At 36.8% G+C, this 72,089-nt stretch overlaps 4 protein-coding genes across 6 annotated transcripts in view; 1 reads left to right on the top strand and 3 right to left on the bottom strand.

Annotated features, from left to right (window-relative positions):
- The window catches only part of LOC124397943 (lipoxygenase homology domain-containing protein 1-like), a 44,497-nt gene extending 43,127 nt beyond the window's left edge, over nt 1-1,370 (bottom strand). Inside the window, 1 exon segment of the mRNA XM_046867845.1 lies at nt 617-1,370. Within this exon segment, the coding sequence (XP_046723801.1) occupies nt 617-1,370 (754 nt within the window).
- Nucleotides 1,371-8,199: 6,829 nt separating this feature from the next.
- st8sia5 (ST8 alpha-N-acetyl-neuraminide alpha-2,8-sialyltransferase 5) lies at nt 8,200-28,648 on the bottom strand. 3 transcript variants are annotated; one of them, XM_046867846.1, is made up of 9 exons: nt 27,484-28,648; nt 22,200-22,310; nt 21,180-21,272; nt 19,659-19,751; nt 19,243-19,329; nt 18,599-18,743; nt 18,188-18,300; nt 9,943-10,035; nt 8,200-9,597 (listed from the first exon to the last, which is right to left on the bottom strand). In XM_046867846.1, the coding sequence occupies exons 1-9, from the start codon at nt 27,660-27,662 to the stop codon at nt 9,129-9,131; spliced, it is 1,383 nt and encodes a 460-aa protein (XP_046723802.1). In that variant the 5' UTR covers nt 27,663-28,648; the 3' UTR covers nt 8,200-9,128. The 3 variants fall into 3 exon arrangements, with proteins under 3 accessions (XP_046723802.1, XP_046723803.1, XP_046723804.1); XM_046867847.1 differs by lacking the exon at nt 21,180-21,272 and having other exon boundaries at nt 27,484-28,646; XM_046867848.1 differs by lacking the exons at nt 21,180-21,272; nt 22,200-22,310 and having other exon boundaries at nt 27,484-28,647.
- A 6,371-nt stretch (nt 28,649-35,019) lies between these two features.
- On the bottom strand, nt 35,020-37,702 carry rpl37 (ribosomal protein L37). Its single transcript, XM_046867069.1, has 4 exons — nt 37,603-37,702; nt 36,916-37,051; nt 35,449-35,533; nt 35,020-35,119 (listed from the first exon to the last, which is right to left on the bottom strand). The coding sequence occupies exons 1-4, from the start codon at nt 37,603-37,605 to the stop codon at nt 35,050-35,052; spliced, it is 294 nt and encodes a 97-aa protein (XP_046723025.1). The 5' UTR covers nt 37,606-37,702; the 3' UTR covers nt 35,020-35,049.
- Nucleotides 37,703-51,560: 13,858 nt separating this feature from the next.
- Nucleotides 51,561-70,592, top strand: thbs4b (thrombospondin 4b). Its single transcript, XM_046868691.1, has 22 exons — nt 51,561-51,867; nt 55,410-55,607; nt 55,768-56,054; nt 56,619-56,721; nt 56,902-56,984; nt 57,084-57,135; nt 57,462-57,610; nt 58,400-58,537; nt 60,330-60,407; nt 60,626-60,778; nt 61,033-61,137; nt 61,229-61,336; nt 61,577-61,736; nt 61,954-62,072; nt 62,326-62,378; nt 62,661-62,854; nt 64,253-64,431; nt 66,846-66,894; nt 67,075-67,271; nt 67,421-67,594; nt 67,941-68,079; nt 70,205-70,592. Exons 1-22 carry the CDS (start codon nt 51,789-51,791, stop codon nt 70,261-70,263), a joined length of 2,856 nt encoding a protein of 951 aa, XP_046724647.1. The 5' UTR covers nt 51,561-51,788; the 3' UTR covers nt 70,264-70,592.
- Nucleotides 70,593-72,089: the final 1,497 nt, after the last annotated feature.

Below are 72,089 nucleotides of genomic sequence, written 5' to 3'. Positions count from 1 at the left end.
TTATATTGGGTGCTTTCCCACAACTGTAAAGCTGGGAACACATACATTTGTATAAAATATTTATGCGGTAAGATTACAATTTCCCTCTATTGGAACATTTTCCTACATGACAATACCCTGTACCAAAAGTGAGGCCCATAAAGCCATAGTTGTTGTGGAAAAACTCAGTGGCCTGCACTGTGTCAGCCAGGATTTCAAGCACACTGAACACCTTGATCAATGGGAACAAAAACTGCACCTGTTCTTGGTGGTATAGTGTATACAATTTCATTACAAGCCATCTTATCTAAAATTCTCATTATTATCTTAATAAATAAACAAAAGTTATATTAGATGCTAATTAAAGATGGCTTATGGGATCCATGATTAATCAGGATGGCATTTTAGGTGCAAGTTTCTGAAAACAAGCTTAAGAAAATAACAACCAATCAGATAGAAGTCTTACTGGAAAATAGGCTACTGGAAACAACAGTTAAAATTCCATTATAGATTATTACTTTGACTTTGCTTTATATACACACAGAATTATACCAGAAAAATCCCCCAGGTAATACCATGTGCATTAATAACATTCCTGTATGTCTGAGCAAACAAAAAAAATAAAATCTGTTAGTACCTTTTTTCTTATAGTATTCATCTTCATACCCATCTGAGTCCTCTGTTTGATAATTCACAATTTCCTGCTGGTAGATCTCAGAGTAGTCCAACTGCTTGTTCTTTTTCTTTCCTTTCCTCCCTTTCTTCTCATCATCGCTTTCTGAACCCTTCTTCTTCTTTTTATCCTTTTTCTTTTTGTTTTTATTCTCCTCTTCCTCTTCTGTCTCTTCCTCCTGGACTTCCTCGTCTTCCTCAGCCTCCTCCACAGACTTCTTCTTCTTTTTCCCGTCTTTACTCTTTCTTTCCATGTTGTCCTCTTCCTCGCCTTCTACAGCTTCTGCTGCCACCTCACTTTCTGTCTCTTTCTTTTATTTTTCTTCTTCTTTTTCTTTTACTTTATTCACCTCCTCACCATCTTCCACTGCTGAAGGTTTCTCTTTTTTCTGCTTTTCTTTTTTGACTGGTTCATTGTTGTTTTGCTCATCACCATCCTCATCTCCATTTAATGCTTCAGCATCCTTCTTTACGTCTTCCTCTCCTTTGTTTTTCTTTTTCGTCTTTATCTTCTCATATGTTCTACCCTTTTTCTGCACTTTATCACTCCTCTCCTCCCCCTTGTCTGCTGAGCTTTTGGATCTTTTCTGTTTCTTTTCACTGTCTGGTTCATCTTGGCTGGCAGCAGTCCCACTCTTTCCTTTCACCTTTGGCTTCTTCTCTTCAGTTCCATCATCCCTTTCTTCAGTTTCGGACCTTTTTTTCACTCTTACAGGCATCTTTTATTCATCTAGCAGCATGAAGAGTGTTTCCTCGTCTGTTTCAGTGGTGTTGGGTGACGCCGCCTGACCCCAGGTGCAAAGGTGCAGCTGGAACTCAGCCTCAGTACGGAGCTTGTTACTGATCTTGCAGTGTGGTGTGGAGTTCCTGAATAATTACTGGATGGGTAATAGGTCACATGACCTTGTAGCCATCAAATTATTTGCTATAGCCCCAAGACACTCCTCTATCATATACATATAAAATTATTATTTTTTACTTTTTGTTTGGTCTTCATGAAGACAATGCTATTCTTTTCTCAAAATCTCATACAAAATAAATTACATTTTTATTGTATGCATATAAGAATGAATAAATATTCTGTATAAGTGTATGCTGACGTAAAGAGCATACACTTCATCAGAATGTCTCGTTTCTGAATAATCTTTTCTTTTCATTCTATGTTTATGCTACACATTATTATCATAATGTCAGCCAAAAGCACCTGTTATTTCTACATAAATGTGTTACAACATGGGGTGAGCTAGTGAAAATTGAGAGGCATGTAGAGATAGAGGGGGGGGATAGAAAGAGACAGAGTATGTGTGTGTAAAGGGAGGAGAGGGGATGGGCTTAAAATTTTTCATTATTCAGTAGGCATGGATAGCTTTACTGAAACACACACACACATTGAGTCCAGTCAGATCAAATCAATATGTATTTTTTTATATGATTATAAGGGGCACTGTGAAAGAAAAATTCAATGATTTGCAAAGCTCATAAACCCATTTTTATTTCCAATAGAACATAGAAAGCATATCAACTGTTAAAATAAATAAATAAATAGGTTTTAATGAAAGAAAGTCCTAATGTCCCATAATTCCCAAATTTAAAATGAATGTTAGCAGGATGTATGTAATATATACATCATGTGAGGCACAATATGTATAGAAAAAGAGTTCTGAATATATATATATATATATATATATATATATATATATATATATATATATATATATATATATATATATATATATATATACTGAAAATTTACAATAAATAGTATGTACATTGTATATAACTGTACAAAAGCTATACACAGTGTTTAAAGGAATAAATACACATAATTTACCTATATAAAAAGAAAACATTTCCATATTTTTTACATACTGTAAACCTGCTTCGAGACAGTTGTGAAAAGCACTATAGAAATAAACTTAAAACTTCAGTGTTTATACAGTGTTCTAACAGTGCTGGTTTGGGTGTGTATGTTCCTGTATCTCTTTCTTGATGGAAGGGGGTTAAACAGTTTTTGACTGGGATGTGAAGTCATTGATCAGGAATGGGCAGTATTTATGATACATATATTTCAAATATAAAATAAGGTTTTATCATTTGTACTTGATAGGGTTGATGAAACTGGCTTCCTATTCCTATCGAAATACTTTCTATTTATGTAGTTTTAAAAATCTGTCAAATATTTTGTAAGTTTACATGATGACATCATAAAAATGTCTCTGATTGGTTCCTACCAGAAGTTTGCCCATACTTGTTTAGATAAGAACAGAAAATGTATCCATATGGAAAAAGGTGATCAAGGTAAGAAACATGCAGGCTGCCAGCTTCCAAATAGGTGTCAAGTATTTGATAACTGAATTTTTGATTGCTAAATATTTTGTTCCTTTATTGAAGTAGCTGTTTAGTATGATCATGATTTTGCATACCATTGCATTAATGACTGCTTGACACAAAATATATTATTATATATATGATTATTAATCAAATGATTAGTTAGAAACGAATTGCTATAAATACGGGTGCATCAGTACATTTACAGTACAGTAAAGTTGCCTTCTTATGAATGGCTAGTTTGACATTGAGTCAGTGTTGCTGATGCAAAGGAGGTCCTTTGTTACCAAACACCAAGTAACTAAATTATATACAATTATGGGTCGTTCGCAAACTGCTAAACATTTAACTGTTGGTTACTTCAAAATTAAACTTCATCTGGGAGATCACAGGGAAATGTACCTGAATATTTGATCTGTCAACTAACCCAGCCATTAGGGTTGCACAAGCCAGTGCACTCTTAGTGCTGGTCCCAAGCCTGGATAAATGGGGAGGGTTGCATTAGGAAGGGCATCCAGCGTAAAACATGTGCCAAATCAAATATGCAGATCACGAAAGAGAATTTCATACCAAATCGGTGGAGGTTTCATACAGGTATCATTAGCCAACAGGGTGCCGGTGGAAATTGGGCTACTGTTGGCCGAAGGAGGAGAAGGAGAGGAGGAAGACATCTACAGAGACAGCAGGAAAAAGAGAAGTGGAGGAGAGTGGAGGTTAGGGTTGGTACTTTAAATGTTGGTACTATGACTGGTAAAGGGAGAGAGGTAGCTGATATGATGGAGAGGAGAATGGTAGATATATTATTTTTCAGGAGACAAAGTGGAAAGGGAGTAAGGTCAGATACATTGGAGGTGTTCTTTCATGGTTCATATAAGGGATGATCTTGAAGGAAGAGCACAGTAAAAGTGTAGTGGAGGTGAAGAGAGTTTCAGATAGGGTGATAAACGTGAAGCTGGAAGTTGAAGGCATGATGATAATTGTCATCAGTGCTTATGCTCCACAAGTCGGTTGTAAGATGGAAGAGAAGGAAAAATTCTGGAGTGAGTTAGATGGAGTGGTAGAAGGGGTACCTAGAAATTAAATTGCTGATTGGGGCAGATTTAAATGGGCATGTAGGTGAAGGGAACAGAGGTGATGAGGAGGTGATGGGTAGGTATGGCTTTAAGGAGAGGAATATGGAAGGGCAGATGGTGGTAGATTTTGCTAAAAGGATCGAAATTGCAGTGGTGAACACTTATTTTAGGAAGAAGGAGGATCATAGGGTGACGTATAAGAGTGGAGGAAGGTGCACACAGGTGGACTATGTTCTATGTAGGAGATGCAACCTGAAGGAGATTGGAGACTGTAAGGTGTTGACAATGAACAGTAGCTAGACAACATCGGATGGTGGTCTGTAGGATGGTTTTGGAGGTGAAGAAGAAGAGAAGAGTGAAGACTAAAAGAAAAATAAGATGGTGGAAACTGAAGGAGGAATACTGTAGTGTAAAAAAGCATAAGGAGAAAGAGGTTGGAAAAACAGAATTGGGATCAACAGAGTGATGAGAAAAGTAGGCAGGAGTACAAGGAGATGCTGCAGCAGGATGTGGCGAAAGCCAAGGAAAAGGTATATGAGGAGCTGTATGAGAAGTTGAACACTAAGGAAGGAGAAAAGGATTTATACCGATTGGCCAGGCAGAGGAACCGAGCTGGGAAGGATGTGCTGCAAGCTAGAGCAATAAAGGATGGCGATTGAAATGTGTTGACTAGTGAGGAGAGTGTGTTAAGAAGATGAGCGAGGAAAATGAGATAGAGAAAAGGTTGGATGGTGTGGAGATGGTGAAGCAGGAAGTGGATAGGATTAGTAAGGAGGAAGTGAGAGCAGCGATTAAGAGGATGAAGAGTGGAAAGTCGGTTGGACCAGATGACATAAAAGCAGGGAGATGTTTAGAAAAGATGGCAGTAAAGTTTTTTCAAGATTGTTTAACAGGATTTTGGAAGGTAAGAAGATGCATGAGGAATGGAGAAGGAGTGTGCTGGTACCGATCTTTAAGAATAAGGGAGATGTGCAGTCCTGCAGTAACTACAGGGAAATGATGTTGATCAGTCACATCATGAAGTTATGGGAAAGAGTAGTGGAGAGAAGAGGTGACCATCTGTGAGCAACAGTATGGTTTTATGCCGAGGAAGAGCACCACAGACGCATTATTTGCTTTGAGAATGTTGATGGAGAAGTATAGAGAAGGTAAGAAGGATTGTTGCATTGTTTGGTTAGATAAGATGGCAATTACAAGCATCTTATGGTTATCCAGTGTTTAGATTCACCCCTGCTGATCTCCATGAGTAATGAGAAACACTTCTCTTTTCTTTCGTGAGGACTACCGTGAAATGCCATGTGCACACCCCTGGGAGCTTTGATGTTAGCCCTGTAGAACATGAAGTAGGTCTATAATGAAAGCTGTCACAGATTTGAGTTAGTTCTAGGTGGATAGAGTTGGAACTGGGCTTTTTGCTCAAGGTTGTTCTTTTCTTTTGGCTGATGTAGCTTATCTGCACAATGTGAATTAAGTGACTTTAAGAAGAAGGTCCTGAGAGCCAAATGGACTATCTTCAATTGCAGCTGGTTAAAATTTTTTAAACTTCATATTTGAAAAAAAAAAAAAAGATATCTGATCTGAGTGGAAACACATTATTCCCCAGTCTAAAAATCAGATATCCATGGCTATTACCTTTTTTTTTTCAGAGCGCAACTCTAAAGAAGAAGAAAAGTTTACCACTGGTATGGTCTCAGCTCCTGAATCATTGAAATAATGCATGCCAGCCTACAGATCTCTTGTTCTCAGGCTAGGTTCTCCCACAGGACCAACACACAGCACTCTTCATTCTGTGTCTTCACTGTCAGACATTGCTGTGTCTGAGTCAGGGTTTTTTTTTTTTTTTGTCAGATTTCGGACAGAAAACCACATTAGTTTAACTGGGTTTTGGAATGGAATTATTTTAAAATTGATGCCTCTTAATTAGCTTTTCTTGGTTTGCAGACTTCGTAGTCAAATGGATTGTTGTTTTTTTTACTCTGTAACAATAAATAAAGAGAAATTGGATTTCATTTTAAATAATAATATAAAAATGATTTATGATTATTACTGAAGTACTGTAACCGGAGTTATTTGTCAATTCTGGGAAAGTACTGAACCATTTTACCATATGTACCTGAGTGACCTTTTGGTTTCTGATCATCCACCACACCTGCTGTAATAATAAATGCAAGTTTGTTGAAGGTATCTAGAATAGGAAAACTACAGAAGATGGGCAAAACATACTCCTACCTAATGTGTTGTAATTTCTGACACACAGAGAAGCAAAGACAGGGTCAAGCTTATGCAGAGATAGCAGACATAATCTGTATTATGAATGAGTGAGTGAATCATTCTATCTGTTTTACCGAACTAAAAGTGTGAATATGTGCATAAGCATGCATTATATAGCAAAATTAATGTAAATTAAACATTATACTTTTATATTATTTTTGAAACCTGAACATGCAGTATAAGATTAAATGGCACAAGCCATATGTGTAAGAAAGTTTCATTTAATCCACCACTTTTCTGTATACGCTACATGATAGGCTATACACACCTGCATAGTGTGTTTAATAATTTATATTTTCTTAAGGAGCATGATACACTGACAATTCAAAGGTCGGATGACAAAATAAAAGACTGACATCTGACCTTCTAAGCTTTCATTGGGCATGTTCCTCCTCTTCTAGTGATGGGCTCCTGAAGTATCATGTTTAGTATCATCATTAAAATAGACGAGCCAGTGAGAACACCTCTTTATACATTGACCAGTGTTTTTATATTCCCAACTGGGAGGATGAAAACTTGTTACGGCTGTTTATACTTGGCTGAGAGGTATAGAAAACACTTGGAAAACGTTTGACCATAACAGTTGGATAGACAGTAGATTTGGCCTCATTAGCACAGAGTTCTGATAAAAAGTTGGTTTGGAGTGGATAGGTTAGTTGAATGGATAGAAGTAGGGATGGCACCAAAGAAGAGAATTAGTAATTCCAAATGAATTTATTTACACATTATAAGACAGTGAATATTGCACATATTACATTCAACTCATGTTTGAAACCTTTCATCATATGTCACCCCCTTGTGTCCTTTATTTAACACCTACAATTCAAAGAAGATCGAAGATGTCATTCGAATAGGGGGTCAATAATATGTAGAACATGCTTAATAAGACATTGTTTTTGTGTCCGGCACTCGGGCTTCCTTGGAGAAATCAGACAATGTTAGTCAGATTAACACTGATCAACCTCAGAATGTGATAAATTATTTACCATTTCAGTGCAACTCAACACCACCTCAATGTGAGCATAATGAATCAATTATGTTCGTTCTGCATCACAGTGTACATATTTCCTAATGAATTGTGTGCAGGAACATGGTCATCATGTTGCTGCTGCTCTCCCAAAGGTTTACACCTGCCAGAAAAGAGACAAGATGGGCAATTTCCAAGTTACAAGCATAAAGCCCATCCCACACACAGAGACACATGAAATCATTGGTCAACCAGCATTAATCCTGAATTATTTAACTGAAATATACTGAAGGATGGACCAAAAGAGTGCCATTCAAGTAGAGAATATGGCATGACAAACAAAGGCACCAAGAACAAAAAAGAAAGACAGGCAGTTACACAAGAATGTTTTAAAGATGAATTACATAAAATATTTACAATGGCTGTATTTATAGGCATTTTTTCTTTTTTTTACAATATCTACTTGATTGGTTATGTCTTATAGTTCTAAAAAACTTAAGCTTGAGTATGATATTACAATACATTTGTGTCTTACACTGCACTTTGTCTTCAGAAGCCTGCTTTTTCTTTAAAAATGTCCACACCATTCTCATGTATAAGCAAGCTTAAAAGACATTAAAACATTTGTCCTGTGTATACAAATTATTAGTCTGGTAGAAAGATCAGCGTTTGAAAACTTTGCGATGGTCCCAACAGTCTCTATTGACAAAACCTTCATAATTGAGAAAGGGTAAAAAAAAAAAAAAAACAATACTGTACCATAAAATCTGAGGAACATTTTTTTATTTTTCTTTATATATATATATATATATATATATATATATATATATATATATATATATATATATATATATATATATATATATATATATATATATATATATATATATATATATATATATATATATATATATATATATATATATATATTTACATTTTAACTGTTTAAAGCCAACAACTGTAAAGTGAGATTATATCCCCTCATTGTTATGCTAATACATTTGTAGACACTTGTGAATAAATTATACAGAAGAGATCATGACATTTGTGTTTTTATTATTCCTATATATAAAATGATATATTCACATCATTATCATATCCAGTCCAAACACTATGAAAAGGTCCTTCAGTTCAAGACTCATTTAGTTTAGTTCACCCAAGTGCCAAAGTAAATACAGTGCGGCTTAGACTATTTTTGGCTTTTTATGTCAAGAAAAAAAGTCTCTGTCTATGCAAAAAAAAATTCTGTCTTTGAGACTATGTACTTTATTACAACCAGTCTACAGTTTCGGAAAAGTATCTAATGAAGAGAAAAGCACTTACATGAATTATTAATACTTTGTTCATGACAATAATAAGCAATTTATATTTCTGTGATAAATATTTTTGCTGTTGGCATGAGACATATTTAGGCTTATTGAGGATATGTGGCCCTTTCACAAAATAGTCAGAAAACCAGTGTTTCGATGTTTCTCACAAAAAAAAAAAAACAACTGCACAAAATACCTTGCACAAAACAAGCACCAGGTAGTGACAGCACAGACCAAATTTGATGTAATTTATATCAAAAACATAGCTTGAAACAAAACAGTTGCCCTTAAAGACAACGATATTGTGTTTCAGACACTAAATCCGACCCCTGGCTTGAATTCACTCAACCGGATCAGAAGTCATCTCAGTGGAAACCAGACTAGCACATCTGAAGAATATTGTCTTTCACATGCAAACACACTCAGAAGCTCATTTTGAGTTTGACACAACTGACTTTAAACTGGAAGCGCCTTGCTTGGAAAAAAAAAGATTGGCTAACCAAATGGCAGGTTCAATGATGAATGCCATCACCTGCACTCCCCCGTATGCACATGCAGGATTCCACGGGCATGCATGTGCAGGAAGTTGAAGATCTCGTGCGGCATGGCATGGAAGCCCGGGCGTGGTTTGACGTTGTCGTAGTAGTGGTGCGTAACAAATATGCCTGCTGGGTTCATAGGGAATGCCCAGAAACCGTAGAGGTGCACTTCCTGGCACAGTTCAAGTGCTGCTGTGGCCAGCATAAGGCCACTGCTTAAGCGTTTGGCACGGATACCCTGCGCTGCCCAAAAACGCTGGGCACCCAGGAGGTACTGTGGGTGGAAGAAGAAAACACCACGTGCAGTGGAGGCACCAAAGTCATCCAGTGCATACTTGACACGAAAGGACACATCAGTATTGCGTGCATTATAAAAGGCTGGCAGCACTACAGATGCATTTTCGTAGCTTGCCAGGACATCATAGAATGGCCGTCGCCACTTCTCCAGTTTCTGGAACCTGTTTGTGTGTATGGTTTTTTTTTTGAGTAAATTGGTTTGTGAGTGATAAAAGAGGAGAGAGAGAGAGAGAGAGAGAGAGAGAGTATATATTAGCAAATGCATTTGTGTACATACTTTATATATATATATATATATATATATATATATATATATATATATATATATATATATATATATAATGATTATGAGTCAAGTCCTAATCACACTCAGAAATAAAGCTTCATATATTGGTTTAAATATATGGATCAATATAGACAAATATACGTTCCAGCCTCCCCTGCACGCACGCACGCACGCCGCACACACACACACACACACACACACACACACACACACTGCTTACCTCTCTGTGATGATGCTTGGGTTGATGGTAACCAGATGAGTCTTACTTCCTACATCTACTGCATACTTCTCAGAAATAGGAGGAATGTTACATCTATACATGAAGGAAAAAGTAAAAAAAAAAAAAGGAATTTGGGAAATAAGACAAATTATTCTAAGCTGAAATATATTACGAAATGTTACATCTCTGCCTTTATTAAAATGACTACACAAACACACACCTGTGCGTTCTCCAAGCACCATCACTTTTTCTTTACTTGCTACTCAAATGCCTTTTCTTTACTTGCGCCAGCACCCTCTACCGTCGGATATTGGTAACAACACACAAAACTATTTAGACTTGAACTGAGGTCCTTGGTCTGACCTACATGTGAAGAGCAGGCCATGTCTACTAAATATAGACTGCAGAATGTCTATGATTTTGCCAGATATTGTCAACATCAGTATCTCATATTAGTGACTATAATAGTCAACCACAACAAGTATTGAGTAACCAGTCAGGACTGGGCTTAACAAGTCTATGGCTACATCTTGCCAGGGTCCATCTGACAGTGGTGTGGGTCTTAGTGGTTTAGGTGCATCGGGCCTGGACACTACCCGGCACCCATGACATGAATTGCAGTACCTTTCTGCTGCTTTATCCATAATTGGCCACCACACTTTGGACCGGAGATGTTGTTTAGTGCCCACAATTCCTAAATGTCCTTCGTGTGCGAGTGCCAATGCCCTAGGTTGTACTTCAATTCAATTCAATTAATTTTTATTTGTATTGCGCTTTTAACAATGAACATTGTCTCAAACAGCTTTACACAGATAATGTGGTGATTAAAAGTGAATATGTTCTTTATAAGTAAGTTTGGCATAAGGAAGAAACCTTGAGAGGAAGCAGACTTAAGAAGGAACCCATCCTCATCTGGGTTGCACCGAATGTCCATTTATAGCAGATATAAGATGTTGTGGGTTACAGTGATGATGATCAGAAGCAAAAAGTAGTCCTGAGTCGATGTAGCAAACTGTTGACATTAACTACAGTCCAATCCATCCTCAAAAGCGCCCGTTCTTACTCCGGAATTTCATGGAACCACCCAAGGCGTTGATGAGAAACCGTCCCAAGCTGCACAGAGTGGCCTCCAGTCGAAGAGAACACTATTCAGAAGCAGGCCTGGACGAAGTGGGAAGATCCACAGAGGGGAGAGGGGCAACCCTTATGTTAACACTATGCGTGTTCCACTGAGGACCAAATGACCAATACAGCACTTCTTGGTAATTGCAAGATGTAATTTTTTTTATTCTGAGTCACTCTCAGAGTCCTCCTCTACCTCTCTGGTGGTCAAAGCATTAGGCATCACACTAACTGCAATAAACCTGACGTATTCTTCTGACTTATGTACATGTATCTCAGTCTTTGATGTTTCCCCCAACAATCTTGGATAATGTTCTGCTTGCCAGGCAGGTACATGATTCTGAAATTGTAGGGCTGTAATCAAAGAACCCAATATTCTTTGTGGGCACAGGGCTTTGAGGGGGGACTGTATATGGCTTTTAGTGGTTTGTGTTCAGTAACCAGCTCAAATTCTCAGCCATAAATGTAAGCATGTAACCTCTCACATGCCCACATAAGCGACAGGGCCTCTTTTTCTGTCTGGGAATATCTATGCTCACAGTCTGTTTGGCAGCGACTCACAAAGCATATTGGCACTGTCTCTCCTTTTTGGATCTGAACTCAGACAGATCCCAGCCTGGGTGCATATTTATCAAAATATGTTAATGTGACTGCTTTGGCCAATTCATCTTTTAGCGCACCGAACTCTTGTCTTTGTTCTGGTCCAAACTCAAAAGGAATCTCCTTTTTCGTCAAGCATTGCAGCGGTTCTGACAGCCTTGCCAACTGCGGGATGAATCTGCTGCTGTAGCCTACTAGACCTAAAAAGCTTTTGACCTCTGATACTGTCTCTGGCTCTCTTTCCTCCCTTACAGCTCTGGCTCTCTCTGAAGGGACCGATTCCCTTTTCAGACAAGAGGATTCCAATGAATATTAGTTTGCTCATGTTAAACTGGCACTTTTCAGGATTTAGTGTCAATCCACATTCGCTCAGCCTTTCCCTCACCATATGTAAACGTTGTTCATGAGTTTCTTGATCACCAGCATGAACAATGACATCATCTGAGATATTTTCTACCCGGTCGATTCCTGCAAGGGCATTGGCAATCTCGTGCTGGTATTGTTCGTTGGCAGAAGAGACACCGAAAATAAGACTTTTATAACAATACACACCGTTGTGCACTGCAAACGTAGTGATCTCTTTTGATTCAGGGCTAAGCTCCAGCTGGTGGTAGCTCCATTTTAAGTCCAGCTTACTGAATATGGTTGATCCATTGACACCTTGGAGAATCTCATCCACAGTAGGGATACGGTAGCGCTCCCTTACTATGGCACAGTTGTTTAAAAGAGAAAGGGACACTCAAAAAGGTCAAGTGAACTGAAAGACCCTTTAGCTCGTAAACATGCTCAAACCCATCAGGAGAAATATATTATGAAATGTTACATCTCTGCCTATATTAAAAGACCACACACACACACGCACGCACGCACGCACCCACCACACACACACACACACACACACACACACACACCTGTGCATTCACCAAGCACCATCACTTCTTCTTTAGTTGCAACTCAACCACCTTTTCTCTTGCATGTTCCAGCACCCTCTAACGACGGATACTGGTAACGACCACAGTAATCCTAATACTGTACATGACACAAAACAATGCCATAATACACCAAATGTGGTAGGAAATCCTTGACAACATAGAGAAGATTCAGCGTGGGAAGTGGGGGTGATACTAAGTGCTGTAGTGTCCCCTGCTGTCAACATAGATAACCATAAGTACTATATAAATATTCATTTAAAAAAAAGTAAACAAAGAAAACATTGGAATTTTGATTTCTGGAAATATTTGTAATGTTACTCATTATATTCTGTATATGCAGCTATTGTTGAAATTTAGAATGTTATTAATGTCTGCATTTATGTTATAAATATATACTACTTTTGGCTGCTCTCATTAGGGGTCGCCACAGCGGATCATCTGTCTCCATACCAACCTGTCCTCTACATTTACCTCTTTCAAACCAACTATCTGCATGTCTTCCCTCACCACATCCATAAACCTTCTCCTTGGCCTTCCTCTTTTCCTCCTTCCTGGTGGCTCCACCTTCAGCATTCTTCTACCCCATGTCCCTCCTCAGCACATGTCCAAACCATCTCAATGGCACCTCCCTCACCTTGTCTCCAAAACGTCCTACATGCGTGGTCGCTCTAATAAACTTATTTCTAATCCTGTCCATCCTCGTCACTCCCAGTAAAAATCTCAGCCTCTTCAGCTCTGCTACCTCCAGCGCCACCTCTAACAATGCCACTGTCTCTAAGCCATACAACATCGCAGGTCTCACCAAAGTCCTATAAACTTTCTCTTTCAGTCTTGCAGATACCCTTCTATCACATGTATTTATATTGATGTGTTTGACAATTAGTAAACTAAAAATGATTAAAAATTTCAAACGTTTCAGTCAACCTCCTTTTTTTAAAAATATGCTATTAAGTTAATTTAACTGAGTTTATATAATACAGTCAAGGAGCTTAAATGTTTAATTTTCATGCTTTTTTAAAATCTGTATGAGCCTCCTCACTCCACATCAGTGCCTGACCTCACTAATGGTTTCGTGGCTGAATGAACAAATCCCCAAAGCCTTGCTCCAAAACCGAGTGGAAAGTGTTCCCAGAAAAGCAGAAGTTATTAAAACAGCAAACAGGGGACTAAATCTGGAACAGGTTCAAAAAGGCACATATGTTCACGTGTTCACAACACTTTTAGTCAGATGGTGCATTGTTGGTTTTTGTGTCATGATAAGATGAGTGAATTGGAGACGGATGATCCGCTGTTGCGGCCCCTAATGGGAGCAGCCGAAGGAAGAAGAAGATAAGATGAGTGAATTGTTTATAGCTCAATCTCTCAAATGTGGGAATCATTACATTTTGTTTGACTAGAAATACATGTAATACTGTATAAATACAGTACTGTTATTTCATTGTTGTCTCTACTGACATTATACTAATTGACAGTTATGTCACACATTCTTATAAATAAGAATAATTCTACCAGCCAATTAAACAAGCAGCCAGAAACAGGCTGTACAGCATAGTCCTAGGGAGTCAGAAAGGAATGATGCACTAGTGAGAACATGGTTTATGAGTGAATGGGAATATAGTGTGGGAATCTTTTACATTCTGAAACCTGTCCAAGGTCTTATAAAGGCAGGGGTCAAAGCTGGGGCAAGTTGCACTAGTAAACATTGTCCAACTGGAAGCAGACTTACGCTACCACACACGGGCACAGATATGGAAACGATGACATATAGCTCCAGTTACTGAAGATACTGAAGTTACTGAACATGCAAGATTCATTATGATGAGAAGCTAGTGCAAACTGCAGGCTTTGTTTGGTTTAAAACAATACATTTAAATTTATGTAAAGCTAATAGAAATGTACACTGTATCACTCTATATTAATTACTTAAGGACTTTCTTTCAAAACATTAAAATGTCAAGTATGGACTTGTGGGAGTCCCAGTGGATTTAGGGCACCATTTGAGACGGGGCCTTTAGCAGATAACGCCTATAATTAGTAACACCCTCAGAGAAATACTTTAAGGCCTTATTTGCTATCTGTGACCTATTCTAAATAGAATAAATATGTCATAGCCTATCTTGGTTCTAAATAGATGTGTTATTTTCTGTTTCTGATACATTCTTTTCTCTGTGGGAAATGGGGGAAATGGGGCACTGCAATATAAACTGAAAATGTACAAATCTGAATATTTATCTTTTATTTTAATTTGTAGAGAACATTAAATATATATATATATATCTATCTAATTTATTTTTTAAAATATTTTTGAAATTGTTTGTATGACAAAACTGAATTAATATTTTTAAATAATTATTTGTATTACTAAAATTTTATTTGAAATATTGCAACAAGCTCAAGCCTTGGAATTAAACATATTGTATTGATTTAGTGTACTGTAATTCTACTACAAATCTTCACTTAAACGTATACGTGTTTTTACGACATTTTACAATCAGATGTAGTGGCATGTTTCCCATTCTGTACAATTCTCACATCTTTACTCCAACAAAGAGGAAATGCTTGTTAACTAATAAGTATCTAATAGTGTTTTAAAAGACCACAAGACTTAAAAAGTGATGTGGATGCAAGGGCACCCCACTTAAGTATGCAATTAATTCAAGTAAACATTACTTCTCTTTTGCTTTTGTGGTCACAAAACCTTTATATTACAATATGTTTACATCAGTAAAAATTCGAACTTTTGGGGTTTTACTAAAAGTAATGAATATATATTTTTAAATGTGTAAAAACTTACTGAACAACCAAATACCACTCCCATCAGGGTAGAAATGTTTCATCATAGGAGAATGTCCCACTAATTCTATATTGATTTGTGGTCCATCTTACTACTTCTAAAACCACACCAACAAAATGCTTCCCACTGCCTAACAGAGCTGCTCTTTTGCTGTAAACCACACATGCACTTGCACTCATCTGAAATCACTTTTCCACATCAATGTAGACTGTGTGTCTATAAACTTTCACCACTAAACTCAAATGTATATATTTTTTATATATTCACAATGTTAACTTTTTTTTTATGGTTTTGCATTTACATTTATGGCATTTGGTAGACTCCCATATCCAGAGCGACTTACAACTGAGAAGTTAAGGGTTAAGGGCCTTGCTCAAGGACCCAGCAGTGGCAGCTTGGTCGTGCTGGGATTTGAACTTATAGCCTTCCGATCAGAAAGTCTTAACCAATGAGCTTACCACTTTTCTTATGGATGGCTTGTTCTTAGTGACAGTTTGAACTCATGCTGCACTGATAGTCCCAATGATTTGAAAAACACTTGCTCTTCTGTTCGCCATACAAGTCACATTCAGTCATAAATATCACGATCACTGAATGTCCATTGTACGAAGTTCACTGAATTTTTTACCCCCCCTTTATTCATGTCAGATGTCACTGTTCCTATTTCTGTGAAACACAAGTCATTTCGGTTTTGTGTAAATGAAACTCTAGCCACTTTACAATCCAAAAAATGAAATTGGGTTTATTACCATTTTCCTAGTGAAAATTTATTCAAAAACAAGTCCAATATGGCTTGGACAGCATTTTTATATGGTTATTTAAATCTACATTTACTCCAAATTATTCCAACCTTTACTTATACCTAAATCAGAATTAGAAAATATTGCATTGCAGAAAATACACAGCAACAATAAAGGGTAAAAACTACTTATTTCTTGCATTATTCACTAACAATTCTTTGTCTTTAATTATCTAATGTCTTTAATGTTGGTAGGTATTATTAATAAACTACTTAAACAATTTAAAGCTTGTAAACAAAATGAGCAGTATTACTAAAAACTGGGCAGACTCACTGTATTGTTGATAATAAACCACACTCACACACACACGCGCACACACACACACACACACACACACACACACACACACACACACACACACACACACACACACACACACGCACACACAGATATCTTTTGTTCAAACGTAGAGGTACTTACAGTACCCAGTTTCGCATTCATTTAAATGCTTTGTAAGAAATCTGCAAGCTGAATGAACTGAATTAACACTGGTGAAAATATTTACATATATTCATTTATATGTATTTTGTGCAAGTCTTTAATGTGACTCAGTAGAACGAGTAGTCTCAAAGAGTGATTTGTTTATTTTGTACTGGACCAGCATAAGCAAAGTTATGTACAGGAAACAGAATAGAGTAGTTCATCTTTTTAATCCTCTGGTCAGTCATTTGTTCTTTTGTCACAGGACTCCCATAGATGCTACACAATTTAATAGATCAGGTTCTTTTGGTCCGGATATTGATATTATCGTTACAAAGATTATGGGATTCACATGACAAAAGAACGAATGACACGGACCAGAAGATATGAAGGACCACTTATTTCGTTTATCATAATTTGTAGTTAGCTGCATTGTCATAGTTTTATTATTGGCACTACAGACAGGGTTTTTGTATGTACACGTGTTGGGGATCTGCTTATTAAAAACTTTACATTTTCTGATCAAAGGAACAAGATGAAGTCACTAAAATGATCCGACCTTAAAATCACTGATCTGAATGGATTGTTACTTCTTTATCCAACACATTCTACAGATTTTTGATAGGACTGAGACTTGGGAAATTTGTAGGAGATTATAAATGTCTTTCAGCAGCCACATCCCATTCTAGAATACCATTACCATGAATGAATGTACTTGGTCTGCAACAGTGTTTAACATAGGTGGTATGTGTCAAAGTAACATTCACATTAATCTGCAAAGGTTTCCATGCAGAATATTGCCCTGAGTATCAGTGCGTTCCTGCTGCCCTCTCACAGTGCATTCTTATGCCATCTTTACTCTACATAATGTAAAAGAAAATATCAAGTGCTAATACTGGCTTTCTGCCATAGCCAGCATTAACGTCTTTAATAATATGTGCTACAGGAGCTTGTATAGGATCAGAGCAAAACGGCTAGCCTGCAATCTCCATATGCATCAGTGAGCATTGGGTGCCTGTGACCAATTCTCAGGTTGACCGATTGTCCTTGCTTGCTTTTTGCAGGTGCCGCATGCCAAAAACACCCTGTTTTTGACCTGCTGTTTTAGAGATGCTGTAACCCAGTCAACTAACATCACAATTTGGCCACTTTTATAGACACTTTTTATGTGTTGTGTGTGTGAGTGTCAGTTTAGCAAGAAAAAATAATTAAAGTAAAAGTAAATAAAGTAAATAGAGGGTTTAGAGGGAAAGCCAGTGGGAGTAATTTTATGTGCTTTTTTTTTTTTTTTTACTGCATTACAGTGCCAAGTCCTTTTAACAGTGTTTTAGATTTGTGTGATTTACCAGCACAGCATAAGTAATAATACCAGAAACTCACTACCAAGAGTGTGGCACTAGCTAAAAAAAGACACACGATACATTCTGTGAGACACAAATGAATGAACAATACACTGACAGCTATAGTAAATTGCTAGTCATACAGAGGTCACTGACACCATTGGGACATTCTGACCATAAAAGACACCATAAAAAGAGGCAGTGTGAAAGATACAGAGCGGGAAAGAAACGTCTTACCGAAAGACAAAGTCAGCAGAGTCAATCTCTTTCCCACATTTGCTGTTTTTAATTATTCCTCCGTTCCCGATCACAGCACACCTCTTGAACTGTGATTTAGAGTAAGGCATGTCCTAAAGGACAAGAAAGAACAACACATTTTAAAGATATTATCCCGGTGTGGTTCTGTTGCTAGGTAATGGTTGCCAAATTTTGGTCAGGTATGGGTAGGTAAAGTGCTGTAGATGCTTGGAATAGCTTTTTTATTAATTTATTTTTTTTTGCTTCTGTCCATCTCTCTCTCTCTCTCTCTCTCTCTCTCTTTCCATCTATGTGTGTGTGCGTGTGTGTGTGTGTGTGTGTGTGTGTGTGTTTGTGGTGTGTATGTTTCAAATTTAATGACTGAGCAAGTAAGAGACAGCAAACACCAACCTCCGGAAACATTTTAAATATCTCAGGGCTTATGTGCAGAATGCCACTGGTGTCAACTTCATAGCGCAGTTTTGTGCTGGACGGCGTGTTCCTCTGCGTCGTAAACAAGAAGGAGGGCGCATTACAGCACCGTGACAGAGACATCCTATTTGCACAAAGAGTGAAGAGTCAATTTAGACTAAACCAAAACTGCCAACGTACACTGTATGGACAAAAAGTTGAGGACACCTGAACATAAGATTTGTGTGTTCCTTTTTACACATCACATTCCACATTTATTTCCAATTTGCTGATATAATAACCTCCGCTCTTCTCCAAAGTTGTTCCTCTAAATTTTGGAGTGTGGTTATGTTCATTCAGCCATTAGTAAAGTCAGGTACTGATATAGAGTGAGAAGGCCTGGGGTACAGTCAGCATTCTAGTTCATCATAAAGACTTGAGGTCAGAGCTCTATAGCAGGCCACGCAAGATCTTTTACCCCAACCCATGTAAACCATGTTTCATGGAGCTCATATTGTGCACAGGGGCATCATCATGCTGGAACAGATTTGGGTCTATAGCTGTAAAAAGTCGGGTGTTTTTGTCCATATAGTGTACAATGCACAAATACACTTCGATTATTCAAATTGTTTGTGTGTATATACTTGAAATTGCTGGTCTCTTCTTTGTTCTGTTCCCATGAACAAGCCTGCAAATTTCTCCATCTTTCAAACAACTCTGATGTCTTCACCCTAACACACCCACCCACCCACACACACACACACACACACACACACACACACACACACACACACACACACACAGAGTGACAACTCAACTCAAAACAAAAATTTACTTCTCTTCATCACACTTCAAGTATTTTAAATACAATTTATTGTTGAAAAAAGAAAATCAAAAGAAAACAGAAAGGATAAGCATGCACACTGGCCCAGAAATAGAAGGTCTATATATAAACGTCCTTCGCTGACTTTCTCATTCGAAGCGAACATTCTAGGAACATGATTCCTTCAGGAGAGCCCAGCCTGCAGATATCTGGGAATGGAAGTTGTTTGTGACTCACATGGACAGCACTTTGATGTCTGTGATTTCTTGGCGCAGTTCTTTGCAGGTGGTGGTGTTATACAGGAGTGGTCCATTAGAGCTCTCCAGATACCTGCCAGGATACACACAGTCATACAGCAGCTACACTGCACTAAAGCCTTGCCTCAGACATACACAAACACACATACACCCAAAGAGTGTGTGACCCGGATGTTGTCAGGGGTCGTACTGTCTGCTGGGTTTCATACCTTAAACGCACACACATGCATTCACAGAAACTGCATTCTTTGGTTGGTAGCTGAGGACAGACAAAGTTCGGAGGGGTTCCATTGCATCAATGAAAAGCAAAGAAACATTGCGGAGACATAAAAGATGTATACGTGTGTCCACTCTGATTATGAAACAAAAACAAAAAAACATACATTAAACATAAAAAAAGGATTCAAAATGTGAAGAAAAACAGCAGCACTGCACGTAAACTCGCCAATTGTCATGACACAAACCGTTATCTAGCTCCTCTATATCTCATGTATATAAACTAGCTTAAATGCTGGCTGTTTCAGAAGTAATTACCTTTAAATAGACTATAGAAATACCATACAGCACTTAATGTGCTGTAGTCTAGAGCCAAAATGACAGCCAACGTTCTGTTTCATTAAGGCCAAACTGGCAGTTAGCTATAAGTACAGTGATTTATTTGACTAGCTGTAAATAAAGATACACTTAAAATTCACTTAGCAAAACTCTGGCTATAGGGTGGAATCAAAGTACTACATGTGGCATTTGCAGCCTATATTTTTTTGAAACCAACTCATGCATTAGCATTTAAAGTGCAAAATACAACAGAAGCGAAATGACTCAAACTAAAGGACAATGCTGCAGCAAAACAGACTTAAAAACACACAAAAATACAAAAGAATCATTCCATACATCTTTGACTTGAGTGACATAATGAGTGTCTGACTGTGCTATAGCCTAGAGAGATGGAAACTAGATATTCTGGATCATTCTGGATGTGTACAGCTAGAACTTTCGTGCGAACACATGACAAATGTTTGTTCATAGTACAGATTAAAAAGGAACGAAAAAAAATCAAAGTGAGAGCTCAGTCAAAGACAAGATGGCAATGCGGGAAGACTGAGTTTAGGCAGAAGTGACAAGAACACACATACACACTCAACATGAGGGTGCTCTGTGTTTGTGACCCACACGCTAGTGTGGGTTTGGAGATGAGCAGCAAGGGCTTATGGGAGACAGAAAAAACAGGAAGCTGGTATACCAAGGGAACAGAGTGAGCACTTCCAACTTCAGGGTGGGGGGTGATGCAGGAGATGGAGTCAGAATCAAAGGTCAAGAGGGGGTTTAGACAGCATGCACAAGCAGACCACGAAGTGGAGGGGCGATGAACAAATGCACCCTCTCAGACCAGATGGACAGGGGACAGACATCATTCCCAAAGAGGTGGAGGAGGGAAAGGGGGAGGACGTTTGGCAAGAAAGAGAGAAACTGATCGGAGATGCCATCATCATCAATGGCCTACCTTCTCTTTTCTTTTTTTCTCTTCTTAATATCAGCTAGGCAGGGCGTGATAACTATGGAGCTCTCTGAGTGCTGAAAATTCTGACGGACGCATCTGTCAACATGCAGACAGGTTGAGGTTAGCGTCATTATTTAGCAAACGGATTTAACCCTTGTGCTGTTTTTTCAGGTCAGAATGGCAGATTTGTATTAATTTTTACTTTTAAATAGCGTGTAAGTGAAAACTGTCCAATTTAAACTTGACTTAGCTCCGCTCATTATCTTTGATGGAAAATTACAGTAGAATTAGTGAGATCATGTTCCATTCATTCTGACCTGAGAATATAAAAAAAATCTAGTATTAGATATTTTTTGGAAACTCAGTGATTTTAGGGGAATTGTTTAGTTCATTCTGACCTGAGAGTAAAAATATTTAATACATAAACACACACACACAAATTATATATATATATATATATATATATATATATATATATATATATATATATATATATATATATATATATATATATATTCTTAGCAATGTTTATTTCACCCCCTCAGGGCAGTTGGGAGTGAAATAAACATTGCTAAGAAAATCTATATTGGATATTTCAAAATAAAGAAATATATTTCAGAACAACTGGCCTTTTTACTGAATGACCTTTATTGCTAAATAGTTAATAGAACAGGAGAATTAAATCCATTGACACTTTTCTATTGATCTAAGGGTGATAGTAAATCTGTTGATCTACTATAACCCTTCTGACTTCTCTGGTTCTTTTGCTTCTCCCTCTCTCCCTCGTTCTCTTTCATCTTGCTGCCTCCACCATTACCTTGACCATCCCTCTGCAAATTAACACAAATGGAATAAAATTGGTCCCCGAGCCTCTGACTGGCTATAGCATTAGCAAAACATGTTAATTGCCTTTGTAGAGTGTTAATTAAGCCCAAAACATGCAGGAAGCAGCATTCGTGTTTGTTCACTTTCACACGTTTTCTCTCTCTCTGTGGGTTGGGTGGTTTCAGTGCTGCATTGTACCTTTTCCTCCCAATTCTGGCAGGTTGCTTCATCCCTCCATCATCAGGGTAACTAACGAGGCCGCTCCAGTTGCCCACCTCCTCTCCTTTGAGGCGGGTAAACTGTTGCGTGCTAGTGAGAGAACGAGGCAGTGCATTTAAGGTTTAAAGGTGCATTTCAAGAGTGAAACACATTTAAAAGTACATCCGGCTACATGTGAGGAGATCACAACTGATCATTGTGTTAACCAGCCATCAGACCAGTTTTTAAGATTTTTTTTTTATCTTTGTACCTATCATGTTAGAGTGAATTGTTGAAAGTAATCTCAGTAACTTCATCAGTGGATCATCAACTAACTAAAAGATTAATTAACAATAAACATCAGTTAACAATTTTTATTTCTGAGAATAATGCAAGTCCAAGAATGGTATCAGTATAAATAAGAAAGAATGGCATTGGTATTTGGTATTTTATAAACGGTACATTGGCAATAAAAGAACTGCCACACAAAGAACACATTAATCTTGACTTTTCACTGTTAAACAGTGTTCAGCCACTCAATCTGACACCCTGGCAAGAACCTGGGAACATCACTGACTCCGAATAAATTGCCCCTAATTAATCCTTTAATCTAAATATAAAATTAGTTATTGGCTATGCGAGCGAAAGTAGGAAAAAAAAAAAGAAAACCGAAATTAATACTGAAAAATAATCTCAGTCCAATGAAGGGATTATTCCAAAAGGAAATCTTTGCTTCAAAATATACTTTTAAATAGTCACTAGTGAAAAAAGACAATTAACGAAATAGTTGTAGCAGCCAGTGAACCAGTTTATTTAGTGTTGGTCAGGTTCAAGTATGAATCACATTAATATTGCATTTAAATAAAAATACTTACAATACTTTTGACATAGAAAGCAATCAATATAATATCTTGTCTTGCCTTTTTCCCAAAAAATGTTGTTTAATAATAAGATAATTTGAGCTACTTCTTTTTGCTTATTCAAGAATCACTGGCTCTGGTTGTTATTTAAACCCTTCAAAAGGGGATTTTGGATCTTTCATTGTGATGGTACAGGGTTTGGACAATAAAAGTGAAACACGGTTTTACTTATGGAAAGTGCAGTCAGCAAAGAAATACTGCATTTATAGGCATGAAACCTCCTACATTATATTGCCCAGTGTTTCAATTTCCTTTTGTCTCATGGAGTATTTCAGGAGTCTTCAATCTAATCCATATTTGGCTTCAGGTTTTTAATCCAACCAAATAAGATGGATACCCGATTCCACTTATTTATTAAATGATTTTGGTCCTCAAATTACTATTAGGTATGGTGATTACTTTGATAAAAATGAAAACCTATAACCACACGGTCCATTTGTGCTTCGAACTGAAGACCCCTAGAGATGTGCACAGTAATAACCACATAATGGACTTTTACAGTCTTGCAATTCTAGATCATGTTTCATAGTTCCTAATCTTCTCATTTTCTCATTTCTACTGTTTAAGTGTTCCCTCTGTTTTACCATCTCCAGTTTACCGTTATTCCTTTTATTATGGAACCGATAAATGTTGAGTGCCTTTACTTAAACTTAGACTTATCGTTTAAGTCTTTAAATGTACACTATATATTTACATTTTTCAGCATATCTTCTGTTTAGCATAGTAGGTTGTTTGAATTTCTAATCCAGATATATACTGTAACTCTATTTTGGCTCAGTTTCCCAGACAAAGATTAATTCGAATCATTCACTAATTATACACTTGGGCTGTTTGTAACTCCAAATCAGTTTTTTAGTCTATCTAAGGGATAGAAATACTATTAGAGTTAACATAATAATTATTTAATGATTTCCAAAGCAAACAATAATGTTACTTATAGTAAATTTGAGTTAAAATTAAACCTCTGATAAACGATGTTTAACTTAAATTTACTGTTGCTTGTCAAATGAGAGTTACATTTGGACTAAATCAATGTAGACCAACAATCACCACAACCCAGACAGATACTCAGGCATTAGTGAACCTTTATAAGATTTAGATGATGTTAGTGTTTGAGTTAGCTTTTGAATGCTTTAAAAAAATTTGAAAAATTGTACTTTCGGAGCACAAACTTCTGTGTGTGACCCAAAAACAAAAACCTATATCGGCTTGTCTGCAAGTGCTCACAACATAATGTGGAGTCCATGAACAAGCATTATGTACACTCATGCAGAAGGTCTGCAATGCAATTTGTGAAATAAGATTACATTTGGTTACCTGATGCTCCCAGGCTATCTGCAAAGTACAGTTCTATAAATATGCCAGGCTGTACAGACACAATTTTACTATCAAATATCCAGATTCATAGATACAGGAAAAACAGAGGCTAGTATTCCATCTGTTTTTGGAATTACAGGTTTCAAACAAAGACAGACTTCCTATTCCCATCTCATGTTAAGAAGATATAAAATAGGTGCCATTGGAAAAATGCATTTTAAATCAAGAAGTATATTCTTATTCTCAGTGTAGTTCTTAATATGAAAAGGGACATATAAGGGTCCATCAACAGGTAAACTGTGTTCTAGAAGCATGCCCAGGCCGAACAGAATGACATTAAGATATAGATGTGTTTATTCTTCCTGTCAAATTCTATGGCAGGAATCAAATGCGGTAACAAAGCACCACTATGAAAAGGACATCCAAATTTCTCTTATTTGTGGCTATGAACTAATCATTAATAGTAAAAGGTCACTTTACATAGAATGATTATTTCAAGTTATTTTTAAACAAGGGATTTTATGTAACTAGACCCATTTTTAGTTGGACCCAATTTTATCACTCCTGAATATACTAGCTCCTCTGCTATGTACTGCAGGCTGCTCTCCACCATTCTTGCCAGGAGGTCATCTAACCCTGCATCAAGTATCCTGTTTTTTTGTTAAACGCTGATGGAAAACTATGGCAGTTTGTGATTTGTTCTTTTAGATGTTTGCTCACTGGTAGTAGATTCATTACAAGCAGATGTGTAACATTTATCCTTAGTTATGCAGTCCCTTGAAATTAAATGTATGTAAAAGCTTAAATGTAAAAGCATGGTGCTTAGTTTATGGTCCCCTGTCTTTTCATGGCACTGTTATTGTCGAATTTGCAGCTCAAGTTGCAGATACAATTCTGCTTTTCTGGAGCCAGAATTTAGATGAAAATTGAATCTAGTTTAATTTCATTTAGGACTACATGGTCTGAAATTAAACTAAGTTTTTGAAATAGAATTAAGGCTTTGATTAAATATAGTTTAAGGTCTTTTAATAACGTCTCTCCAGGATACTGCCTTTGGGAATAATTTAGAAGAAAATGCAAATGACTTAAATTAGAATTGTAAGCACTGTTTAAGCTAATTAGTGTATTTTTAACATTAACAATATAAAAGTTCCCTGTTTAACATGAAGTTCTGCAGTTTCACTGCATTTAACTATGGAAAAATACATATAATACATATCAAAAGAAATGTGTCAAGTATAATTCTTAGTGAGAAAGAACAAATCAAAAAGCTTCTTTGCACAACAAGGCCACTCAAGTTGTTTTTCCGAGCGAATTAATAGAGAGCTCAAAGGTAAAGCAGTCTTTGCTTTATAAACCACTTATACTGGGCAGGAAATGCAACCCTACCTCAGCATATAAAGGAAAGGTCTGTGGAAAGATGGGGTCGATCAGAAGCAAATACAATATTCCAGATCCCAGGGAATGACGTGTTAGTACTGACAGACAAACACCAAGGCTAATCTACACTCATCAATAAAATCATGTGTGAAAATCCTGATGACTGGACTAGGATGTTTCTGGTCAACACTATTTGTGTCAAGTACTTATATTGTTGTGGCAAACTGATAAACTAAGATTTGCCACTCTCCACATGGTAATCTTATGTTTGATTGATAAACTGCATGGTCATTTTTTTGAAAGGAGTGAGTAAATTCCTTTTTTTTTTATTTTTTATTTTTTACCAGACACAAAATAGATCAGAATAGAAAATGGTGACAGTCTCTCCCTGCTGCCAAAAGCAACACAAAACCACACCAGTTTCTGAAACACTGAAGTGAGAAATGTCTCTCACACACAGGGGATGATTTCTTCCTAAAGACATTTTAAACTCAGGTACAGTCAGCTGACTTTTTTCGAGTGTGACGTGTTTACAAACACTTTTTTTTGTCATCCTGAGATCTAAAGAGGTCTAGTGCACATACAAACTAGTGATGAGTATGTAGGTCTGTGATATGGTTCATATAACCAAAATGGAGCAATTCAAATAAAACAATGAACCTTTTTTGCATGGCATTTGATTGGACCTCAGTGTTTGTCTTACACACCTACACACTGCTCTTTCTCTATAGGCAGAGTGCAAACAGAGAAGATCCGGACAGGATTCATGCTATCAGAGGCGACACACACACACACACACACACCTGATGTCATGAATGCACTGTGTGTGTAAGGCAGTAAAGGGTAAGGTGGGAGTGGGCGTGGCTTTAAATGTAGCATATGGATATCTGCAGGCTCACAGAGACCATAATGCACAGGGGGGGGCCCCTCTGTCTGAGAGGCGCCATTTTGCATTGACACACAAAAAACACACACTTGGCGATGATGTGCTCTCTCCATCAAGAAGATCAAGAATTAGAAGTACCAACCTGTCCTTGGAGATAACCTTCCATAATTGCAAGATCTATAAAAAAAACCCTCAACCTGTTTCATGATATTCAGGCTACACCACAGTCCTTTCCTGTCTGTTCTTTTTTTATGTACACTGACATCATAGATGATCTGTTATTACGTAATTGCTCTTCAAATGTCTGTCATAAAGATTTCACAATGCAGTTTCATGGAAAGATGTATGATCAAGGTTGAAGGGAGAGAGAAAATAAAATAAAGGAATAAATAACAAATAAAATAAACAATTAAAGGAAAATTAAAACTGAGGAACCCAAAGCGTCACGCGGCATAGACAGTCTGCCAGTGGGGACTGTGTATGGCATTTTTGGGGAGATGGTGTTATGGAGCTCACGCCTTAAAATCAGGGTTTCTTTCCCCCAACCCTTCAAAACTGAAAACCGGATGGACAATGAAGGAAACCGTGCGACCTAACGGTCAGCCGCGTGCTGTGGTTTCCGCAAGATCTCAGCAAAACATGCCTGACATGAACCACCGATTCCGCTTTTGTTGCAAACCTAATCGCATATTATAGCACATGCATTTTGATACTCGTCGTCCTCATAACTGGGTTAAACAAAATAAAATGAGCGCTTTCGTGTATTGTTATTTTTTTTTACCTCTTAATATAGTTCTTTCCATAGAGGATCTGCTGCAGCAGTGTGACCACGCCAAAAGCGCAGATGAAAATAAAACAGAGAGATCTATTTCCCAGCAAGTCGCGGCTGGCCGTCGGGTCCGAGTATCCCATCCTTCCGCGGGGTGGCAATAACAAGGAATAACGGAGAGGCGCGTTCATCCGCTCCTCCAGCGCATCATCTTGGGACTTGGTCCTCACACAGATGGCTCCTCTCTCGTTTTGGTTAGTTTGACTTGAAGCTTAGGGACAGATGATGTAGGAAATCATTCCCGATGACCGGTGGCGCCTGTGCAGAAAGACCACGGCCGATATGCCGTTAGCATCACGCGCGCGCTCGTTTCCCTAGATTCAGCGCACGCGCGTGCCTGGAAATAGACGCTTCCGTCGGACCCAATGCGAAGAAAATCTGGACTATACAACCCACGAAGCTGTCCCCTGTCTTCCCACTGTACCTACGACCACTTGGGATGAAGAATGAAAAACCGAGATTTCAATACACCCCAAGTTCTTGAGAGAGACGGGCTCCAGCTCGTGACTGCGTGCAACGTCTGTGATGTCATGAACACCTTGGACGCTGGCGTTATTCTTGAACGTTAGACAACATACAATATGCATGCATGTGCACACCTCTGTCTTCAAATCATTAAAAATATATAAGTAACTATTTTTTTTTAAAAAGCAATAGATTTACAACTGCGTGTATCGTGTTTTGCTCCACCTGCAGGACCACTGCAATGCACGCCCTCACTGAACCCACCTGATTCACCCTCATTCCTCAGCTGATCAGTGAAGGACTTTTTTTTTGGGCTAGACTGTAAATGTGTAAGAGTCCATTATACAGAATCCTGATTCGAATGATATCTAAACATCAAACAGGCTTCATAAGAAAATAGACCATTCATTATAAATACTGCTTATATCAGGCATGGTGAATTATAGTGTAATCATCCTCACAATCCTCTATATTTTTTTCAGAAAAATAGAGACTCCCTTCTTTTTTATTTGATCAAGCTTTAATATAAAACACATATTCCCTGAAACTGTTGAGGGAAAACACTACAGTATTACCCCCTTAAGTACATCCCACTCTTACTGTCTCTCAAGAACAGGAACACACGCCACCCAGAGTCACACTACTGTAATAAACCGACCATTTTCATATATGCTGCTTGCTGCTACATCACACAAACACACATTTGTTTTCAGCTGTTTGCTTTTTTTATACTGTATTTTTTTGAAAAAATAAAAAAAGGTAAACTTAAGGTACATATTGAAGAAAATGCTTATTTTCACTATGGGTGGAAAATGTATTATTATTAATGCACCACTATATAGAGAGAAAACAGAATTTGGGGTATAACACCCCTATAGTTTAAAATTTAATAAACATTTTCAAAACTTTGAGACCACCTAGATATAGATTGTGCCTTAATTCCATACTTTGTCAGGTCTGCTTTGCTTGTATCTATAGGTGCACACTGTGGGTATACAGGTCAAATCCATATCTGTTACTGCCATAACCCCTACAATCGTTTCAGTATTGCATAAGCATCGAAATTCATTGACAATTTTGTAAATATCAAATATAAAGCAAATATTTTTCGAACAGCCTCTGATCAATATTTTGTTGAAGCACCTTTGGCAACAATTACACCCTCAAGTCTTTTTGAATATGATGCTTGGCACACCTATTTTTTGGGCAGTTTCTCCCATTCTTCTTTGCAAAACCTTTCAAGCTCCATCAGGTTGGATGGGGAGCGTCAGGGCACAGACATTTTCAGATCTTTCCAGAGATGTTAAATCGAGTTCAAGTCTGGGCTCTGGCTGAGCCACACAACGACATTCACGGAGATTCCCCAGTAGCCACTCCTTTGTCATCTTGGCCTCGTGTTTTGGGTTGTTGTCCTGTTGGAAGATGAACCAGTGCACCAGTCTGAGGTCCAGGAGCTAGAGTAGGTTTTTACCAAAGATTTCTCTGTACATTGCTGCATTCATCTTTTCCTCAATCCTGACTAGTCTCCCAGTTCCTGACACTAAAAAAACATCCTCACCTCTTGTATCGCCTCGATACAATCCTGTCTCAGAGGTCCACAGACAATTCCTTGGACTTCATGGCTTGGTTTGTGCTCTGAAATGCACTGTTAACTGTGGGACCTTAATATAGGCAGTACACACCTTTCCAGATCATCTCCTATCAACTGAATGTACCACAGGTGGACTACAATCAAGTTGTAGAAACATTTCAAGGATGATCAGTGGAAACAGGATGCACCTGAGCTCAATTTTGAATGTCATGACAGCGGCTGTAAATATTTATGTACATGTGTACATGATTTTTTTTTTAAAGAAATTATTTCAAATAAATTTCTTTCAAACTGTCATTATGAGGATTGTATGTTGAATTTTGAGGAATAAGGCTGTAACATAACAAAATGTGGAAAAAGTGAAGCACTGTGAATACTTTCCTCTGTCAGCTGGCATCATTACCCTTTCCCATACCATACTACTACAATGTGAAGAACAATTCTGTTAAATAGTAAAATAACCCTAAATCACCAAATCACAGAAAATGTGTGTGCGTGTGAGTGTGTGTGTGTGTGTGTGTGTGTGTGTGTGTGTGTGTGTGCAGAATTCATTGTCTAATGTTAGTGATTGTAGAGAATTGAGGATGAACCTTTTCTAAAGTTAATTTCCCAAAACAAATGACTGAAATGCTTTCTTTATTAAAGTCTCTATTAATAATTACATCCTGACACTGGTTCACTGGATCACAGACTAAAATACCATCAGTTTAAAAACTCTGTTGGGGAGGTGATATTGTGATTAATACTGGTAATTATCCTAATTCAGCTCTTAAGCCATTAGATGTTGTGTCTCTGTGCATGTTTACTTTTACAGAATTTACTGTGTATAATTTGTCTGCATGGTTGCGTGGTTTGGCTGCATGATATTTGCACCAATTTGGTGTCTTTTGATTGCATAGAATACTTCAAGCTTTTCTCTGTCCTACTGGATGATAAAATAATATTATAACAAATGGTTCTGGTTTTTTTCTGGTATATAAAAGTTATGGTTATTTTAAAGTTTCTGGGCTTGGGTCTGACAGTACTGTGCCAACAGTTTCTGTTTTTTATTATTATTAATTTTTTTTAACCCCTGATAGGAGGATTAGGTCATTTATATGCAACATAACTGTGATGTCCAATAATAATATAATAATTTGGCACCTCTAAATTCTGACTAATCAGAAAAAAATCACTTTCAGTTTCAAATGTCAAAAATGTGTAAAAAAAAAAAAAAAAAAGATTTCTATTTCATTGTGCAATTGTGATTAGCTGACATGTAAGTGATGAAAGTAAGTGACTACCAGAGCGATGAAACAATCATCTCAATTCAGAATACATATATATATATATATATATATATATATATATATATATATATATATATATATATATATATATATAAAACAATATATATAACATATAGATGTTCTCTAATTTTGATCGCCAGTGTATATGTACAGTATGTATATATATATATATATATATATATATATATATATATATATATATATATATATATATATATATATATATATACATACATACTGTACACACACACACACACACACATTATATATATATATATATACACAGCATTTCAGCAACCACTTCATTATTTATTATATGTTCTCAAGGGGCAATACAATAGAAATGAAACTATATTTTAGAGTAGTCAATGTGCAGCTTGTATAGCAGTACAGATATACTGTCCTCTAAAACTAACTCAACATACATACTATTATTTTCCAAATAACTGCCAACAAAAGTGAGTACACCCTAAGTGAACATGTCAAAATCGTGTTCAAAGTGTAAGTTTTTTGTGTGAGCACCATTGTTGTCTAGCACTGCTTTAATTCTCCTGGGCATGGAATTCACCAGAGCTGCACAGGTTGTTGCTGAGATCATCTTCCACTCGTCTATAATGACATCACGGAGCTGCTGGATGTTGGACACCTGCCGTTTTTCCACCTTACGCTTGAGAATACCCCACAGGTGCTCAATAGGGTTCAGGTCTGGAGAGATACATAGCCACTCCATTACCTTTACCTGTGGTAATCTATACTGCTATACAAGCTGCACATTAACTACTCTAAGCTACACTAAGCTGCTACTGTGGGTCCTTGAGCAAGGCCCTTAAGCCCTTATCTGCTCATTTGTATAAATAAGATCAGTTGTATAATTCGGTCTGGATAAGGATGTCTGCTGAATGCCATACAGTCATTGCCAAAAATATTAGCATTTCCACAAAATTTGCTGCTTCACTATTTATAGATTATTTTTTTCACATCCTTCCATGGCATACTGAAAAACAATGATAGCATTTGAGAAGTGTGAAGGCTTTTATTGGCAAAAACATTCAGTATATGCAAAAAGTCAATATTTAAAGGGTTGACCCTTCCTTTTTTATAACCTCTGCAGTTTAATCTGGCATGCTGCACATCAGCTTTGGGCCAAATTCTGAATGTTGGTGAGCCATTCTTGGATATTAGTGATTTCGATTTTGTGGGCTTCTGCTTGTCCACCCACCTCCTGTTAAGATTGACCACAAGTTCTCTATGAGATTAAGACCTGGGGAGCTGCTTGGCCAAACGTCATTTCTTTCATACTATTTTTGACACCAGGCCGTAGTCCAAAAAGTCTTCACTTTAGTGTGTGTGTGTCTAAAAGCACTTACATGCACCTGCTGCCAGTATTGTGAAAAGCTTTGGTGTTATTGGTGGCATGGTTCATTAGCTAACTTTTTAGGAGAGGACAGTCTTGGCACTTGCTGGACACTCTGGGATGTCCAGAATCCTTCATCACTGCAGTTAAACCGTTCTCCTTGAAGTTCTTGATGATTTGCTAAATGGTTTTTCAGGTGCACTTTAATACTTTAAAATTTTAGTTCTTGAAATAATTATATATATTATATTTTAGTTGGTAAAAAAAATGAAAATAAATAAATTAATAAAAATAAATAAATCTGCAAATATTTAATATGCATCTGATCACTCTGCCCAGTAACACAACAACAAAAAATGCTAATTAAATGTTACACAAAATGTATGTCACTGTAAATGTAAATGCTATGAGACTTCCGTTACATTGCTTAAGTGTCCAAGAAAATTGCGGGTAAGTTGATTTATAATTTTTCCTAATGATAAATTGGAAATTGAAAATAGGATAGATTTTGCATATGTATTATTCATTATGTCTCTGTATTTTAATGTATAATTTGTAAATGACAGTTCTTAGTTTGATGGGAGAAAGGTTATATTGCAGCATGTTACCTATTGTAAGTTAAACACAAAATCGATGTCTGTATTAAATTCCATCGGTTGGAATAAATACTAGCCTTTAACTGATATAAGCAAATTTCACACTGCACAATTACAGCAGTGTTCTGAGATGTCACACTTGGTCACATTTTGTCTAAAAATAAAATGCTTGGCTGAATTCTATAACAGCCTGTGGTACAAAGTGTGCACTATGTGAACAATCAACTGCTCAAGCTGTGATTAAGGAAAATTACTACATTCTACTTACATCAACGTTCACTGCAGCCTGAGCTTATGCTGAAAATGGGGACAAAAATACACTTTCTATTGTGTTTGCAGTAAGAAGGAACTGAAATATCAAAACCAGATTAACAATCATACATTGTAAAGCTGGCTTTAAATCCACGGGATTTATCCAGGGTCATTTTAACATTTTAATAAACAAAATATTAATTAAAAAAATATCGCCATGGTGCTCTATTTATTAGACAACAGTACAGTTGTAAAACTACAATTGTACATAGAGGATAACTAGGTTTAACTAGTACGAGAATGATTTTAGCTAGTATCAGGTTTTACTAAATTATTTCATACATTTTATCTCTCCACCTTGCGAACAAACAAATGTCTAAATAAATTATTTGCAGATATGCTTTAATTTTAAACAAACAAATGTCTAAATATATTATTTGTAGATATCTCTAATTTTAAAGTGTAAAACTACAAGAAATCAACACCAATAAAGATTTTATATTTAATAATTTGTATCTAATAATATAATTATATTTAATAATTTGCTACAAGGGGGTTAGCATGTATTATGTTTTTTAAATATGTAATTGTTCCAGCAATCTAGTGTGTTTATATTTACACAGATCAGTACACTTTTTAGGACTGGAAGCCACAGCTCTCAGTCTGAAGCTGACTCACTAACAAGAAAGTACACAGCACATGGTCTTAAAATGATTACGCTTAATTTTAAAAACAGGTCAAGTGTTTTAAAATGTTCTTATTTAAACCAGATTATCCCATCCAATATCTGTCTCTCAACTATAGTGATTAGTGGTTATGGAGCATTTCTGCATAGTAGATCCATACCCCATTTTCAAAGGTATTTTGATTTAAAACATAATACAAGGGATCATGTTCATCTGACTGACACTCACACTCAACATGGTTCTTAGTGCAGTAGTTTGGTGCTGCTGAGCGAGTTGTTCTTTCTCAGGTCTGTAGAACTGCTGTTAATCAGGCTATTCTGTCCCCTAGTGGAGCTGCCAGAGCGTGGGGAGCTGCTGATCCAATGCAACGAGGTTCTGACAGTATGTAATTACTGACTGAAGGCCATCTGTTGCTGCCAGATATTATTTGGGTGGTGGTGGATCTCAGCACAGCAGTGATCCTGACGTGGCATGTTTAAGTGGGTGTAGCGCCAATTATGGCACAAGTGTGTTCTACGATTTTCTAAACACCTTGGTATCACTGCTAATGTGAGAATACTCCACCATCCAAAAATAGCAAATTAGAAAAAAATGTGGGCTAATGAAGTGCTAGAGAAATTTCCAGCACACAGAGTATTGAAAGCTTCACGTGATTAAAATACACCTACAAAGGCCTGCAAAGCTGTAGTTTTTCAAAACACCATGATTACTGAATTATGCCAGAGCAAGGTCAGGTATTTAGTAGAGGCCCAATTGTATTCATGGACAATGTTAAGTCTAAAATATCTACAGTAACCCATTTGCTAATTCCTGTTAGAAGCGGATTTAAACTAAGTGCCAATAGATTTACAGCTATCCAGATGTATTATGCATGAACTCTAAAGCCTACCAAATATGAACATAATCACAGGCATGCTCAAATTTCCTTTTTTTTTAAATAAAAAAAAGCATTGTACAATTAAAAAGATCAGGGTGTGATATGCTTAATGAATCTAATGTAAAATGCAGCTAAATAGTCATAGGTAAAAAAAAGAACTGAAGTATCAAAGTTGAGCCCACAAGCATTAATTTCATTTTTTATACCCTTTTATAAAAAAAAAAAAAAAAAAAAAAAACCCTATACCTTGGTACAACTAATCAAAATAACCCAAGATTTTATTTAACTGTGGGAAGCAATTATTGCTTTTCAATTTCAGGTTTTTAATTCGGAGGATTGTTTAAGTTGTTTAGAAAACAAACCACAGAGAATCATGGCTGTTGTTGACATGTTTATTGGGAGCCTGCTTTATGAGGAGCTGGATGCAGCCACTGCTGCCCGTCTGGGTTTAGGAACAGTTCCTTCACGGAATCCATTCCTAGGAAGAGGGGAAAATATTTTTAAATGTTAATTACAAAATATTTAATCAAAACAGTAGCACACAAGTACATTACATTTATTTGACCGTGTACGCTTTAAACAAGAAAAAATAAACAATTTCACAAGAACTACACAAAAACACTAATTCTTTAATTGGCATTTTTGCTCTTATTTTCTATCCATGAACATTTTTAAACCCAAACAAACATGGTTTAGAAAGGTTTTGATGCGCCCCTGTTCTAAACACTTTCAGCTTTCTACAGCCATCACTTTTAATCACAGGTAATCCTAAAAAACATTTCTTTGCTCTGGTTGCACGTGACTCACCTGAATCTACGGAACACGACCTTCATGTGTCTCATACGTCCGGTTCCAGTGGTGCTGCGCCTCTTGGCCTTGGCACTCCAGTTATCTAGACACCAAAAGAAATGCATTTTAATATACAATTCAGTGTCCCCTAGTTATCAGAATCTGCACTCTCAACAGGCCTAATGTTAAACACTGCACGAGGTAAAAAGTTTAAAACAAACCAAAGAGTAAATGTAGTCCCCAGCACAGAGAATCAGGGGGATGACTGACCACAAATCTACAATAATCAATCGCTTGCATCAAGAATGCATACACCATAGACTACCATGCAACAGCACATTTAGTTTTACATTTCTGTTTATCTAAATTTCAGGGCGTAACAGAGCTGAAACAGAGTCATCACTTAAATAGACTCAAAAACACCAACAAAAAAGCCATAAAGCCTCTCTGGTCACTACAAAACAAACTCCGCAGGCAGACACCTGCACCAAAGATTAAGGCCTGGTTTCCTAAAAATCTGGACAACTGATCTGAAAGAAAAAAAAAGCTATGCAGCATTATCTGTTGATTAACTTCCAACACACATGCTGAAACAAGTGATAAGAAAATGTGTAACTCCTGTTCTAAAATTTAAATAAGGCTAACACGGTGCATGTGGAGAAGCATTTCAGCAGATTGAACTGAGCTCTGAAAACACTGTAGCATTATCCATCAATGGATGCCAGCTAAATTCAGCAACTTCAGTTTTGTTTAACACGAACAATGTCAACTGTTGTACCAGATCGGGTTTTTACCCATTTACCTGCTCTTCTTATCCAACAGCCTACATGACCATCAACAGTAACATTTCCAGATGACTGAACAAGGAAGTACATCTTTATTCTCAGCTTCGAGTTAAAACACATCCCGATTTATAATCTAGGGCAGAAGAGCCCAAATTTACTATAAAAGACCAATAAAATTAAACTTGATTAAAGGCAGTGGACCAAAGAGAGATTTACAGCAAAAATTTTAGGGGGAAAAAAAGTTGCCATAAATACTCATTTTCAAAATACTTACAAATAAATAGAGATTATTCAATAATCTCGTTATTAAATGCAGTTTTCCTCTCCGATCTACAGCTATAGACAAAACCAATGATTGAGGTTGTCCAATGGTTAACAGTTAATTAATAAAATACTATGGATTAGAAGTTCATGAGTTCAGATCCCAGAACCACCAAGCTGCCACTGTTGGAGACCCTAAGCTCTAACCCTTAACTGATCAGCTGTATAAATGAAAGCACTAATTCTAGATAAATCTGGATGGAGACTAAGTCTCCCAAATGCCACCAATGTTTTTCTTTTTAAAAAGTTACAGCCATAAACCAAGCAGTGCACACTAATGTATACACTACATTGATCAAATCAGCAAGCTTGTTTGACGTCTCACCATTTTACACTCATGATGGACTGATGTGTACGGTAGGGTGTAAAGAATACTCACACTTTCTCTTGCGCTTAGCAGGATAACCGCACTTGCCGCATGTAGACTTCTGCAGGTGATAGGCTTTGGATCCGCAGCGACGGCACAGAGTGTGCGTCTTATTGCGACGCTTTCCAAAAGACGACGTACCCTTCGTCTGAAGAGAGAAATAAGAATGAACAGCTCAGGCGAGCATTGGACTGGAATACAACCGGCAGTTCCATCACACAGAGCCGAATTAACAAAGTGCTTCAAATCTCTCAAAACTAATTTCTAATTAATGTCGTGTCTTTTCCCCGCTATACCCATAATCCATGTCCTAGGCTGAGGACACACAGGTTTTTGCTAACTTTAAGTTTGGGGGCCCCTAAAAACAGCCAGACGTTTTAATAGATTTACACACACGCACAACTAAACACAAAGCGGCTTTTATAACGTTACAATAATTCCCCTAACATGTTAAACAGCAAACCGATACCGAATGACCATGTCGCTAGCATGAACGCTAGCTAGCAAAAAAAGCTAGCGAACCACTACTGTACATTAAATATCATCTAATTTGTGTATTTACACACAATCCTCCTTAATATCGAGTCCAATTGGCTCTAAGGGTCATTCGTATATACAAGCCACACTAAAACGCTTATATTAAAATGAACAAGAGGAGATGTTAGAAGATTTTAGAAGTTGAGGCCACCGAAAACTCACCATCTTTTCCCCAGATGAGAGTAGAAAGAGGGCGGAACAGGAATTGGTGCAGCGCTAAAAGTCATCCGGGTTTGCTCACGGTGCAACACCGAAATGAGTCCTGAATCATTTCATCAAATAGTTTTTTTCATTTTATACATACATATACACACACACACACACACACACACACACACACACACATAATATAAATACATATCAAATTCAAGTATTTATACTTTATTAACGGCTTTTATTTTTTAGATTTTAAGTTAGAAAGAAGTACTGAAAGTAAATAGTAAGTTCACATTATTAATTTTAGTTCGGCTATGTCTAATTTCAAAATAAGCAGACCCTCTTCAGATACAATTTTAAGCTTTAGGTTTTTTTTAACAATACTTATTTTTTTAAGTAATTCTTAAAGCCTAAAAGCACTAAATGTGAGGAAAAGCAAGAGAGAACATATTAACGCTGATATGGTGTCGTGTAAATAGTGACCACCAGGCGGCGATAGCAGCTAAGACATCATAAGAGGGGGAAAAAAGACACAATGTTCGAATCGGCTTCCGGAAACGAATCATGCGGTTTGCTAAGTTGTGGGAACTTCAGCATGGAAAAAAGTCACATGTTCAACGACAGTCATTCATAAACGTGCTCATTCCCGAGATTGTATATATATATATATATATATATATATATATATATATATATATATGTTATATGAACTTTTTTGTTCCAATTTGCTGCCAAGTTGCAGTTGTACTATTTCGGTGCTTCCTGACATTAGAAAGATTGCAGTAGCTCCACTAGAACCACCTCTACAGGCTTAATACACTGCTAATGAAGGGCTTTAAGCCTGTAGAGGTGGTTCCAGTCGAGCCACTGCAATCTTAGTTTTCTGTAACTCCTTCATTCATTTGCAGTAACTGATGGACCTGGAACATATTCTGGGAACTTGTGTTGGAACTGTGCCATTCTCTGACCGTAATGCATTCAGCAATTCAGAGCAGATTTCTACAAATTCTCTTGTTTAACTTGGACAATTAAGTTTTTTATGGCAGATTCTCCACATAATCCAAACCACAGTTACCTAACCCAGGTCCTGGAGAACCCCATGTACTGCATATTTTAGTTTTTTTTCCTGCTTCAAATGCATCTGACTCAACTAATCAGCTTATTACAAGCCTTTCTTGAGGGGCTGTTGGTATGTTAATGCAGTGTAAATAGTAGAACGTTTAAAACAGGGTACACTCCAGAACTAGGTTTGGGGAAAGGGTGGTCTAAGCGAAATAATAAATATGTTACAACCCTAAATTTGATATATTAAGACTTTCTGTACGTTTTATGTGTATGGAAGGAGTCTCCAGTGTTAGCACTGTAATTCTATTAGCTATATATATATATATATATATATATATATATATATATATATATATATATATATATATATATATATATATATATATGTGTGTGTGTGTGTGTGTGTGTGTGTGTGTGTGTGTGTAAACAGAGCCTAGTGAGCAAATGAAATACTTCTTTAGTCAAGTTAAGCAGAAGCTTTTATTGTCATTATTGTCATTTTAACCATATATATATATATATATAGCTGATGCAATACACAGTGAAATGAATTTCAACGTTTCTCCAGAACACTGGTGCTACATAAACAACATAGAGCTACATACAGAACACAGAACTAAGGCCTAAAGCAAGTTGCTTTAGCCACATAAAGTGCATTGTGTGCAACCTAGTGCAGACAAAAGACAACACAAAAGTGCAACACACAACACAAGACAGTGTCATAAAGCACAAAATACCGCAGCCTATACACCTACTGTATAATGTGTTATACAGTACAATGTGTTAAAAAAGAAAACAGTAAACAAGAGTGTACTTGTAAATATAAACCCAAAATGCAACAACAGCAACCAAGTAGATGTGCAAAACAGCATGTGAATCGTTATAATACAATAATAATATAAAATAGGTGGTGCTGAAGATATGAATGTGTGTGAGTATCTAGTGTTTGAGTTCAGATTTGTAGCATTTCAGTAACAAAGATGTGTGTGTGTGTGTGTGTGTGTGTGTGTGTGTGTGTGTGTGTGTGTGTGTGTGTGTGTGTGTGTGTGTATGTGTGTGAGAGTTTCAGTTTTAGTTCAGTTCTGTGTGTTAAGGAGCCTGATGGCTTGACATACATCTGGATGTGAAGCTTGAATGCTTCGGAACCTTTTTCCTGAGGTAGGAGAGTGAAGAGTGTGTGTGGGTCATCCACAATTCAATTAGCTTTGCAGATGCAGCGTGTGGTGTAAATGTCCATGATAAAGGGGAGAGAGATTCCAATTATCTTCTCAGCTGTCCTTACTATCCTCTGTAGGGCCTTGCGATCTGAGACAGTGCAGTTCCCAAACCAGGCAGTGATGCAGTTGCTCAGGATTCTCTAAATGGTCCCTCTGTAGAACATGGTCAGGATTTGGAGAGGAAGATGGGCTTTTCTCAGACTGCTAAGGAATTTGAAACACTGACACAGAGAGGTTTGACCTGTATTCATATTACCATTAGCCATTCTCTGCTGTCCTAAACCAAAACCAAAACTAAAAATGTTTGAATATATTTTTGTCCATGAATATGTAATAAATTATTTTAAATATTCTATTTTGTTCATTATAAAGCTTTTCTCTCAGGTGTGTGTATGTTGAAATTCCTATTCAATCATATTTCAGCCATCATCTGTTGCCAGCGTAAAGGAAACTGCGCTGAGGCTTTAGAATTGAAATGCGTGTACGCCACTTTCCACACGAAAGTTTGCACACTGCCTGTATTGCCAATTTCCCTTTTTACTTTCTGTGTTTCCACGTTGTGCGTACACAGGGCTCAGAGTTTATTTACAGGTGTGCATTTTCTCCCGTCAAAAATGGAGGAACAGAGAGAAAACAGCGAGGGCCAAAAAGAAGATTCAGGCCAAAGAAAACCACAGAAAGTTTCCAAAGTTTTGGATAATTTCAAACTAAACAATTGCTCTCTAATGAAGAAAAAATACTTTTTAATTGATTACTTGATTAATCAATGGACTAATCGGTAGAATACTTGATTACTAAGCTTTTTCTCTCTCTCTCAATCTATACATATATATATATCCTTTTCTTTCTTTCGTCTTCTCCCATTAGGGGTCTCCACAGCGGATCATCGACATGTTTGATTTAGCACATGTTTTTACGCTGGATGCCCTTCCTAACACAACCCTCCCCATTTATCCGGGCTTGGGACCAGCACTGGGCTTGGTTCCCTGCCTGGGGATCGAATCCGGGCTGCAGCGGTGAGAGCGCCGCATCCTAACCACTAGACCACCAGGGACTCTATATATATATATATATATATATATATATATATATATATATATATATATATATATATATATACACAGTAATCCCCCTCTTTACCGCAGTTCGAATCTCATGCATCCGGTTTATCGCAGAATTGCATTTACATAATTCTCGGTTTTTCACGTATAGCACTATAGACCAAAAAAAGTTTTATGTTGAAATAATGGAATTTATTAATAAAAATATAATTATTAATTATAAAACGTAATACAGTAAGTAAGTGAACAAGTCAAAACTGTGTTCAAAGTGTCAATATTTTGTGTGAGCTCCATTGTTATGTAGCACTGCCTTAATCCTCCTGGGCATGGAATTCACCAGAGCTGCACAGGTTGTTGCTTGAATCCTCTTCCACTTCTCCATAATGACATTGTTAGACACCTGGCGATACTCCACCTTCCACTTGAGGATGCCCCACAGGTGCTCAATAGGGTTCACATCTGGAGACATACTTGGCCACTCTATCACCTTCACCTTCAGCTTCCTCAGCAAGGCAGTTATCTTGGCGGTGTGTTTGTGGTCATTATTATGTTGGAAAACTGCTGTTTGACCCAGTTTCTGAAGGGAGGGGCATCATGTTCTGCTTCAGAATGTCACAGTACATGTTGAATTCCATGTTTCCCTCAAAACACCGCATTTCTCCAATACCAGCAGCACTCATGCAGCCCCAGACCATGATGCCACCACCATGATTGACTGAGACAAGATGCAATTTTCTTGGTACTTCTCACCAGGGCATCATCACACATGCTGGACAAAATCTGAGCCAAACAAGTTTATCTTAGTCTCTTCAGACCATGGCACATGGCTCCAGTAACTTATGCTTTTGGACAGGTTGTCTTTAGCAAACTATTTGCAGACTTCCTTGTGAGCCAGCTTAAGAAGAGGCTAACGTCTGGGATGACGTTCATGAAAACTGACTTGTTGCAGTGTTCGTTGTATGGTCTGAGCACTGACAAGCGGATCTTGGCAATGCTGGCAGCACGAGGACTCTTTCTTTGATCAACCATTGTGAAGCATGTTCCGAGTGGAACCTGTCTTGGAAAACATCTGTATGACCCTGGCCACTGTACTGTAACTCAGTTTCAGGGTGTTATAGACCTTCTTAGAGCCTAGGCCATCATTGTGGAGAACAACAATTCCAATTCTCTAATCCTCAGTGAGTTTGGTCACAGATATCTATATTTTCAAGAAAAGCTGGACATTGTGACTAATGGTTGTCCAAAAATTATAACAATTATAATTATAATTTAGCATTTTCAATTTGCACTAAAAACACATAAATTGCTTTTATGAGGTTATTACTGATGCTTATGCTAGAGATGATGTATGCGGGGAAGCTGTGGCTGCATTGAAAAGAGACTTGTTGAATTGTGTAATTGGGTTTCTTGCATTAGAAAGGCATTTATTTTTACTGTATGAGATACCTGTCTGTGATGCAGGGTTTTGTTATATTGTATTTCTATATTCTATATCACCGATAGTGATGGCTTCTGTAGTCGTGGCATGGTGGTGTTCAAACGTGGTTTGATTCAGGTAGGACACCACTGAAGGCCGAGTTATTAAATGCATGGCCCATTGCATATTACAAACCTAAATTCTGGTATTTAACGTATTTTGGAGTAAAGCTTGTAATGACTTTTTGACTGTGGTATGACTTTTTTTAATCCATTTTGACAGCTCTGTCTTGTTATTTGATTACCTCAAATATCATATGTGGAATGTAGCCTTCAAATATTATGTTACTGCTTCAGTGTCCAGGTGTCTGCTTCATTTAAATGTCAAATAACCTCCTAGTTCTCATATGGTAGATAAATTACGGCATAAACAACACTAAAATGTGTAGTTTATAAGGGTAGGGTGTAATTTCAGGAATAGCTACAGTCTCAATCCATTTCCCAATAAACACAGTGACAGCTAGGTTCAAAAAGACTAATGTTATTAATGTTTTATGTTGACAGAATTGCGCAAAGAATTGCATATCACTCTGTGTCTATCTTGTATTGGCTTGGTCCATAGATAGATGAAATTAAGGTCTTGAGTACTGAATGTTCTCTGAGAGAGAGAGAGAGAGAGAGAGAGAGAGAGAGAGAGAGAGAGAGAGAGAGAATGTGTGTGTGTGTGTGTGTGTGTGTGTGTGTGTGTGTGTGTGTGTGTGTGTGTGTGTGTGTGTGTGTGTGTTTGTTAAGCATAATCAAAGTAAACTTGCTTTGTCATGACACATGGTTTCGATTGGCAGCCAACTAGCAAAGAACACACATGTTAACCTTGTATAAAAAAATAATTGAAAAGGCTGAGTAAACACAAATGTACATGTTGCCTGTTTCTCATACTCTGTACATTAGGTTACAGCTGCACTTTGTACTCAGTCAAAAGCTTTGATCACCTGATCATCACAACCATATGTGGTTTCACTTTATTACAACAAAGATGGAAGCACTCAATTGTACAGAATGTCTCTGTATGCTGTAACATTACAATTTCCCTTCACAGGAACTAAGAGTAACTAATATGGTCAGGTGTTTACAAACTTTTGGTCATATTGTGAGCTGCAAATGAGACACATGGCATATTGCTGGATCCTTGGAAAAAGGATTACTGCCAATGTCTCATTAAGTAGAGTCCTTGAATAAGTGAAACATATATTGGCATCCATGTAATTTTTGTGTGCAGAGTATTTGGAAGTAGTTTCCTGAACATTTGAAAACTTGTTTTGTAAAAAAATAAAAATAAAAAATCAATCAAATAAACCAGCCAGTTGCATATTCATGAGCCATTGCATAAACACATGGTGAGTATAATTTTTTTATTAAGCCTCAAGGGAAGTATAAGATTCGATACACACACATGCACACACAGTAGCCTCACCATATTAGAATGTATGTATCTGAGATATTGAAATACTGTACCTTGTGGTGTGTGTGTTTGTGGGTTTTTTATGGTTTGTGTATGAATTGGCACTTTTACTGCTCTCAATGGAGTTGGGATAAACCCTTAACAGCACTTATTCTTAGTAATTATGTATAATAAAACATTTCACACATATTTTCATCTTTCATTTTCAGACTTATGATATACTGTATTAAGTCCAGTCTACTGTTTTAAGTTTAGTAACTGTATGTACATTTTTGTGGCATTTGTCATTTCCACATGACCCATTTTATTTTTTCAGTTGTCAGAAACTTAAACTGGTGACAGTCTATATTATTTTTTTCTAAAATTGCTTGAATTGTGCCTGTATTATATAGAACCTGAAGATAGACATGCAATACATATAAAGCTATACACAGGTATTTACATACATTCATACATTCTGTATGGCACAAGACTTTATTTTGAGTAGCCTCACAACTTGAACCTATCTATGCAGTCTGCTTTTATGCTGTTTTTAATCCAATTTCTACTTTTCCAGATGTCACAGAGAGAAAAAACAATGATAAAAATGATTAATCTTTCTGAGCATCTGATACGTCACATTTGTGAAAATGTTTTCACAATGTACTGATGTCTGAACAGGGGGAAAAATGCCTGACGATTCCATGCAGTTTGAGATTCTGTGCAGTTTTTAGGTTTTTACCTTGGGCTCTGTGAAAGACATTAACACAGAAAAATGCACACTCACCCATGCAAACTTTTAAACTCCACACCATTAATCCACATATTCCCATGCCTCATAGTTAATGTATACAGACATTTTGCCATGTATAATCTCACAAAAAGCACATACATATCACAGTACCCAAAATAAATTTCATCCACCACAACAGCTCTTCATTCTGTTCTTCTCTGCCTCCTGCCGAACTCTTAAAAGTTTTATGTTGAACCCTTTAACAGTTTCCACTTTGTAAAAAGCTACAAGTAGACCCCCTTTGGAAAGGTACCATTAACCACCCAAAGAAACCTTCAGAAATCCTTTTTTGTAAGAATGCATTAAATGTTAGTCTGGCATTAGACGTCAGTCTGGCACCTCACACATGCGGTTTATTGAATACAGGCTACTCTCAGACACAAGACATGCAGAACACAAGATAAAAGCTGAACCAAATAACCTAGCTTGTCTTTGCTTAAACCTAGTACCAAAAAAGGCAACAAATCTTGCAATGCCCAAGTTTATAGGATGGGCCCAGACTGTATAGGACGCAAGCCTTTAAATGACATGTAATTTGTAATTTGCCATTTACTGCATGCTATCACAATCTTTATACAAAACCCCAGGCAATTCTCAAATGTTGCTATAACACAGAAATAAGCAGCCATTTGTGTCATCAGTGGAATACAGGGTTATATGCTGAGCAGAGGTTTAATGGAGAATCATAATGTCCACATTCTCAGAAAATTACATTTCATTACCTTCCACTTCTTTATATGAAATCTATATATTTTTTCATCTTTAATTTATATGCTGTACCTAAAAGCTTCTGTCAGCAGACAAATTCCTAGTGTGTGAGCACTCTTGAAATAAAACCCATTCTGTTTAACATCAGATGCAATTATGCATAAATCTTGTCTATGACTGTGTACTATATGGTCAAACAGTGGAAGTTTGTAAAATGGAAATTCACTGTACTTATAACATAAAGTCTATTTTGCTGCTTTTTTCAGCTGATGAAGTGCAATTGTAATACTAAACCACCACAGTAAAACTGTTTGGATTAGTTGCAGTTCAAAGCCATCTTCATGGTTTCTAAGTGGTACCATCCACAGCAATCTCCTGTATCTTAGGCTGCCCATGTGGAGCCATCTTCAGCAGCTGTAAGTGGTTTCCAAGTGATGATAACTCCATCCAGACATAGTGCATCAGGATAAATCTGGCATTTTTTTCTGATGGGTGGAGTCTTGACAAGAAAGACAAACTGAACCTACAGTGCCTCACAACAATGCCCCAATAAAGGTTTATGGAAATAATGTATGCTATGTGCTTTACAGTTTCCAGATCTCATTTTAATTGAATGTCTAATGGAGATTTTTACATTTATGGTTTATATCATTATCATCATCTTAAATAATACTAATAGAGGAAATACCTTTGGATCAAAAGTGTTCAGTATTTTAAATGCAAGATTTCCTTAATTAGTTTGGGTACACGGTGGGTTTACTAGCTGTAAAAACATTAGAAGTAAAGGTCAAGTGTGTGCTGTTGGTTGTACAGCTCCACTTATACACATCATCCAAGCAAATAGCACACATGTCATATCAAGAAAAAGTTTTGGTTCTTTAAGATTTTTTAATAAATAGATTGCCTGGCAAGAGCACTACAATCTATTTAGAAATACACAACATGCAAACACACATGCAAGAAAATGGACCCAAGTTTTGTACCTCAACAAATGTATGATGTACACATACAGTAAATATGTTGCAAAGATGTTAACATAATGAAAAGACAATTAATTGAAACGCATTCTACATTATCTTGATGCAACTGTTTTGAAGTATTCATACTTTATGTTCAATCATATGCATTGAAATGTGACTGAGTCAGCTGAGACTGGGCCAAATAAATTAATCTGCATAGAGCTGCTTTGTTCTTTTTCCATCACACTCTTCAAAATGCGTTCATGTCTGTGTGAAAAGAACACAGAAACAGACTAATTACCTAGGCAATGGATCCCATGTGCAGTTGTTGATTTCTATCTTCTATAACCAGGCACAATCCACACACAAAATACCAGTGTTTGTGTGTGTGTGTGTGTGTGTGTGTGTGTGTGTGTGTGTGTGTGTGTGTGTGTGTGTGTTTGAGCTTTTAGAGTGGAAAATGTGTGGTTGTTCTGAATGCAAAGAGGATGATGCTTTGCCTTTAAAGTTCAGAAATACCACCTATGATTTCCTTAGTTAGGCAATGGGTCCACCACAACCCTGACCAGAATAAAGTGGTTAATAAAGAGAAACGAATAAATAAACCAATGAATTACCAAACATTACGGTTGATAAAAGTAATAAAATAAGGCTTTTTTTTTTTTTTTACAAGGTCAATTTTCTATTAAAAACACATGAAGTGAGCACTAACTGATTACCTCATTTTAATTTTAAATATTTTTACAGAATGCTTTTTTCATAACTTCGACCTACAAAAGCAGAATCCACCAGGGTGAATACTGAAGCCTTACTGTAAGAATCATAAGGAAAGAATTTCATTGCCCACAGCAAGGCAACTATGATTCTATTGACATAAAAAAAGGTCAGGGCTGGATTATAGTGCCCTACAAATGGCCAGGACTGATCATAGTCTAGTTGGCTAGCTTCATAGTTTTTTTTTTTTAATATCAACCCATGGTTGATATTTGAAATTGTTAGTAAAACACATGCAGTAAATTTTTTTCATGCAAACCATTTGAACATCCTGTTATTATGAAGCTGGCATCAGATATATGGTTTGAGGTTTGATTATGAAATGGGACCAGCACAGAAAAATACTTTACTGAGTATGTATCGTCTTCCTAGACAATTGTTAACAGTTTAGTATAAAAAAAATATTGTGCATAGCTTTAATGTTAAACATCCTGGATATCACCAAGGCTATGATCCTGTGGTCTTTCTTTACATGGAAAGAAGTTGAGATTGAGTCACTGTAAGGAGAATTAAGAAGAAACTAATGCACAGGATTAGGAACATCAACTAATCATAGTGAGCAAATCAAAAACAAAGTTACTAGTACACCATGCACGTGAAAGTAATAATATATTTGCCCAGTATCATGTGTGGGTTTCCTGGAAGCCTAACTGATTAGGCCAAGCCTTCCCAAATTAGCGGTGGAGTCGTGGTGTGGCTTTATATATAAATAGTTCGTGAGCGATCATTTTATTCAATGATTTTACTAATTAATATTAGAAATATTAAAGATGGACTTTGTGTCATAATGTTTTTTTTATAACATAATTAGAGTCACATTCAGACAAACCACATTTAGATGAATACACTTTATTTGCTGTTGGACACTATTCTGACATATTGCACTAGTGCACCATAGCACAAAAAAATTCTTTCCATGATTAAACTGTTATATAAACTGTTATTGAGTACTACCACCTACAGGCTTTCCAATTACAGTTAATATTTAGAAAAAAACTCAAAAGAGGTTTCAGTTTTCTGGATTTCCTAGATTAGTTTTTTAATTTTTTTATTTGAGACATCATGACTGTCATGATGACAGTGGAAAGTTTCAAACTGAAACTGAGCTGGTCAGTCTGTTTACCTTCACTGGTAATAAAACTGCTTAACATTTAACAGTTCGACTTGGAAATGCACTGGGACCGGGATTCTTTCGCTCTGATGTGTCGTCTGGTTGATGTCTCTTTTAGATTGTCTGGATGTAACACAGTGAGTGTGAGAAGAATCATGCTTTTCATGTTACTGCTGCTTCTATCATGTTGGTGTAGATTATTTTGGTATAACAACACTTTTCCACTAGGCTGCTAAAGCAGGGCTCGGAATATTATCATTTGTTAAAAAATGTCGTAAAAAACTGATAATGAACATTAGGGGATGTCCAATGGTTTGGGAAAACAGACTAGGCTAAAAAGAATATTAATTCTTAGAGGCTGGAAAACTCTGTAGCCATAGAATTTTGCCTCTAGTAAAGTCTTCAATGTTGTTTGTGCCCTTGACAACATGTCAACCATTGTCATTGGTCAGCTTCATTCATGTGATATGGTGTTAACTAGCTGGACAGTTATATGAGAACTTTGTGTTGGACTTTGTTTTGCTCAGTTTTCCTAAATCCTGGAAAAGATAAATTATTATCCAAGCAAGATACAGATAAAAAAAAAACAATATCATGGGAAATCTGAGAGAAAAAATAACTTAGACACAGGTGCTTCCTGTCTTAGAGACCAGAGTTACTGATTTGGTCACCCGTTTAATGGTTCAGGACCAGAAACATGAAAAATTGATGACCAAGCAGAAATCGGAGCAGAAATTGATGCATGGTTTAGAAGCAAAGGTTAAGAAGCAGGATAACATGACATAGTCCTTTAAATTCAAAGAGTTTGTCTTTTCCATTACACGGGCTGTTAAAATTACCACTGTAACAAATATTAAGCTACATGGTGGTATAATTGAACAAGCACACTTTTAAAGATATACTCATACGTGTTTCAAGCATGATGTAAAAGACATATACAGTCTACTTTTTAAACAAGCACAGATGCATGAGTCTATCATTTTCCTCTCTGCATCTCTCTCTCTATCTCTCTATCTCACACACACACACACACACACACACACACACACACACACACACACACACATGTTATAGTCATTAGCAGGGTAGTCTTGCAGTGAGCCGACAGCATCCTATTACACTATTATACTGTGGGAACAAAAGGATTCTGTTTGTGTGTGCATGTGTGTGTGTGTGTGTGTGTGTGTGTGTGTGTGTGTGTGTGTGTGTGTGTGTGTGTGTGTGTGTGTGTGTGTGTGTGTGAGTGTGTCTCATTTTCATGATAATCTACTGATAGTTCCAACAGAGCTAGACATATATAGGCAGGTCTTAAATCTTGTTATGCTACCTACATATAACACACAAACACACACAAACACACACACACACTGAATCAGAACATTCCAGAATGTAGCCCACCTGGGTCCAGACATACCCACAATGCCCTGGAGTTTAATGACATAGCACAGCCTAATAAAGACTATAATTTCTCTCTCTCTCTCTCTCTCTCTCTCTCTCTCTCTCTCTCTCTCTCTCTCTCTCTCTCTCTCCCACTCACACTAGCACACACACACACACACACACACACACACACACACACACACACACACACACACACACATAAATAGAGCTAGAACACCCACATCAGAATATGCTGCTGCTAGGGATTATGTCATTAACCACTGCAAGGAAATATAATAAGTGGTCAGAATATAGAATAAACTAAAAAAATGATCAACTCTCTATTACTGGAGCACCACAGTAAAAAGATATTTAAGCTTTTCCCCATGCATTTATGTTTTCAGTAAGCCAACAAGTCTGTGTTCACAAGTCTGTGGTGTAATCAGGAAAAAACAGTAGAACCATTTGAATTACATGTACTCTGATTGCAGTACGCTGGCTCTACTATGTATGATATCATTTTTTTAGTAGAATAAAACAAATGAATACATGTCACTGTTACAGACTAAGTTAATACATTTGCAGCATTTGCCAAACACCCTCATCCAGACTGATTTACAGTTATCTCAATTAGTCAATTGAAGAGTTTAGAGTCTTTGACAAGAGTCAAAGTGATGCTGGTGCTTGGTGGTGCTGGAAAGGACTCATGTACTTTTAAGAGGAAAACCAACATCTTATCTACTACATTTAACCCTCAGATTAATTTTAAATATGAAATAAAATATCATTCAAATTTCAACATCCATCAAAAAATAAATGTAACAAAAGTCCACACTTTCTTTAATAGCAGCAATGCCTGACAGTGAGCATCCCAGGCCCAAGTAATTAGATTTTCAGTTTTAAATACTTCAAACCAAAGTGTCATAATATGTAAATTATGATAACCATAAACTCTTGAGTGTGTCTGAATTTCACGGCTCAAAATCCAATCTGCCAAGACATACAAGTAAGCCAGTAAATAGGCAGATCTTTTGGCATTTTCAGCATGTAAGATGACTAATGCTTGTTAGCAATTTGCTTTTGTGTATAATATAAGTGCTTCAGTAGGTAGCACTCAGGATAATGTGTAAGCGGCTATTTAGCAAACGAAAAAAAATAACAAGCTACTGAATTAACTTCTGAGTTCATTTGGCAATTTGTCTCTTCTGTATGTAATGTTGACAATTGCATTTCACTTCGCGTAGATTAACTGATTAACTAACATAACTGTTGCCAAAAAAATTCTGATTAGTGATATCAGTTGTACACGTAATAATTTCATTTGAAAGTTAATATATACAATAAAATATTTTTTTCTGATGACTTATTCATTCATACTTGATACTCATCTTTTTTAATCACTCCTTTTTCTTTTACTTTTCTTTAGAATACTCAATTATAAGTGAGATGTAGAGATTACAAATCTGATTAACTGACTGCCCCAACAACTGGCCATTAGTCTATGAATATTAAATACGTTTCTCATGGAAAATTAGCTGCAATTATTCTTTGTAATTTCCCATACGTTTCCCTACAAAAATTATGTACCTATTAGATGTAATTGAACCTCCCTCATAAAAAAATGAGATCAGTCTGGTGAATAATTAAATAAGAACAACATTTGCACAATGTTTTCTAAGAAATCACACAGGACATTGCAATAGTTCCTAAGATTCACAGAACATCACAGCTCAATCCACAGTCTTTTTCTCAAAATCCCAAATGATCTATTATCAAATCCAATTTTAGCACCTGCCTATGACAAAGCAATGAAAATATGCATAAACATGAGAAGTGGATGAACAGTGAAATAAAGAAAGGACAGAGTTATGGGAAACAAATGAACGCATCTTAAGTTTGCCAAAACAATTGCAGACACCACTCAAGGTAGCCAATCCTGGCTCCACCTCCACAGCATGGGTCCGCCTGTTAAACTCATAACTCCACCCATAACAGCTGCCCTAGTGTGATAGACAACCCATTACCTCATTCTTTTCACACACACACATACATACACACACACACACACCATTAAATACACACAGGAGCTCATAACCCACTCTTTTCTCCCTTAGAGACACTTCGAGGGAACTTTGAAGGGGAGCAGAGAACTGCAGGGGAAATCATCACTGCATGGACAGTTACTGATATTTAGGTCACATAACCATAAAGACTGGTCAAGCTTAGAGACTTCAAAGGACAGACAACACACACACAGGTGTGTGTGAAAGATGACAGGGAGAATGCAGATTCTCATAGCCATATCTGTAATTCTCAGTTTAAATTCAGCCGTGGATGCTGAATCAACCGGTGAGTACACTTTAATCCTATTAAACTATTATAGTATATTATATTTACATTAGATTTTATAGAACATTTATTTCAAATGTTAAAACTTACAATTAACTAACAAAAACCTTGCATTGCCTGCTACAACAATACATTCAATTGTTTCTTATTTCATTCATGTTCATCTTTCAGGTACTTTCAGTGTCTCTTTCTCATGATGTTCATTTTCTTTTTATCCCTCTCACCATCCTCAAATAGTCTGAACTTGTTTCACTGTGATCATTTATACAATATATAATCATTGTGTTTCATCAAAGTGCTTCAGCTTTGGTTACTGCCAATTTTGTGTGTGTGTGTGTGTGTGTGTGTGTGTGTGTGTGTGTGTGTGTGTGTGAGAGAGAGAGAGAGAGAGAGAGAGAGAGACAGACAGACAGACAGACAGACAGACAGACAGACAGTAACTGTGTACATGACCTAAGCTGTGTGCAGATTGAACTCCTGATGATTTTTGCAGGATTGAGGAGATTAAATGCTTGTAATAAATCCAACCAATACAAATGCTGACACTGATACCTCATACCTACATACTGTAGTCCTCAAATATTCTTCCTCAATGTGCCATAAACCAGACATTATACCAGACCACAAAACGTTTACATAGTGTTCCCTTTATTAAAAAATAAATAAAAAATACTTGTGTGCAGGTTTATATGGCCATTTGCCCAGGTTAAAATCTAATCAGAGATTAAATTCAATTTTACCCCATGGGTTTCATAGTCATCTGGATCTGATCTTAGATGTATTGCACACACACAAGCAAAGCACACATGTTAGTGATCTTTAACTGTCTACAAGCAAACAATCTTGAGTGCAACTGACTTAAAGCAGTAGACATTCATGATTGGTCACAGCAGCTGGTGCCAAGCTCAAATTGGTTCAACAGGTCGACCTCCTGTTCTTCTCATTCATCTTACATTTACAGAAAGTCGATACGGTCATAATGTGCTTCTTCCGCTATGCATTTTTATTGCCCCTGATCTCAAAGCCTGTGAGCTTTTCATCCTTCCAGGGGCACAAAGACTGACAGTAGTTATAAATGATTAGGTCCTCATAAATTTAATGGCACAGCAACAACAGCACAGCAACCAATGCAACAAACACAAACTTGATAATTTTAGCTTTGGAATGAGTAGAAAAATCTCTGACCATGCACATGAAAAAACATGAATGAGAGGAAACAATCTGAGGGCTTGCCAAAGCTTGCACACAGGTATGGCACTAACAGACAGGGAAAAAAAGGGGGGCTTAGGCTTAAATGTCAGTTTAACACTGGTGACTTCGCTGTACAGCTCTCTAAACACACGGGTGCCTGAACTCGGCTGCTGGACTTGCCTCAACATACACCTTCACTGCAATAAAAGGAAATATAAATAACAGCCCTGTTCAGGGCCCAACAGTCAATGGCCAATAGCCACCGCCATAACAATGGACATCTGTATTTGCAGTTTCAAACTATGAAATCATCGGTGCTGCTGGTCAAAGCGTCTAACTTCTGGAAATAAGTGAATCATTTTTTAGTAAAATTAGATGACTATTTGAAAGAGTCAATATGAATGAACTTTAAAATGTAGATTACTACTAATGGTTTACCTCAGCTAGTTTTCAGTACACTCTTCAGGTTTAGTTAGTACATACTGTACTCAATGAAACTTTGAAAACTAAACTTATTTAAATACTTAAAAAAGTGGTGAGAGAAACACCTCACTTTCAGTAGCACCTGGATATAAAAAATAATTGAGAAGTAGGCACAGGGATCTAATAGAATATTGTAAACGACTCAGCATAATAAAATAATGTTGATTGTCAAAGTACTATGGAAGTCTCTTTTAGAAGTAAGTCTTACAGTATCTAAATGTGGACATAGCTCAGAATGAACCTAAGATGCAGTGGATATTATGTATTGGAATGCTTGACATTTTCAGCCATATGTGGGTCATCACTAAATTGTTAACACAAAGTTGGAGGCACACAATGGATGCAGTAGCCAACATTTTTACTTCACTTAAACTAGGAATTAATCTGCTCCAGTATGAATTAAATGGCCCTGTGCACAAATCCATCTTAACCAAAATATGGTTTACATGGCTGGAGTAAAAAATCTTGAGTGGCCTTATATAGGGCTCTGACCTCAACCGTATTGAACACCTTTGGGATGAATAAGAACGCTGAATGGACATCAGGCCTCTTCATCCTACATCAGTACCTGACTTTACAATCGCCGTGTGGCTGAATGTGCACAAATCTCTACAAACACATTTTAAGACTAAATGTGACTAAATGTTTGAGACATTGTTTGAGATCATAAGATATTTTGTGGTTAGAAAGAAATTTAACATCCCTTCCCTGTACACACTGGCACATACAATGGATATAAAAAGTCTACACACCCAAGTTAAAATGATGAACTTTTTCCACTCACAATGTGAAATTACAACATATAAAACATTAAGTAAAAAACAATCAGAAACCTTTTTAGAGAAATAAAATCAAAAATGATATTAGCATGACACACTTTGGGGTAAGGGTCTATCAGATTAACATCTTGCAACTTGACTTGGCAATATTTTCAGAATTTATTTCTGCAAAAATCCCTTTCAGATCCATCAAAACTGTAAGGCATCTTCTGTGCACAGCCTACCTGGGGTCACCACACCGGTTTTTAGATGGATTTGTGTCTCGGCTCTGGTTAGGTGTTTCAAAGACATTGATCTTCTTTTGGTCGAGCCATTTCTTTGTTGATTATGTTGGATAATTGCTGATTGGCAGAAGTTTTGGTGCTGAAAATAACTGAATTTGTAACTATTCATGATTTCCTCTACCTTGATTAAAGCACCAGTTCTGGTTGAAGAAAAGCTTAAGATGTGCTTTTGGTATTATGAATTTTTCTAACCTTTTGAAATTGGTCTTATCAAACCATAATACCTTTTCTACATGTTTTTGGGTAAGTTTGGATATTTTTTTTGTGAGAAAGTCCTTCCTTCTACCCCATAACCCAGATATGTGAAGAATATCAGAGAATGTTCTCCAGTGCGGAAAATAATCAGGACATCTAGTATCATATATTCCTTTAGCTGCTTTAATGTTCTCATAGGTCTGTTGGTAACCTCTTTTGTAAATTTCTGTTTCCTCCTTTTATGACTTTTGGAGGGACATCCTGTTCTTGGTGATGTTACTGTGATGTTCCAGTTTCATAACTTTTTGTGTTGTTCTGTGGTACATCAATTGTTTTGCAAATTCCCTAAGATTCTCCACTTTTCTACCAGTCATTCCTGGAGAACTGTTAGAATTCTGCCTTGCATTAAATTTGGTTATGTTTGGTACATGTTGGATATCTGTGTAGTTTATTATGTTCACTTTTACAGACAATGTCAGGGTTCACTGTTTTAGCAGCTACACACTTTGTTCAAAAACATATGTAACTGGCTAAACAACATATGGCTAACATTATTTAGCACAGTATCAATTTCCTGTTCCTACATTTAAAGTACTGTTTACCTCTCCAGTGTATAACCTCCTGGCATCACCAGACTGTCTGCCAGATCTCCTGCATGGAGGTTTAGCAGAACAGGGAGTAACTGAGCTCTTCTTGCTTGCAACATTCCGCCTGCAACCCCGAACTGGAACCACAGTTTTTGGGCTTTATAATCCACAAGACAACAGCAAATACTTTGAGTTCACCATTATGGGTAAACTAAACAGAGGTAAGCTTTCTTCAGCATATGTATATAATTTCAAACGTTTATGTAACTTTAGAATCATGTTTGCATTGCTGACTCTCAATGGAAGAGCTGAAGTAGTTTGCTGTTATAACCATTTATCTATTTCAGTCCCATTTATCTTGCTTTCTGCTTGTATGACTAGCTTTGCTGCGCTACCTGCGCATTGATGGCAGGATAGCCACGGTCACCTTTAACAACCTCAAACTAGCAGATGGAGAGAAGCACCACCTTCTTTTTCATCTGAAGGGCCTGGAGGTGCCATACAACCAAGGGTCTTTTCCACCTGGCCAGGCAACGTTACCGGTTCCAGGGGTTGAGTTGCATTTGGACTGCCGATTGGTGGAGACACTAAGAGATTTGCCAGCAGTGTTCAATGGGATAAATAATAACCAGGGTGTGGAGCTGAAAACTATGCAAAAAAAAGCACAGGTAAGTACAAAGAAACTAACATATGGCAACACAAATAGTGTGTATGCACCTTTTTTACATGTATATACTGTTCAGGGATTACCTGCAGTATACTAAAAAACAAATGGTTTAATGAAGTGAATGTTAAACAAAGTTATGAGAGAAACAAGAAAGCTTGGACACTTCATTAGCTGTGCAAGTGAAGTGTTCCTAAAGTGATACTTACAGCTTTAAAAGGTTTTGTCTTAAATATCCTTACCGCAATTTTAATACAAACACATTTACATCTGCTCACTCATGCTATTATACAATCATTAATGTGGCAGCAGCACTTTGCAAAAAAATCATGCAGGTACAAAGCCAAAGCTTCAGTTGATTTTAACATAAAACATCAGACAAAGGAGAGACAGGAGAGACAGGCTGTTATGAAAAGTCTAATATACTGGGATTTGCACTGCTGGGATTTGGTCCATAATCACCTAGTGTCACAGTAATCACATTCAGTTAGACCACATTTTTATCACATATATCATGAAACTGCATATACATTCTTTACAATTATGTTTTTGGTTCACTGTTTTACAGGAAGAGCTGGAGGAGCTGAAACTGGCTTATGGTGATTCAGTAGAGAATGTTGCCTCACTGCAGGGCTGCCATACCCACCAAAGCGACTCTGTACAGACACTAGGTAGTTTCTAATCAAAACTGAATTACCTAAGAACATAATACCTATCTATATAACAGATTTTTTAATATAATTAACAATGATGGGGTTATTTCCAATACTTTCTTTACCACCAAATATAACCTTTGGAGTTTTAGATGTAAATGTGTGTGTTTAGATGTTTCTGATGTAAATTTTTTTCAGGGCTCAATACAAAACAACTGACCAATCAGATGCTGGAGCTCACCAAAGTCATAAATGAGCTAAAGGATGTGCTTGTTCAACAGGTAATGCATTATTTGGGTCCATACTCTTTAGTTATATTGTATGATGTTTGCCACATTTGATTTTCTTTGATTCTGAACCTTATTTATTTGGATTCGCAGGTGAAAGAGACTGCCTTTCTCAGAAACACAATCTCAGAGTGTCAAGCATGTGGTAAGACATTTTTCTAAACAAAAGGTTGGGTATGTTTAGAGAATCAACCAGCCGACCCTAACATTTGCCTCCACATATGGCAACCAAATGGTCTAACCACAAGTCACATTAGCCCAAAGAACTAGCAGCAAGACTATTTTTTTGGCCTAATTTTGCTAAGTGTTTTTCTGACTCAAACAGACATGATATAATTTTTTTTTAGACAAAAATAATACGAACCCAGAAAAAATAATCAGTTCGAAATTGCAAGATCATTGTTTAGCTTTTTTTGTTATAATAAGTGACTGTTTGTAATGAACATGCACATCTGGGTGATTGTGTTGCAGGGTTGGAGGGTACAACAGTAAAGCAGCAGTGTGCACCTGGTGTGTGTTTCCGTCCTGACATGTGTATCGAGACAGGGGAAGGGGTGGAGTGTGGCCCCTGTCCGGACGGATACACCGGAGATGGCTACAGCTGTGATGATGTTGATGAGGTAAATGACGGTTCCGCCAAATTTGACTAAATGTTGATTTTTCAGATATATACGTTATATACAGTATATGTTATGTGGACAAAAGTATTGGGACACCTGACTTTTCCAGCCATATCTGGTTCTTCTGCAAACTGTTACCATAAAGCTTGGGCTACACAATTGCATTGAATGTCTTTGGATGCGGTAACATTAGATTTCCCCTTCGCTTGAACTAAAAGCCCCAAACCTGCTCCTGCATTATTAAGCCTCTGTACACAAAGTCAGCTCATTGAAGCTATGGTTTACATGGGTTGGAGTGGAAGATCTTAAGTTGCTTTGTATAGAGCTCTGAACTCAACCGTATTGAACACCAAGGTGATAAATTGGAACTTTGATGGCCCCCCCAGGCTTCTTCACCTCACCTACATCAGTACCTGATTTTACTAAAGCCTTTGTGGCTGTATGAGCACAAACCTCCGCAAGCACATTTCAAAGTCAAGTGGAACATCTTCCTAAAAGAGTGGAGGTTATTAAAACATCAAATGGGGACTAAAAGTGGAATGGGATTTTCAAAAAGCACATACAAATCTTTTTTGTTGTATGATTTTCTTAAAACTGACCCAATTACTAGAACATTTTAAGGCTATAGGGTTTTTATTCATTAATTATTATTATTAATTATTAAATGTACATTTCTTTTACCCCATGGTCAAATTAATTTGTGAAAAATTTCTGTATATGAACCCTTTGTGTGTGTGTGTGTGTGTGTGTGTGTGTGTGTGTGTGTGTGTGTGTGTGTGTGTTTTACAGTGCCAGTTTAACCCCTGCTTCCCAGGTGTGAAATGTGTAAACACAGCTCCAGGATTTCGCTGTGAGGCATGTCCTAACGGATACTCTGGCCAAGCAGTGGAAGGTGTTGGAGCCGCTTTTGCCCAGACACACAAACAGGTCTGTATATATTAGGGATGTAACCAGATAGAATTACATTACAAACTGAACAGATCAAGCTTGCCAGAAATGCTCACAGGGCATCTGGTTATGACTAAAGCTGTGCACTGGGACTGGTATTCGTGGGATGTGACAAAAAAAATTTCACACGTTTTTTTTACTTTCATGTGGGGGCGAGCGATCTGTCAGAAACAAAGCTTAAATAAAAAGGCCAGGTTAATTTACACTTAGTAGTCCTTAGTAACTGCATAATGAGGGTCATGGTGGTTTGCATATATGTTGTGAAAATTGGATCAGACTAAATGCATTAGATTTAGATTACATTAAAATAAAAATGTACAATAAAATAAATGTGTGCATATTTCTATTTCAAAACAATAGTTAATCATGTATAAATTAAACCATGCCCACTTTAGGTTTAATCTTGTGTTCAATTTGAACTTGCAACTTGTAATTGATGAAATCTGACATAGCTTTCATATTAAGTTAAATTCGACTTAAATCCAAATATCAAAATATATAATAATATTTGAGGAATGATACAAATAAAGATTTTTACACCTAAAGAATTCACACCACAAGTGTATTCCCATGTAAGTGTATTTACATGTTTTTGTTGTGTTTCTTGGTTTTGTTACAGTTCAGAAATGAAATTGTCAAAACTACTTGTTCAATCTTCACATCATGTAGTTACTTGTGCACATTATAAAAGGAATTCTTGTTCCTTTGAACAAATTGCAATGTTTCCGCACATTCACTTAATTGATTGTGTACAATTGTCTGGTGTTTCCTACATTATCAATTGTTTATTTGGTGTTGATCAAAATATATTATACTGGTATTCACCTGAATAGTCTCAACCACCCAAAACATCTGGTCATCAGTTCATTGCATAAGTCATTGAATGCAAGTGCCATTTTCAGGCTTAATTTTCTATTAAACCTTTTTATTTAATGTGTCTTGAATTGATGAATTTTGTAAATGAATTTTGAATTTCACAAATGAGGGGGAGTGTACTGCATCGGATCAACCGATGATCAACTAGTTCTCTAAAATAGGTAAAAGGTGAATCTCGTGAATTGGTGAGCATTTATAGAGAGAGCAAAACACAGAATTACAATTTTTAGAAGCAGATAAACAACCAAGAAACAAACAAACATTAGTACAGTAAAGTAGAAATTGTAACAGTGAAAAAAAAGAGCTCAGTTCTCTTGCAATCATTATCACACATACAGTAATATATAAATGTGTGCTGTTGAAATGTATATATACTATATAGCAGCAATGCTATTTCATTTCAATGCTATTGAAATTAATGCAGTTTCAATCATTGTAATTCAAACAATAGTTTACATCAGGAAATACTAAAACCGTGCCGCTGTCATATTGATAACATGACTTACCATTTTGATTATCGTGTTTGTTGATATGTTTATTGACCAACATACTTACTTTTGAAACATGATATAAGGATTTTGAGAAAAGTACAGACTTTTGCAAGAAATGCAATTTATTTTGTTGTTTGTATTAAATGCACTTACTAGTTTGGACATATTCCCAGTCAGGGAACCAACCCCAGCCACTTTCAGTGCCGGTCCCAAGCCCGGATAAATGGGGAGGGTTGCGTTAGGAAGGGCATCCAGCGTAAAAACGTGCCAAATCAAACGTGCGGAGGATGCGCTGTGGCGACCCCTAATAGGAGAAGCCGAAAGAAAGTTACCAGTTTGGACATATTAAGGATGATCTGAGAAAAACTCTATAACTATTTTTTTTGTTCATGTTCTAACCACAGGTGTGTGATGACATTGATGAGTGCAGCGGGCCAAATAATGGAGGTTGCACTGAAAATTCAGTCTGCCTGAACTCTATGGTAACAGCTGCTAATCTTCCCCTTTTGTAACATTTTGATGTAGCAGAGATATAAAATGTTTTCATTAAATTATTTTAGTAAATAAGTCTTAGGACAAAGCCTTATATTTAGCTTGTTTACTAGATGTGGATATATGCAGTGTCAAATGGATAATACTATACTCTGTGTGTGTTTGTGTGTGTGTGTGTGTGTGTGTGTGTGTGTGTGTGTGTCTGTAGGGATCATATCGCTGTGGAGGTTGTAAAACAGGATTCACAGGTGACCAAGTGAGAGGCTGTAAACCAGAGAAGAGTTGTGGAAATCGGCTGCAGAACCCTTGTGATCCAAATGCGCAATGCACTGAGGAACGAGATGGCACTGTCACCTGCCAGGTAACAAAGTACTTAACACACACTAACATACACACAAACATACACTAAATGGTACTGATAAAATATATTACATTATCTACTAGACACAATGGTGTCATCAGGCCCAAATTCTATGCCATGACCACATACCTAAACCTACATCAAAACTGAGTTGTTTTTAAATATGTGTGTGTGTGTGTGTGTGTGTGTGTGTGTGTGTGTGTGTGTGTGTGTGTGTGTGTGTGTGTGTGTGTGTGTGTGTGTGTGTTTTCCAGTGTGGAATTGGCTGGGCAGGAAATGGTTATCTATGTGGAAAGGACACTGACATTGATGGGTACCCAGATGAAAAGCTTCGCTGCCGAGATCCCACCTGCAAAAAGGTAGCAATGCAGATTATGCTAGATAACTGTGGTAGACTGAGACATGTGATAATGCCAGTTTGTTAAATGTGTGTGTTTGTGTGTGTTTCAGGACAATTGTGTTATGGTGCCAAATTCAGGACAAGAAGATGCCGATTCAGATGGATACGGTGATTCGTGCGACCCAGATGCTGATGGAGACGGAATACTGAATGAGCAGGTTACCTACCTAAAATATTTTTTTTTTATTGCAGATGAGCATGAGTCCTATGTTTAAATTTTTTTGCCAATCTTAGCACATCAACAGATGGTATTACAGCTTGTTCTGAACTTTCAGTTATTTTGCTAATAAATACATCTGACCCATTGTGAGTTAATTAATTGTGTGTGTGTGTGTGTGTGTGTGTGTGTGTGTGTGTGTGTGTGTGTGTGTGTGTGTGTGTGTGTGTGTGCGCACTAGGATAACTGCTGGTTGAAGAGGAATGTGAATCAGATAAACAGTGATAAGGATAGCCATGGTGATGCATGCGATAACTGCCTTACCATTGAGAATCCAGACCAGCTGGACACTGATTTAGATGGCCTTGGGGATGCATGTGATGATGACATGGATGGAGACGGTAAGAAACTGAATGGCTGCCCACATACAAACACACATAGGCATCTTGTGAAGATCTTGAAGAATTATTATAATAATGCTATGCCTAAACAGAATCCTAAACTTTACTTCACCTTTAAGTTCTTCTGGTTAATTTTTTTATTATTCAAAAATATTTAAAATTAATAGATAGATGGATGGATACTGAGCTTCTTGTGTGTTTTGTAACTGGCTCACAGGTATTAAAAACTTCCTGGACAACTGTCAACGAGTAAAAAATCGGGACCAGCAGGACCGAGATCGTGACGGAGTGGGAGACGCTTGTGACAGCTGCCCTGATATTCCCAACCCCAATCAGGCATGATTATCCCAAAGCACACAATCTTTCTACAGAAATCACAGAATTTTTAAAAATCCAATTTTTCTTTTCACTTTCAACACAGTATTCTCAAAATATCTGTAAATAAAAACTACACCTTAAATCTGCCATTTTGAAATTCTTGTTACCAAGCTAGTATTAATCCATTTATACTGCATAAATAGCTCACATTCTTCTCACATATTATTGAAATCACTTCTCAGTTTGGTTTTTCTATTCCTTTTTTTTATAGTCAGATATTGACAATGATCTTGTTGGAGATTCTTGTGACACAAATCAAGACAGGTATGGAAAACTATTAATCTTTTCAAAAAATGTTTCTTTATTCTTAATGCCTAAACTACCAAAAGATTTCTGTTTATAGCTACTTTACCATGTCCCACAAAATTTTTTATCACAGATTTAAAATGAAGAGAAAGCTTCCTTTATTGTATCAACTTATATATTGTCAGTCGTAGCCTACACATGAGCAATGTGTCAATCTAGATGTGACTCTATTTTCTTTTTCCCTGTTGAGTGACTGTGTATGCCATCTTACATTATTATTTTTAAACCCCTCCTAAACAGCGATGGTGACGGACATCAGGATTCAAAGGACAACTGTCCATTGGTGATAAACAGCTCCCAGCTAGACACAGATAAAGATGGACTGGGTGACGAGTGTGATGATGATGACGATAATGATGGCATCCCCGACTTCCTTCCCCCAGGCCCTGATAATTGCCGTCTGGTACCCAACCCTGACCAAACAGATGACAACAGTGAGTGCATATTTGCCAAACCCAACCCAAGTTCCCTGACATTCTCAGTCCACATTAAAAGCTAAAAATTTTAGCTAAATTTTGTCTTTACCATGCCCTCTACCATTCATGCTCAATTCAATGGTAAAAGGCATGGTAAGGAAAAAAGGGGAATCAGATCTATGTTGTCCAATTACTCTCCATACTAAGTGCATATAGCTTAATCTAGCTAAAGAGTTAGGCTGATTAAAATGTAAAGGCTTTTGAGATTAGTATCAAAAGATGAATTTGAGACAAAAGATGATCATTTTAGCTTACATGTCCTGATATTTACATGTAGATTTGTTAATACATTTTTACAAACTTTTTTTTTTTTACCTAACTAGGTTTAGTGTTTAGTGATTGACTTGGCCAGTCTAAAACAACTTTTCTCCCCTCTGAAGAAGATGGTCATTGTGTTGGCAGTGTATTTCTGTCTTGGTGCTTGGTGGAGTTCCTTCCAAATAATTTGAATGTAATTCTCTGTAAATTGCCAGCTTTTGTAGATTAAGTTCAATAACATCATCAGTAAATATTAAATTGAATTAGTCACTATATTTCTGTACTTTAAGCCTTCTTCAAATAGTGTATTATGATACCTTCATTCTACTATTGGCTCACCTGTTTAATGTATGTCAGTACAATGGTGTTTAAAATTTCAGGACATTCTAAGTTGTTGTATTGGCCATATGCTTTTGCAGTGGCTCTGTTACATTTTTTACTTCTAAATGATTTTCATTTTTAAAATGGTTTGCTGTTTATTTAGTGTATTTAGTTATTGACTCCTCTACAGCCAATTCATACTGCACTTTTGTTTTCTAACACTAGCAGCTTTGAGTTCTCGCTCCATGGGCCCTCTCCAATTTTTTTTATTTTTAAATGCAATTTTTCTCTTCTAAATTAGATAGAGCACATTGGTGGACTGCAATTTTCAGGCCATGCCACAGATTTCCAATCGGGTTTAGGTCTAAGAACTTTGACTCAGCCATTTAACCACTATTAATCTTCTGAAAGTATATTAAAGCATATCCTCATTCAAACTCACATACATTTTTAAATTTCATTTTCAGTGGAGAAGGAGCAGTAGACAGGACAATTAATAACAGTGTCGCAGGGTAATGTTTCTTTTACACTAAATTGCGTTTACAATTACTCCACAGCTGCCAAGATCTTATTTTGTAGCAAGTAATCAGAACTATATCTAATACATTTCTGCAAGCATAGGCAGAGTGCATATATAAGTGCAAATATACTGTGTCTATGTACTGTATACTGTGTACAGAACCATTTCTAAAGGAAATATACTTTTTTAAATGTCCTACAGAGGTATCAAGAAGAGCATTTTGCACTAACCTGTTCTATTTCTGTTCATGTCTACAGATGACAATGTAGGTGACATTTGTGAGTCAGATTTTGACCAAGACAAGGTCATCGACAGGATTGACAATTGTCCAGAGAATGCTGAGATCACACTGACAGACTTCAGGGCATATCAGACTGTTGTACTGGACCCTGAGGGCGACGCCCAAATTGATCCCAACTGGGTGGTTCTCAACCAGGTGTAGTAGCAATTTGTTTTGGACATTAATAGGGTTGAGGTCAGAGCTATATAGCAAGCAACTTTAGATTTTCTACTCCAACCCATGTAAACCATATGTTCATGGAGCTGGCTTTGTGTATAGGGGCATTGTCATGCTGGAACAGGTTTAGGTCTCCTAGTTCAAGTGGGTTTAAGTTCAAGAATGACAATTCTACCAAATCCAGAGACTTCCTATACAATTGTATGCCTCCAATTTTGTGTTAACAGTTTGCAAAAGAAACAAATATAGCTGTCCCAATACTTTTGTTCATATAGTTTATTTTTGGTGGAACAAGAATACATCTTTTTATACAATTGGATCAAAACTAGAAACATACTATATCAGGTTGTAAAATAACAATCAAAATGTTTGTTTTCACAATCATAACCTGTGTATATATACGGTTTATAAAGGCAATTGAAATTGTTGGGTTTTTTTAAATTGCAAGAAATTATGAACATTTACATCTATACCTCTGCCTAATGAGTACTTTTGAATAGACAAGTATTTAGGAGTGCTCAAAGGAGATTAGAGAAAGCAAGCAGCACTAAGAAAGAAAATATGTACCTCTATAACTGTGTCCTGCAAATATTTAATGATGAAAATAAAATTATATTAAATTTTTAATCAATTGCAACATCTGACTGGCTCTGGACATTTGATATCAGGACTGGAATGCATAATACACTAATGTAGGTGTGGTGTGGACCACAGAATTCCTTGTTCATATTTTGACATTTTATATACAATATACTTCTAATAACTACAAGTTTCCTTACACTAAATAGTATCTTGCATGAATCTCAATCAAGCGCAAAGTTCACAGCAAAGAAAATTATTTTCAAAACCAAGACTGTATTCCAAATCCATTGAGACACATAAACACATTAGTTGTCTGAATACAACTGCTATTATTGATTCTATTTGCATTTAAATAATATGAAAACACTAAAAAGGAATTAAAAGGATATATCCACTTACAAAAAAACGTTATCATGATTATCATAAGAATCATCTACACCAGATTGTAGTCTCGTCTCTTGAGATTAATTACAGAGTCACAGTCAGTCGCAGAATACCATTCTCATTGTTGTCTTATTGGTGCCAAAATAATCACTGATTAATTCAGTGAATTTGTTCTACTGCCTAAATGCCTGTTTATTAGCATTAGAACAGTCTGTATTATTGACAGCTGGCATTTATATCATGTACTATCTGAAGCTAGTAGGTTTATGTGTTTTTATTATGGCATGTATCCAATAACCTGAAAAAGAATGACATGATAATAGATGATGATAATGAATAATAATATTAGTGTAAAATATAAAAATTTTATATGCAGAGTCAAGAATTTAACACTGTTGTGATTGTGCTGTTGTGACTGAGTTATAAATGAAATCATGCATATGGGTTCCTCCAAGGATTAACTCCTACTCCTTGCTAAATGTTGGCTCTGTTCTTTTTAAAACAGATTTTGGATAAATGAATTAAATGTACTAATACAGTAATTAATTAATGCTAGCCAAAATGATTTCCTTTAGTGAAAGCAGTAATGACAATAGCACATATTGTTTAGTGGGATCTACATTACATGAATATCAAGAATTAAGCAAACAAAATCTGCAGTTAATTTGTTAACTGTGTTACCAATTGAATTACTCTTAGTCACATTGAGTTGAATTTTCAGATGTTATTTTATTTAAAAACTTTATACTAGGGTTACATAATCAGAAGACACACAGCCATGCATGGCTGAGAGTTAATGGAGCAAATGCGGCCATGCTATATAGGTGGGAGGAATGTTAAACTCATATGTCAATCAGTGACATACTAACCACTTGAGTGCATCCAAGAGCTCAGATATGCAGAAGAGGGCAAACAGCGCTTTGTGTGTTGCACTGCCATGTGGTGCTCTTTGAGCACTTTTTTAAAAAGATGTGGTTAGCTGAAGCACGTGTTTTGCTTCACAAACACCATTTCGTAGTTGTCATATGATCGATGGTCTTTTTGTTGGTAATTAGCAGATGACTATATTTGGACCATATAAAAAAACAAAGAACAACTTAAACAGCGAAAAAAGATTTTATTTAAAAAAAATATGTGCATTACGTATATTGCAGCAACATAGTAAAAATAGCATAGTACAAAAAAAAGTGCTTAAGTGCAGATTTTGTAATAGAACATCTGACTGAAGTGGTGATGAGTATTTAAGTAGGCTGCAGCAACTGTTGCACATTTAAAATGAAAGGGTGCCTGATTAGTTAAGTGTACTTGCTGGATTGTAGCTTGTAAATAACCAGGTCAAGGAGCCCATAACCTACCAGCTGCACATTCTCAGACTTTTTTTTTTTTTTTTAGTCTAACATGCTTTTCTCTTGTGTGCTTTGTTACAGGGAATGGAGATTGTGCAAACAATGAACAGCGACCCTGGCCTTGCTGTGGGTATGTGCACATCCATGCACACATACATCTGTACATATCTGCCATTATTTGAAGCTACTCAAGTCCATGTGAAAAATGTTATTTTAATAGAACATTTTATCCTACAATCTCCTATCTGTATAGCTCAGAGATCAGAATATTTTACACTTTTTCACAGTTGGCCTACTTTTGCGATTTCAGGTTACACAGCATTCAGTGGTGTAGACTTTGAGGGCACATTCCACGTAAACACTGTGACTGATGACGACTACGCTGGCTTCATATTCGGCTATCAAGATTCCTCCAGCTTCTATGTGGTGATGTGGAAGCAAACAGAGCAGACATACTGGCAAGCTACACCTTTCAGGGCTGTCGCTGAGCCTGGTATCCAACTAAAGGTCAGGGACAAAGTGACATCTAACCTACTTCTTCACTTTATCTGCAACTCTAAAACTTCTATATGGTATACAATGTATATAAGAATTTATGACAATTATAATAAGTGTATAAATAAAATGTTCCTGTCCTATCTCTCTGTATCTCCTAGGCAGTGAAGTCTAAGTCTGGTCCTGGTGAACACTTGAGAAACTCCCTCTGGCATACAGGTGATACTAATGATCAGGTGCGCTTGCTCTGGAAAGATCCACGTAATGTTGGCTGGAAGGACAAAGTGTCCTACCGCTGGTACCTACAGCACCGTCCACAAGTAGGGTACATTAGGTAAGCTAAGCTAGTTCAGCAATAAACGAAATATTGAACAATTTGGTAAATTTTATTGTGTACTTTAAAACTGTCATTGTCATTAACAGTACTTCTTAAATAAACTGCAAAGCATAAATTTAAATAACTGACCCCAGGTTTGTCACCAGAATGTTGATTGTTACAAAAGTGGCTCTTTAGAAGTTTCACCTCTGAAGCACTCTTCAGTTTGTGCAAATTGCAATGAAAATAGAAGAATCAAATAGAACTCATTTAACAATATTGAACATACACCCACATACACTGTACTATTTTAATGGCATGATAAGCCTATTTGTACAATGATGTGTGTGTGTGTGTGTGTGTAGGTGCGTTTCTATGAAGGCACAAAGTTGGTAGCAGACTCTGGTGTGACAATCGACACGACAATGAGGGGAGGCAGACTGGGTGTGTTCTGCTTCTCTCAGGAGAACATCATATGGTCCAACTTGAAGTACCGCTGCAACGGTGAGATTTACACTTTTATACACACACACACACACACACACACACACACACACACGCACACACACATGCACACACACACACACACATTTACTTTTAGACATGTTCACATGTTCACCATTGATACATCTTACTGTATGTAATCTAAAGTGACTTTTAACTGATAGTAGAACAGTTTGAAAGTCTCAAGGAGTTCTCGAATATGAATCTTCTGATAACCCTAATAGAAGCATACACACAATACCACAAACACAGTCAAATAGTTGAATAATGACAATATTAAATGACAGTGGTGGACAGAAATGCTGTATGCTGGTCAAGCATACAGGATGCCATCAATCAGGGTAGAGCGTGCGGTCTGTTTTGAACTTGTTTTGATTGCCACTTGGCGGCATCTACTTAGCACGGACATATGTTCAGCATCAGTGTAAAGCAAAAGAGAGTAATAAATGATGAAAAAACTCTTTACTCTAACTTCCCACAACACCCATGGCCTTTTTTTTTGTTGTTGAAAAGAAAGTTTTGGGTTCATGATAATATTAATAGATATCAATCAGTGTTTGACTAATAAATATCATTCTATTAATAGATTGGTGGGCTAAGAGTAACATTGGAGTCTTGGAGTCACATAAACTGAGTTGTTTAAGCAGGAGTTTTTAACAAAAATGATAACAGGACATTACACCAACCGGGCATATTAAGACATTATAACATTAGGACCAGTGAGAGAATAACACTGATTATCTACGTGTCAATGTGGCACATGTTAGTGTGTGTGATATAGTAGGAAGAAAGTAAACATTTGATGTGGCAGAAGCAAAAAATCTGTTTGACAAGGGACAAATTGTGCTGGCTGGACAATTGGGTCAGAGCAGTCCCAAAACTGCAGCTCTTTTGTAAGATGTTCCCGGTCTGCAATGGTCAGTATCTATCAAAAGTGGTCCAAGGAAGGAACAGTGGTGAACTCGCAACAGGGTCATTAGAGGCCAAGGCACATTGATGCATGTTGGAAGCGAATGCTGCCCGTGTGCGTGTGGTCCAATCCAACAGACGAGCTCCTGTTAATGCTGTTGATGCTCGAAGGGTCAGGACTGTTAAGGCATCGAAAGGGGGACCAACACAATATCAGGCAGGCGGTCATAATGTTATGCCTGATCAGTGGCTATATTATGCCTGATTGGTGTATAGTCATTATAAATCATAGTACTTTTCATACTTAAGTACATTTGAAGGAAAATACTTTTGTAATTTTACTTAAATAAAAAGTTTAAAGGGAAGCACTTTTAATTGTACTGGAGTAATATTTTACCTAGTGTATTTCTACTTTAACTCAACTACATGGTTTATGTATTTTGGCAACCACTGTTAAATGGTAATAAAAATGTATATAAAAGTAATCATTAAAAGTAATTTTGATGTATAACATAATGCATAAGAGCTCATGGTGAATATTTTGGTTTGAGGATAGTTAAATCTAAATTAGGTGAATGCTGTAGGAATTACATTTTACATTTGTTTGTGTTTTGGCCTTTTAAGAGGTCATTGGAAAACTGGCTGTTATTCGCCAGGTGTGTGATGCCGCTTACATGTAAGCAAATAAATTGTCTAGAGTTTATTACATGTGTAGCATTTGCATTTGGAAAATCATCCTGTAAACTCGCGATATAAAGTCGAGTAAATCGGTCACTGCCAGTCAAGCAAGTCAACATTAGGTTGATAGATTAGACCCAAACCATCAGAAATAGAGCAAAACCAATTAGTATTATTTGGTGATTTGTATTAATAAAATGTATTATTTAACTGATAAGCTTAAGGAAAAAGGCATGGGCAACAACTGATAGATGACAGAAGAAATATTTTCCTGGTACAGAAAACCCTATACAAAACAGTAGGCCAGATCCTTATTTAATTTCAAATCTAATATAACAATAACTTTCTCATTGTCTAAAAAATAATGGGCATGGCTGTATATTCAAGTTACTGTGATACGACATGCTGTAGTATAAAGCTTTTACTATATATATATATATATATATATATATATATATATATATATATATATATATATATATATATATATATATATATATATATAAAATTAATTTTGCTTTTGTTCCTTTTTTTGTAGACACTATTCCAGAAGACTTCCAGGAATTCAGCACACAGCCCATCTTGTATCCTCTGTAAATGCATCATGCATCTCACACCTCAAAGCATGGCCAAGAGGTTGTGTATCTGTGTGACACCACCAAGTGGACGTGTACATGTGTGTGCGTGACACCAGTCTCTTCACAGTGTATGTGTGTAGGGTTAAGATATGTGTATATACAACGTGTATGCTTTTGATAATTCATCAGTTTATATTAGAACCTATTAGTCTGTCTAAACTGCATACTGAGTGAAATCTTTAGACTCATGATCATTTATTTACATTTGAAATTTGACTGTAACCAAGCCATCTCTGCTGTTTGTTCCTCTTAAAGTGTGGGATAACCAAAAGTAAAATGTTCACAGTATTTGATGACTACATACGTTTTTTCTAAAATGAGCTGTCAAGTTATACAGAAAGAGCTTGTTCTTCCAATGTCTATGTAAGTTTCCTCCAGGTGTGAATGCGTGTGTAAATATACAGTATGTGTAAACATGGTGCCCTGTGATTTACCAGGGTCGCAATTATGGTGTATTCTCACCTATTCTCAATTAATATTAGGGTAGTAATAATAATAAATCATCATCATCATCATCATCATATGATTTTATAGATGTGTGATATACACCCAAAGATATAACCACATTTACTACATTAATCAAAACAAAAGTACAATGTGTTTTTAAGCACTTAAGACTTAAAAAGACTCAATCATCATCATCATCATAACAATAATAATGATGTAGATTTGTGTAAGATACAAAAAAAACACATTTACTGTAATAAACAACATGTGGATTTAATGCCACAAGAAATAAATAAGTACAAATGATTACAAAAACATGTCAAGTCAAGTCAAGTTTATTTGTATAGCGCTTTTCACAACAGACATTGTCTCAAAGCAGCTTTACACAAATCAACAGTGATGGTGAATGGTGTGAATTTGTCCCTGATGAGCAAGCCGTGGCGACTGTGGCAAGGAAAAACTCCCTTAGATGTTATGAGGAAGAAACCTTGAGAGGAACCAGACTCAAAAAGGGAACCCATCCTCATCTGGGTGACATCAAGAGTTTGATCATAAATCTTTCAACAATAAAGAACACTGGACAGTGAGAACTAACATGATTACTGGAGTATAAGATTATAAGTGATGTTCTTTCTGCAGTCTTATACAGTCTATATGGTTAGTAGCTCCGAGTTTTATGAGCTCAGCATTTGTGATCACCACAGATCCAGCATCAGCTTCTCCGTGCCAGAGCCTTTAAACACTCCAGGAGGTCCAATGTCAAAACTCCACACATGTAGCGGGATCCAAAAAAACATCTAATTACTACCTGTTTAGATCTCAAGCTCAACTACTGATATATAAAACATTGAGCTGTTTTAGTGGATCAAATGAAGAACAGCATAAACAGTATATTTGTGTTTACTTGATTAATCAGGACAATATAGTTTGCCAGGAGATAATCGAGGCAATTGATGTCTCCAGTTGTTTTGCCCAGATGGTGTGCTCTGTCAAAATACCAGATGGAGATGCATTCATAAAAAAACTGAAGAAGGGAACTAGCCAAAATTTGTTCCACAAATAGCAAATAATTGTATTCAAATACATACCTACAGTATATTGGTGGACCCATGATGGCTGAGCACACCTGAAAGTAAAACATAAGGCATGTGTCCTTCTCTCCTAAAGGCAAAGCAGAACAAAGCATCAGCCTAATTATTAAAGCTCTCACTTATTTCACATTTAATTTCCATGATGAAAAGATATCTTTAAATCTAAATAAATTGAAGTACAACACCTATTTAGATTGTGAAATATGCTGAAGCTGCATTTGTTGTACAAGTGTTCATCAATGTAAAG

The sequence above is a fragment of the Silurus meridionalis genome, chromosome 15 (assembly GCF_014805685.1).
Source record: "Silurus meridionalis isolate SWU-2019-XX chromosome 15, ASM1480568v1, whole genome shotgun sequence".
Classification (NCBI taxonomy): domain Eukaryota; kingdom Metazoa; phylum Chordata; class Actinopteri; order Siluriformes; family Siluridae; genus Silurus; species Silurus meridionalis.
Note: the sequence above shows the minus strand (reverse complement) of the source record. Positions and strands in the feature narration are given on the sequence as shown.

What these genes read in the sequence shown, in the direction of transcription:
- st8sia5 (XM_046867846.1), bottom strand. Translation starts at nt 27,662, where the DNA reads ATGAACGCGCCTCTCCGTTATTCCTTGTTATTGCCACCCCGCGGAAGG. An exon ending in GCCAGAATTGGGAGGAAAAG is followed by an intron (nt 21,273 to 22,199) that starts GTACAATGCAGC and finishes GCATGTTGACAG; the next exon opens with ATGCGTCCGTCAGAATTTTC. An exon ending in TCTGCTGACTTTGTCTTTCG is followed by an intron (nt 10,036 to 18,187) that starts GTAAGACGTTTC and finishes CTTCATGTATAG; the next exon opens with ATGTAACATTCCTCCTATTT.
- rpl37 (XM_046867069.1), bottom strand. An exon ending in TGCTAAGCGCAAGAGAAAGT is followed by an intron (nt 35,534 to 36,915) that starts GTGAGTATTCTT and finishes TTTGGTGTCTAG; the next exon opens with ATAACTGGAGTGCCAAGGCC. An exon ending in GTCGTGTTCCGTAGATTCAG is followed by an intron (nt 35,120 to 35,448) that starts GTGAGTCACGTG and finishes CCCTCTTCCTAG; the next exon opens with GAATGGATTCCGTGAAGGAA.
- thbs4b (XM_046868691.1), top strand. Translation starts at nt 51,789, where the DNA reads ATGACAGGGAGAATGCAGATTCTCATAGCCATATCTGTAATTCTCAGT. An exon ending in CTCAGAGTGTCAAGCATGTG is followed by an intron (nt 57,136 to 57,461) that starts GTAAGACATTTT and finishes ATTGTGTTGCAG; the next exon opens with GGTTGGAGGGTACAACAGTA. An exon ending in CGACCCTGGCCTTGCTGTGG is followed by an intron (nt 66,895 to 67,074) that starts GTATGTGCACAT and finishes TTGCGATTTCAG; the next exon opens with GTTACACAGCATTCAGTGGT.